Source organism: Corylus avellana, chromosome 5, assembly GCF_965113065.1.
Source record: "Corylus avellana chromosome 5, dhCorAvel1.hap1.2, whole genome shotgun sequence".
Classification (NCBI taxonomy): domain Eukaryota; kingdom Viridiplantae; phylum Streptophyta; class Magnoliopsida; order Fagales; family Betulaceae; genus Corylus; species Corylus avellana.
In genome coordinates this window covers 20814006-20882334 of record NC_142494.1, presented here as the reverse complement: position 1 = coordinate 20882334, position 68329 = coordinate 20814006, and the positions used below count along the sequence as shown (strand labels likewise).

At 36.2% G+C, this 68329-nt stretch overlaps 8 protein-coding genes across 10 annotated transcripts; 5 read left to right on the top strand and 3 right to left on the bottom strand.

The window, feature by feature from the left end:
- Nucleotides 1-7570: 7570 nt before the first annotated feature.
- LOC148585908 (uncharacterized) lies at nt 7571-9703 on the bottom strand. Its single transcript, XM_088516820.1, has 2 exons — nt 8458-9703; nt 7571-7956 (listed from the first exon to the last, which is right to left on the bottom strand). Exons 1-2 carry the CDS (start codon nt 9701-9703, stop codon nt 7571-7573), a joined length of 1632 nt encoding a protein of 543 aa, XP_088372946.1.
- Nucleotides 9704-11863: 2160 nt separating this feature from the next.
- YLS7 (trichome birefringence-like protein (DUF828)) lies at nt 11864-16515 on the top strand. Its single transcript, XM_088516571.1, has 4 exons — nt 11864-12040; nt 12408-13350; nt 14314-14588; nt 15403-16515. Exons 2-4 carry the CDS (start codon nt 12678-12680, stop codon nt 16210-16212), a joined length of 1758 nt encoding a protein of 585 aa, XP_088372697.1. The 5' UTR covers nt 11864-12040; nt 12408-12677; the 3' UTR covers nt 16213-16515.
- A 4260-nt stretch (nt 16516-20775) lies between these two features.
- Nucleotides 20776-26822, top strand: PLE (Microtubule associated protein (MAP65/ASE1) family protein). Of its 3 annotated transcripts, none has more exons than XM_059596518.2 (13): nt 20776-20993; nt 22292-22379; nt 22511-22717; nt 22957-23208; nt 23324-23533; nt 23629-23784; nt 23923-24082; nt 24170-24321; nt 24412-24499; nt 24922-24995; nt 25093-25167; nt 25313-25559; nt 26121-26822. In XM_059596518.2, the coding sequence occupies exons 2-13, from the start codon at nt 22308-22310 to the stop codon at nt 26594-26596; spliced, it is 2169 nt and encodes a 722-aa protein (XP_059452501.2). In that variant the 5' UTR covers nt 20776-20993; nt 22292-22307; the 3' UTR covers nt 26597-26822. The 3 variants fall into 3 exon arrangements, with proteins under 3 accessions (XP_059452501.2, XP_059452502.2, XP_059452500.2); XM_059596519.2 differs by having other exon boundaries at nt 20776-20998; nt 22298-22379; XM_059596517.2 differs by having other exon boundaries at nt 20776-20998.
- Nucleotides 26823-28053: 1231 nt separating this feature from the next.
- On the top strand, nt 28054-35070 carry LOC132180965 (AT hook motif DNA-binding family protein). Its single transcript, XM_059593982.2, has 5 exons — nt 28054-28904; nt 31448-31515; nt 31743-31874; nt 33792-33953; nt 34385-35070. Exons 1-5 carry the CDS (start codon nt 28514-28516, stop codon nt 34685-34687), a joined length of 1056 nt encoding a protein of 351 aa, XP_059449965.2. The 5' UTR covers nt 28054-28513; the 3' UTR covers nt 34688-35070.
- Nucleotides 35071-37212: 2142 nt separating this feature from the next.
- On the top strand, nt 37213-38470 carry LOC132182754 (hydroxyproline-rich glycoprotein family protein). Its single transcript, XM_059596086.2, has 2 exons — nt 37213-38094; nt 38360-38470. The coding sequence occupies exons 1-2, from the start codon at nt 37225-37227 to the stop codon at nt 38468-38470; spliced, it is 981 nt and encodes a 326-aa protein (XP_059452069.2). The 5' UTR covers nt 37213-37224.
- A 276-nt stretch (nt 38471-38746) lies between these two features.
- On the bottom strand, nt 38747-41107 carry ACS12 (1-amino-cyclopropane-1-carboxylate synthase 12). The gene is made up of 4 exons (XM_059596085.2): nt 40566-41107; nt 40344-40478; nt 39727-39887; nt 38747-39604 (listed from the first exon to the last, which is right to left on the bottom strand). Exons 1-4 carry the CDS (start codon nt 41007-41009, stop codon nt 38749-38751), a joined length of 1596 nt encoding a protein of 531 aa, XP_059452068.2. The 5' UTR covers nt 41010-41107; the 3' UTR covers nt 38747-38748.
- Nucleotides 41108-52259: 11152 nt separating this feature from the next.
- On the top strand, nt 52260-58224 carry LOC132182470 (protein TPX2). Its single transcript, XM_059595723.2, has 16 exons — nt 52260-52939; nt 53329-53484; nt 53885-54044; nt 54341-54449; nt 55178-55228; nt 55415-55515; nt 55622-55700; nt 55831-55893; nt 55980-56030; nt 56110-56168; nt 56529-56601; nt 56750-56809; nt 56956-57021; nt 57119-57176; nt 57353-57429; nt 57821-58224. The coding sequence occupies exons 1-15, from the start codon at nt 52768-52770 to the stop codon at nt 57373-57375; spliced, it is 1281 nt and encodes a 426-aa protein (XP_059451706.1). The 5' UTR covers nt 52260-52767; the 3' UTR covers nt 57376-57429; nt 57821-58224.
- A 2326-nt stretch (nt 58225-60550) lies between these two features.
- On the bottom strand, nt 60551-68102 carry ERL1 (ERECTA-like 1). Its single transcript, XM_059596022.2, has 27 exons — nt 67811-68102; nt 67104-67242; nt 66903-66974; nt 66725-66796; nt 66531-66602; nt 66366-66437; nt 65999-66070; nt 65728-65799; nt 65554-65625; nt 65353-65421; nt 65125-65196; nt 64935-65006; nt 64784-64855; nt 64629-64700; nt 64475-64546; nt 64287-64358; nt 64114-64185; nt 63962-64033; nt 63790-63861; nt 63615-63686; nt 63442-63513; nt 63286-63357; nt 63145-63218; nt 62864-62995; nt 62449-62787; nt 61609-61979; nt 60551-61269 (listed from the first exon to the last, which is right to left on the bottom strand). The coding sequence occupies exons 1-27, from the start codon at nt 67923-67925 to the stop codon at nt 60895-60897; spliced, it is 2982 nt and encodes a 993-aa protein (XP_059452005.1). The 5' UTR covers nt 67926-68102; the 3' UTR covers nt 60551-60894.
- Nucleotides 68103-68329: the final 227 nt, after the last annotated feature.

Genomic DNA, 68329 nt, shown 5'->3' with positions numbered 1-68329 from the left:
CTGAAAATGTTTTCTGTTGAAAATATTTTACGGCGTTTACCATGCACACGGAAAATAATTATTTTTAATATTATATATATATATATATATATATATATATATATATATATATATATTTCCCAATAAGGTCCTTGATGTGGTATTTTTGTGACCAAAAATATTAATTATAAAATTACCACTCGCAATAGAACGAATCCCGTAGGATAGGGCTATATTGAGGGTGTCGAACCTCAAGGACTGCAGGGATTTAATTATCAAAATTAAGAGATCAAAGTTAACTTAATTAAAAGAGAGTGAATTGTTTGTGTGAATTTAAAGTGCATAAAATAAACGGAATAAAGGGAGTAAATATATGAGAGAGAGAGAGAGTAGGGTATTGACTTCACCACGATCCGCACATCAATGGTCAACTGTATTCAATTCTAGCTATTTATTCTATGCATATTATAATTCAAACAAGAAACACATGATTGAAAAGGAATTTCATACAATCAATGGAATAGCATAACCCATCTTCGGTTGACACGGATCGTCTACCTAAATTACACTAAACTAGGGTGTAGTACGATCCGTCTTTCCTAGGTATGGTCTATCTAACCCTATTGATTGTATGTCAATTAAGAACCATTGTATAACAATCATTCTTATGATCACAGAAAATAAGAATGATTTGAGTTCAATAATAGTAAAATAATTTCTAAGACAAGATAAGAATTTTACTAATATTGAATTGGAATTTAAGAACAATTGCATTTAATATGACAAACATAAATCAATTGTAGCAATCCTCAGAGTTATACAATCAATATGCATAAATAAAAGAACTAGAAATTAAATACAATCAAATCATTGTGCTTGGAAAGGGCTACATCAATACCCCACAGTTGGGGTTTAGCTGCTCATGATTTCCTAGGCTCCACAGACAATTTTACTGAATTTTTGCTCTAAGAGGCGATATGTCTGTTTACAATGTTTAGAGCCCTATTTATAGGGAATTGGAAAACCCTAAAACCCTAGAAATCTTCATAAAATCGGAAGTCAGTCTCCCAGTCCAATTGGGAGATTAAAATCCAAGCCCATGCTGGAGAAGGACTTCTTCCGTGCTGTACACGCCCGAGTGCCCTCGATCCGAGGTCTTGTGCGCTCGAGTGCAGTGCGCTCGATCCCAGGAGTGCTGCGATCGATCCTAGATCCAGAATGCTCCAATTGTTGTCTTTTAAGCCAATTTTCCAATGGTTTGTCAAATAAGACCTGAAACATAAAAACAAGACAAAATAAAACAAATAATAACACTAATGAATTAACATATGTAAATTAAGGGGCTTGAATGTGCAACATTCAGCGCTTATCACACCCCCCAACTTACATATTGCTAGTCCCTTAGCAATACAAAACAGAAAATCAACTGAAAATAAAAAGATCTATCCAGCTTTCGTGGGATGTATGGTTGCATTTAGCGTATACAACAAGCCTTTTAAACCCCTAGGAATTCCCTAGTGGACGAGTGAAGTCTCGTGAGAGTTTTCCAGGAATGATACCCACAAACATTTTATACCCATATAGTTCTAAAAAACGCAATATCATGTCCACCATGGTTCTCAATCATTAACAGGCTTAATAAAACAAACACCATCTTCACGATTTCAGGAAATTACAACTTTGCTTCAATCAAGGCAATTATGAAATATTACAAGATTCAACTAGTGTATGTGAACTTAACAAATAGTCAAGGGATTTCAAAACTAATCTCAATCATGCATGGATCAATACTCGAAATTCACTGGACTTCTTATTGGATAAACAACCAAGGCAAAAAATTTCCTCTTTTTTTTTTTTTTTTTTTTTTTTTTTTTTTTCACTTAGCTCCTTTAAGCTTTTTAATTGACCCATGTATCAAGTGTTAAGCCAATAACTCTCAAACCAGATGGTTTTAGGGCTAGAGACACCCCTAAGGACTTACAAACTCGAGTCAAAAAGGCTACAAAGCTAAGTTTTTTTTTTTTTTTTTATACAATCAAACCAAACTTCTCACTTTTTGACGCGAACACTCACTGCTTAATGAGGCAAGAGGTCCAGTTACTTGGTGGAAAGTTTAAAATGATCATCTTATATATATATATATAAAGAAATTTATGCCAAGGTCGTTTTCCCAATAAATTGCCCAACTACATTCCAAATATTAAAACCAGACATTATTGATTCCAGATTTTATGCCCCACAGACTACATGCTAGTGTGTTTGTGAAAATTAAATTGAAACAAGTAATATTTCATGCTGCCAATGAAAGTAACGCAATTTTAATTCCTTTAATCAAGTGATCATGTGTTTGTCCTATTAAGCCCATCAATGAATTTCAAATCATAACAGGAAAATCAATTGCATAATAAGAATTTAATATTGTATGAATGACTTTTAAATATTATTAAATTATTAAAAGTATAAAAATATTAAAAAAATGATGAGATCATTATCATCATCTCCGCATGACCCATGTAACTATTTAATAAAAGAAATATGTATTCTCGAGGATGCATACAAGAAAAAGAAAAGAAAAGAGTTAAGAAAAGAAGATCAAGAATTTGTTTGGAATTGCATTTGATAAATAGAGTTTTTAAGTCAAAAAAAAAATTTTTAAGTAAAAATTTTATTTTTAAGCTTTTACTAAAAGTGCGTTTTTGTTATTTTTAAGTTTTTTTACCCTTAAAATTATTTTTAATTTTTTTAGCAAATGAGTATTTTTTTTTTTCAAATAAACTTTTTGAACGTTAAAAACAGCTTTAAACCCTTCAAACACAACTCCCAACATCCCCTAAGCAGTGAAAAGAAAACAACTTAACAACTTTTTTTATCTTCTTTTTTTTTTTTTTTTTTTTTAGGCAACCCAAAATAAACCCCCCAAAAACAAAAAACTCATTTGCCTGGGCACGCGATCCACCCGTGAATTGGGAATTTGGGATCTAGTGGTGGGGTTATAATCCGCTGCGCAATCCCAAGAGCATGAAATTGATTATCTTTAATCAAAGCCGCACATGATCGAAGGGGACAATCTACGCCGTCCCAATTCCCAAAGGCAGCACTTGATTAATACGAAGGCATAATTAAAGAGAGCAATAATACATGGTTGACAATGAATTAATGATGATGGGGCATGTTTGTTTAACCAGCTGACATCTACTCTAATTACTCAAAATTAGAAAATTTTATGTTTTAATAGATTAAATTTTAATTTTAAGTTGACTTTTATTTTATTAAAATTTAAATAATTTTATAGACTATTAAATTTAAAATGAATGACCATAATTTCATAATATGATAGTTTTTAATTTTGAATAATTAAAGGGAATCTCAATCCTTATTTAACAACACTTGATTTAATTTAATTTAATTTAATTTTAATTACTCCTCACTTTCGAGTTACTTTCCGTAATTAATGAGAATCGTTCTCAAAAACAACTTGGAAATAAATGATTTTTCATCTTCAAAATCTATTTTTAGAAACGATTTTGGTGTATCAATCTATGTTTTAAAAGCCGCAAATAAATTTTGAAGATGACTTGCCAAACATGTTTATCACATATCTCATGAGTGATCAAACTGCTTGACACGTACTTGCAAGTTAGTTAGGCCTCATATTACTTAATTATAAACTTATAACTCTAGTTTATATTTAATGCACGGATAGCCATAAATATCAATCACTAAAATAATTTCTAAAAATAGTAATTAACCAAAAGAATAATTCTCTGACATTAGTAATTCGGTGAATCACATGCATATTATCTGAAAAATTATCTGACCTATCTTCATTTTGTACATGAATATTAAAATCGACAAACATATTTGAATAGTTGCATGAAATGACAAAAACATATTGTGTTGTTACACACAAAAAAAAAAAAAAAAAAAGTCACTCTCAAATGATTATGATATAACATGGTATTTTAAGTAGGTCGTATGGAAAAGTCAAAGAGGTCACCCTCCTATACATATGATATAACATGGTATAAAATGGACAAAAAAATCACTCTCAATTCTTGTTTTGCTATGTAAAACGTTTGGAATCGATTTATTTAATATTAAAAATAATAATTAGTAGATTGTTATATAGTTATTAAATAATTTAATAATATGATAGTAAAAATACTAACGACTGCCAATGTGGCAATGTGGCGATGTGTCTTTTGGCCTTTGGGTTGATGAGAGATTTATTTCCTTTTTTTTTTTTTTTTTTGAAATGGTACTTCCTTCTCTCATTCATATGAAATAAATTTCTCAAAGAAAACAGAGTCCTGGATACAAGCAGGGGATGTCCCTCTCCAGACTGTGCACTCACCTAACACAAGAGCTTGTTTTGCCAACGTATGGGCAACTACATTAGAACCACGTTTAACATGATTAACCTCCCATTGAGGAAAACTATGGAGACCCATCTTTGCATCATTAATTACCATCCCATAACTGGTCCAGCAGCTATCCTCTCTCTTCAAAGCTTGGATCACTTCCAACGAGTCCCCTTCGATGATGATATTGGAAAGCCCTATCTATCTACTGAACTCCACAGTCTGCCATGCTCCTACAGCCTCAGCAGTGGCTGGGTCAATAATATATGGTTTCGTCATGCACATTGCCCCAATCACATCACCATGTTGGTCCCTTGCAACTACGCCCACCCCCATTCGTGCTCCCTGCTTATCAATCGCAGCATCCCAATTGATTTTAATCACCCCAACTGGAGGTTTCTTCCACCGTAATGCCACAGACACAACATTAGTCTGTCCACTTCTGCCTTGTTCTTGCTCCGCCATCCTTTAGTTTTCTAACTGAGTAGTAGCTATCTGATTTACCGTGGTTGGCAACAAGAAATCACCTTAAAAAATAAGCTTGTTTCGCCTAAACCAAATCTGACGAGCTACAAAAACAAACCTCTGAAGGTCTTCTGCATCCAGTCTTTCCTGCAGTTTCTCAAAGAGCTGGAGAAAAGTAATCTCATCACTGGAACATTTATGAAAAAGTTTCTTATTCTCCACCCATACATCACGGGCAGCCGTGCAGCTCCAGATAATATGCCCAAGTGTCTCTGTACCAACTCCGCAGATGGGACAGCAAGGATCATCAATTATTTTTCTCTTAAAAAGATTTCCCTTAGTTGGCATTATGTCGCTACACGATTTCCACAAAAACATCTTAACTGCTCTTGGCCCCTTAAAATTCCAGACATGCCTCCATAACTGAGTGAGCTGATTAGAGTTTGAAGTACCACCTCCATCTTCAGCTTGATGCTCCTTAGTTAGATGGTAACCACTACGCACAGAGTATTCACCATTTTTTGTACCCACCCACACTAGCTTGTCACGTTGCATAGTAGGGCTGATCGCCATGCTACATATGTTTCTCGCCTCTTCCTCCATGAAGATTTCATGTATCAGATCAGTCTTCCACCACCTAGTTTCTTCATCTATAAGCTCACTCACTCTAGCATCTCTGTCAAGGCCATGTACTGGTGTTTGGACAGCGAAAGTAGATGGTAAATCTAACCAACGATCACCCCATATTTTTATTGAACGACCATCTCCCACTCTCCATACTAACCCTTCCTGCAAAAGCTTCTTAGCATTCCATATACTCCTCCAAGCATATGACGGACGTCTTCCCAATGATCAGGGGCGGATCCAGGGGGGGTCGAGAGGGGGCATATGCCCCCTCTCGACCCCTAAAAGTTCTTCTTACCCCTTGATAAAAAAATTTCTTATACCCCTCAGCCATGATGATACCCCATCTTAGCCCCTTCGGCCATGATTATGCCCCAATTATCCAGGACAAACGATTGATGCAGTGTTGGGACGTTGAAATTTTTCTGCTGCGCCTGCAGTTTTCAGACTTTCAGTTACACAATGAAATGAGGAAGAAGATGGAGGAAGAAGATGATGGCAAATTGACAACCATGCCCTTTAATTAAACACACCGTTTTAATAAGTGAGCTTTGGTCTGTTTGTAGGCAAATTGACAATCATGTCCTTGCTATTTGGACTCTTTGTGGACCAGTTACAAAATTTAGCTTCTTTCATGTTTACAAGTAAGTGGGCTTTGGAAAGAAGAAAAAAAAAAAAAACGTTAATGGGATTATGGGCAAGTGGCTCGGCTGGTTTAATTAGAAAAAAAATGATTAAAAACAAAAGCCTTTTCTCTAAAAATAAATAAATAAAGCAAACAAACAACTTAAAAAAAAAAAAAAAAAAAAAAAAAAAAAAAAAGAAGCCTAAAGTATAGTTCTCAATCAATAAGCACGAACTATAAGATGAGAGAAATGGAGATGAACTAGTAACTTTTGATTTGTGAAACTTTTGATTTTGTAAATTTACAATTTCATGACAACTTTTACATTGATTAAGTTTTTATATTTAAATTTCTATTTTAAATTAATTTTTTATAAATATATATAATTTTTGTTATATATTTTAATTGTATGTATGAAATATATTCTTATATACTTTCACCAAATTAAGGTGTGTAAATATGTAATTAAATTTTTAGATTTAGATTTAAATTATTCTTTACAATGAATTATTTGAATATTTATATTGCTAGTAATTCAGCATATTCTTGATAATAACTTCAACAAAAAATTGAAGGATGTAATCATGTAAATATATAATAAAATTTTTAGATTTAGATTTAAATTGTTCTTTTCAATTGATTGTTTTAATTTTTATATTGCCATTAATTCAGCTTCTTCTTGATAATTGTTTTTATATTTAATTATTTATGAATTTATATAGTTTTTGGCTTTTTTTTTTTCATATTTTAATTGTATAAATATATAATTGTAGTTATATGATATTATAGATAAAAACAACGATTCTATTGAGTTCCAATTAAATTTTAAACAAGTGTTAAAGTAGATTTAACAAATTTGCCCAGAATTTTTTTTTTTAAAAAAAGTGAAAGTATAATCTTAATGATAGAGACCAAATCCGAATAGCATATCTACAAATAAGAGCTTATCATTTTTTTATATTCAACTATTATTTTAATATTTTTAATTAATTTTATTTTTGAATTCATAAAAAAATGCCCCCCATGAGTGAAGATCTGGATCCGCCACTGCCAATGATGACTCTAAAAAGCTGCCATTGAGAAAATATTTCTCTTTATAAATTCGCCCAAGGAGCGTGTCCAGCCGTTGGATTAGCCTCCACCCCTGTTTTGCAAGCAAAGCCAAATTAAAGCTCTCCAGGTCCCGAAATCCCATTCCCCCTTTGTCCTTTGCCCTTCCCATTCTGTCCCAACTCATCCAAGCTATCTTTGCTTCATTTTCTTTTGAGCCCCACCAGAATCGCCCCATCATGGAGTTTATGTCTTTACACAAGGTTTTAGGAAGTTGGAATACTCTCATCGTATAAGTCGGGATGGCCTGTATGACTGCTTTAAGTAGAATCTCCCTTCCTGCTTGTGAAAGAAATTTCTCCTTCCACCCATTCATTTTTTCCCACACTCTCCCCTTAATATCCGCAAAAGCACTCACTTTGGACCTCCCAATCAAAGCTGGTAACCCCAAATACCTTTCATACTTCTATGAAGCACTCACCCCTGCCATTGTAAGAATTTCGGCCTTAACACCCGGATTAGTGTTTCGACTGAAAAATATAGCTGTCTTCCCCTCATTCAGCTTTTGACCAGACGCTTGTTCATAAATGCTCAGAGCTTCCCGAATCTTAGTCAATTCAACAATGTTTGCTTTACAAAACAGAAGACTATCATCCGCAAAAAATAGATGACTCAATCTAGTACCCCCTCTAGTAACTGGAAGAGCAGTAACACCACCTTCCCTATTTGTGTGTTCAACTAAAGTACTAAGACCTTCTGCACATAATAGGAAAAAATACGGGGATAGTGGATCACCTTGCCGGAGACCCCGTGTCGGTTTGATCTTACCATGAGGTTTCCCATTGATAAGGATGGAATAGGAAACCGTTTGGATACAAGTCATGGATAAAGCTATCCATCTATCTGCAAAGCCCAATTTCCTTATAACTGTCTCCAAAAAACTCCACTCCACCCGATCATACGCCTTACTCATGTCTAGCTTGAGTGCCATGAAACCTTCCCGACCTTTCACATTAACATCCATAGTATGAAGTGCTTCAAAAGCTACTAATATATTATCAGTTATCAAACGGCCTGGAATGAAAGCACTTTATGATGGAGAAATGATTGAAGGTAACACCTTCTTCATCCTATTAGCTAGTACTTTTGCAATAAGTTTATAAATGACGTTACATAAGCTAATAGGACGGTAATCTGTAATATGAGCTGGAGTTTTTACCTTTGGAATCAGAACTATGTACGTGCGATCGATGTCCTCATCAAAACTTCCATTATTGAGGAAAGCTAAAACAGCCTTGCACACATCCTCTCGAACAGTCGACCAAGATCTTTGATAAAAGCTAGCAACAAACCCATCTGGACCGGGGGACTTTAACGGTTGCATTTGTGATAAAGCTACATCCACCTCACCAGCTTCAAACCTTCTCAGCAGTTGAACATTCATAGCATTGGTCACTTTGCCCTCCATCCCCCTTAGACACATCTCTACTTCATCTATGCCTCCAGAAGAAAACAAATTCTCATAAAATTGAACAAAGGCATTCCCAATCTCATCTTCTTTCCTCCACTCTCTGCCATCAACATCTATAATTCTTTTAATAGTATTAACCTTCCTTCTATGGCTGGCCCAAGCATGAAAAAAATTTGTGTTTCTATCCCCTTCCTTATACCAATTTTGTTTGGACCTTTGCTGCCATTTAATATTTTCCTGCTCCAAAATGATGTCAATCTCTGCTTGTAAATGTTTTATTGCGTCCTGGTTGCCTGGTTCTTCATTCATTTGCAGCACCTCCAACTCCTTTGTTTTCCTCTTCAAATTCTCTTCAATTTGGCCGAATTTCCTCCTACTCCAACCGGTCAACGCTGACTGACAATGCTCAAGCTTATTTTGGACTGTACTGATTGGATTTCCAGCAAACCCATTGTCTTCCCATGCATTTTGAATGACAGCTCCACATTCCTCATCAACCCACCAACTTGCCTCAAACTTAAAACCTCTTTTGCCACGCCTTCTTTCGCAGGCCTCCTCATGGATCTCTACCAGTAATGGTTTGTGATCCGACGATCTGGCTGCCAAAATTCGAACTTCCACCTCTTTATATAACGCAACCCACTCCATATTGGCAACAGCCCGGTCAAGACGCTCCTTTGTAAAACTCCCATCACTCCAGCAATTACTCCACGTATATTTTGAACCTAAAAAGCCTAAATCACACAGAGAGCAACCTTCAAGTGCCATGCGAAAATTATCCATTTGCCCCTCCTTACGTAAAATTGCTCCCATCTTTTCGCTATGGTTTGTGATTTCATTAAAATCACAGACACATAGCCACGGTTGCAGAGAAAACTGTTTAAGATGTTGCATTAGCTCCCAAGATTCCTTCCTCTTAGTAGTTTCCGGATGACCATAAAACCCGGTAAACTTCCATTGCTTATTCGTGTCTGGTTGCGTTATGACAGCATTGATGTGTCTACGTGAATAATTTTGTATTTTCAGTCCCATATTTACCTTCCAAAATAAAGCAAGGCCCCCACTTCGCCCCACCAGATTAACCACAAAAACACCATCAAATCCTAACTTGACACGTAACCACTCCATTCTTTTTTTCTTGCTTATTGTTTCCATTAAAAACAATAAATAGGGCTTACTTTCCTTTACCAGTTGGCAAAGATCTCGAACTGACCGAGGGTTCCCAAGCCCACGGCAATTCCAGCTCATTAGAATCATGGCGCTTGGTGGGGCTGGCTTCCAGCCTCCGCCAATATTTGTTTGGTAGTACCCTCTCCCTGGGCCTCCATACGTACCTTCTTCTCACTTCCTTTTTCCATTCCATCATCATCCACTGATAATTTCTTTCGTTTAATGTTTTTTGTCACTGTTCTTCCCCTCTTGTTACCTTCCACCTCACCCCCCCTAGCCCTCCTTTTCCACATCCTTATAGGAACTTCCCCACCACTCTTCATTTCCACATTTGGCATATTATCCTCCATCGCCTGTTTATACATGTCCAATTCTTGTGCATGTCCCTCTAAATAAACTGGGAACGACAACGATTCCCCTTGCTCATCAGCTTCCATCGTGACCCTTTCCTCTTCTAAACACCGAAATATGTCCTGCGCCATTCCTTGTCGATTACTGGGCCCACTTAAAAAGTCTGCAAGCCCATTTCCTTGTGATGCCCCACCAGCCAGATTTACTAGATAACTTTGCGGGATGCATTTTCCTTTTAACACCTCAGTTTCCCGTGTATTCTCCGCCACATGCCCCACTAGTTTATGATTCAAAATTTCCATAGAAACTCCTCCTCGTGCTTCCACCTTTTTAGTGCCATATCCCACCTCTTCCGAGATTTTTGTAGAATTTTCCCCTTCCTTCTCTGAAACATTACTGCGGCACCCCTCCCAACTGGTTTGCCTACGTGGTTGGCTATTCAGATTATGGCTTCCTGAAAACCCGCTTTCTGCCCTGGTAGGTTTATCACCGGAGTAGTGCCACCTGTCACTCCGCCACCCCTTCGCCTGAGGCCCTCGCAAATTTTCCTCATCCTCCTGCCAGTCTCCACCACCATTCTCTCCCCCCACTTTACGTCTCCCAGAATCAGCCCTCAACTCCGCTCCCCATTGTCTATTACCATCCTCTGAATTATGTCTTGACTGTTTCCTCTCTTTGCATCCTACCTCTCCATGGAGGATCCTTCCACATGTGAAGCAAAACCAGGGCAATTTTTCATACTTAAACAATACCCAGTATATCTTACCGTTAAGATGTAAAGCTCTTCTTCGCTCCAATGGCTTCCTAAGGTCGATCAAAACTCTGATACGCAAACAATGTCCCCAACCCGTCCCATATCCAGCCACATCTATGTCTTCAATCTCTCCCAAAGAAGCTCCTATCTTTGTCCCCACCGTCTTGTTCATGCATACCAGCGGTAAATTGTGCACTTGCACCCAAAAAGGTGAGTAGATAAATTGCATCTGAGATGGAGGAACATTCCCATCAAACTCATTCAGAATTAATATATGTCTATCAAAAGACCAGGGTCTTCCCTCCATGATACGCTCCTTATCCTCCTTAACAGAAAATTCAAAGATCCACGTGTTCTCTTGAACCTCCTTAAAAACCACACTGCCCACAATCCTCCATAACCGAGAAAATACCCTCTTGAATGCATCTTTGTTTACTCTCATGTCCTCCCCTATTCTCCCCACTAAACATCGCTCTCCTCTTTCCCTCCCTTCAGCCACCTCTCCTTCAGATATGGAGATCCCCTCCCTTTCACCTCCAATCAACGAAACCTTCCCACAAAGCTCTTCAATATCGTCAGCTATAACTAACATTCCAAAAAGTGACCTCTTAAAAAACTATCCTTCTCGATCGTAAAACGCCAGAAGACTAGCACCTTTTCGCTAGGATTATCGCTCACCCTAGAGAGGACTCTTAGGCCTGGTTCTAGAACTGAGAGATTTATTTCCTGACTTCGAGTTGAGGATTTTAAAATATATATATATATATATTAACGACTTATTTTTACTGCTACTTTATTTTAATTGTATTATGGGTATGTAATTGACTAAAAACGGTTTAATATGGTTTTACAAATTAATATTCAAAGTATTTCTACAAAGAAAGAAAAGCAGGGTACTTTTGTAATTGACTGGATCTCTGTTTATTTATGATTTGCTGTCACTATTGCTCTCGTCCATTCTCAGGGCAAATCTCGCTTTTTTTCTTTTTTATTAATGAAATAAAATAAAAAGGTTCGTGGAAAATGACATGAAGAAGAAAACTTGACATTTCTGCGTCATGTTCGTAGGACATCTGTTCAGGTGTGAATCAGCGTTCGGCTTTTTTAATTCCCGAAAGTTTGAGCGAATTCGATGTTTCTGGAGCTTCTCTTTCGGGCTTAATTTCTCTTGAAGATCTCAGGAAAAAAAGGTGGTTTCTTCTGGCATTTTGATCTCGCCGAAAACTGGTTCCTTTTTAATTTTATATTACTCAAAAACTATTTCTATTCCGTGGATGTTTCTGGCAATTATTACTCTGTTCTTTTGTACAATATTCAGTGATTGATTTTCTTTTTTGGTTTGGTATCTTTAATTTTGTTTTCTTTTGTTCTTTTGACATGATATTATGATGTTTTATGAGAGATTTTTTTTTTTTTTTTTTTTTTTTTTTTTTTTTTAAATATGTATATTTAGCAATATATTAGTATAAGTGCGATAAGTTTAAATTATTAGTCGGATTTCTGATAAATTAATTTCCACGTTGCTTATTTTCTTATGGTGTTGTGTGTATTCTATAGGATTGCTCAAGGAGGTTGTTTCCTGATTTGGTTACAGAAACTTGGGGGGGAAAATGGCTGTATAGAGAATTATTTTTGAAGAGAATTGGGCAAAGTCTTTCCAGTAGGGGTTGAAATTTGGGTGTAGTGATTTATTATGTTTGATTATTACCCTCTTTGGCGAGAAATTTAATTTATAATTAAGGTGGGGGTTTAAGGTAGTTGATTTAGTATTGGAAGCTCCTGAATGGTTAATAACTTGTTACGGAAGTAGAGCTATATTAGGAAGCTATGACTTGGGCCACTCCGAAAGGCTCAAACATAATGACTGCGTATCCACGGAACGTTTCCTGGATTGGGGCTTCAGTGGCAGGAATGGCGTTTTTTTTAATGTTTGCTTCCTGGATACTTGTCTCACACCCGATTGGTTCCACGGTTCGTGGGTATTTCTATGGTGTTGAGAGTTCGGAGAATGTGGATTTGTTCATCTCGGTGGGAAATCAGAGTACCAGGGATCCAAGTGTTGGGGACAGTGTAGATATGGTTGGTAAGATTTTGGCCTCTGAGTCCAATTCTCAAGTGCTCATGAGTACAGATGAAGCACCGGTTGTTTCAGAAACCAAGGAGATGAAAGATGTAGGAGCACCTGTTCCAACATCAAACGTTCCATTGATGGAAAACAATACAAAAGGGATTGATAAGAATTTGTCTGGTCAACCAGTTATTTTGGATAACAAAGAGATGAAAGATCTAACAGCACCTGTTCCCGAATCATCTTCTGCTTTAACAAAAGAAGAGGAGGCCAACCCTAGTTTTGATTCATCCAAGGCTACAAAGGATGTTGAGATTAAAGAACCTGGTTCTAAGAGTGTGAATATTTCCAATTCTATGGATATGGGATCAAATGATACTACAACTTCTTCTTCTGATTCCAATTCTAGGGATATGGGATCAAAAGTTTCAGGTAGCCTCAATATCCTTTTTCACTTTGGTTCTTCAATCACTTATTATGTTTTTGTGGTTTTCCTTCTATAGAATATATCTACTTTGGAATCAGATATCAAATTATTAGGATGAAGTACAACTTGCTATTATTATTTGGGGAAAAATTCACTTTACCCCTTGAAGTTTCAGGGGTTTTTCAATTCGAACCCCAATGTTTAAAAATTGGCAATGTACCCTTAATGTTTAAAAAAATTTCAATTCAGACCCTCTGTTACTAATTTTCGTCTAATTGGACGGAAATCATCTCACGTGTGTCTCACGTGAGATTTTGATGCCCTCTATTCCAATTTTGCCCTCATTAAAGCCTAGGAAATCACGTAATTATCCTTATTTAAACCTATGAAATTGAGGGTAATTACGTAATTTCATAGGTTTTTAATGAGGACAAAATTGAAATAGAGGGTATCAAAATCCCACGTGAGATGCATGTGGGATGATTTCCATCCAATTAGACGGAAATTAGTAACGGAGGGTCTTAATTGAAATTTTTTAAAACATTAGGGGGTACATTGCCAATTTTTAAACATTGGGGTTCGAATTGAAAAACGCCTGAAACTTCAAGGGTAAAGTGAATTTAACCCTATTATTTGCTTTATCTGACAGCTATTCATGGACTGTCTAAATATTAAGTCTTCAGTTGGGGCTTCCATTTTTTCCGTACTTTCCTGATCTACTTGCAAAATTTCCATAGCAAGAAGACAACAAATTAGAAATATCCCAACTTAGATAAATATCATCATGCCCTTATTATTACTATGGCCTTCCTAACATGTTCCTTATATTTAAATCAATAACAAATGCCCATATGAGCTATATTGTTCCATTGTTGAAAGGTATTAGTTTTCCCCCTTTTTTTTTTCTTTTTTTCTCTTTCTCTGTTCTTCTGAGGTTTTAATCTGCGTTTTCATTGTCTATTCTGCAGGATGTGATCTGTACCACGGAAGTTGGTTTTATGATACATCGGGGCCATTATACACAAACAATACATGCCCCATATTGACACAGATGCAGAACTGCCAGGGAAATGGGAGGCCTGACAGGGACTACGAGAATTGGCGATGGAAGCCCTTTCAGTGTGACCTTCCCCGATTTGATCCAAAGAAATTTCTGGAGTTAATGAGAGGGAAGACACTTGCTTTCATTGGGGACTCAGTTGCTCGAAACCAGATGGAATCAATGCTGTGCATTCTCTGGCAGGCAATTACCTATACTTTGTAGTTATCCATTTTATAGGAGAATTTTCTTTTTGGCCATTTAGAATTGTATTTAAAATGGGAAAGCACTTAAATTTACTAAGCTACACGGATGCTAGGAAGTTACGATGGAATTGATGTTATGCTTAATATTTGGTTAATGGTCTGGAAAAATTCCTAGCCACAAACCCACAGGCTCGCACTAGCACGCACACACAAACACAAACAAAAGAAAAACAAAATCATGATGTAAACTAAATATCTAAACCTAAGTGATAGTTAGTCCTTGCATGGCCTTTAGAAATTAGACATGCTTGGCTTGACTTGGACTGAATCACCAGTTAAACCCTATAAGCTTAGTGCGTTTTTCCTTAAATGAATGGTTTAATTCTGTGAGTTAGGCCCAATTTCAGCCTGAATTAATTGCTGCACCCTGCTAAATTTGTATATTTGTAGTGGCATGTGGAGAGATAGACTACCATTTGAATATAATCGGAACATTGGCTAATTGTAAGTACATTTTTCGTTGTGCCAGGCCTGACCTGGATAATTTCCATGTTGGTCACTTAAAGTGATCCTTACTCCATGTTAGTTTTCAGGGTTTAGATTAGAGACCGAAATTTAGGCGCAGTTCATCTTAGCCAGGCCACATTTTAGGCTTGGATAAACTTGTTTGCCTTCCCTACCAACATGAAGTGTTAGTGTTCTATATGAAACACTTTCGGTTTGCATTGTGTTTGATGGCTCAGCTTTCTAAATCTGGGATAGTTCTTTTTTTTTTTTTTCCTCTAATGAAAAATATTGTGGAATATTTTCAGGTAGAAGCTCCTAAGAACCGAGGGAGCCGTAAAATGCAGAGGTATTTTTTCAAGTCACAATCTGTAACGATCGTTCGGATATGGTCCTCATGGCTTGTCAAGCAAACATCTGCACCGCTTGATTTTGCTCCAGAGGGTGTGGTCAAGCTCCACCTTGATGCCCCTGATGATCACTTCATGGAATTTATCCCGAAGTTTGATGTGATTGTTCTTTCTTCCGGCCACTGGTTTGCCAAGCAGTCAGTCTATGTCTTGAATAATGAGATTGTGGGAGGACAATTGTGGTGGCCAAACAAGTCTCGGCCTATGAAGGTTAATAATGTTGAGGCATTTGGGATATCTGTTGAGACAATTCTCACTTCTCTTGTTACGCATCCGAATTACACGGGGCTAACAATTGTACGTTCATATTCTCCGGATCATTATGAGGGTGGCGCCTGGAATACAGGTGGATCATGCACTGGAAAGACAAAGCCGCTTGCAGTTGGTGAATTGGTAGAAAATGGCTTTACAAAAATAATGCATGACAAACAGGTCTCAGGTTTCAACCGTGCAATTACAAAGGCAACAAACAAATCAAAGTTGAGGCTGATGGATATTACTGAAGTCTTTGGTTACAGGCATGATGGACATCCAGGGCCATATCGAAACCCTAATCCAAACAAGATCACAAAGCGTGGCCCAGATGGAAAGCCTCCCCCACAGGATTGCTTGCATTGGTGCATGCCAGGTCCGGTTGATACCTGGAATGAACTTGTGTTTGAAATCACAAGGAGAGAATATGAGGGCAGTGACAGCTTTTCACGATGAGATGTGATTTGTTGCCAAGCAGACTGCCTTGTGTTTTATTATAAGGGCTAATTATAAGGGCAGCTAGTTCAGTAAGATATAATTTATACGCAGGAAGGTGGTAAATTTAATCCGTTTGTTTTTTCATTTTTCAAATACATTTGTAGAGAAATTATTTGTTGTAACGGATTGGGAGATCAGCAGCTAGAGTTACAGGATGCAATGCAACTTAAGTTTTTCTAGGGCAAAGGTAATATAATATAAGCTGATTGTGTCACCTATATTTGAAATAACATATAAATGCATTGTTTTGATGTTTTCTTTCTTCAGGCTGTTTCTTGTCTATGATATTATACCTTAGTTTGTATAAATATTTTATTGAGACTCATCCTGAGGATCTCCTCCAAATCCCAGTCAACACTTACCACCGGCACTACAGAAGGTAAGAAAATCAAATCCCTAACCAAGGGCTGCAGCCATTTGAACGGATGTCATCTTCCATTAATATCATTTGTGTAAAAAGTTTATGGTATCATAGCATCAAGAATCACCAATGTTGTTTTTTCCTTTTTTGGCCTTTGCCCTCTTTGAAGCATTTCATTGAACATCTTCGCTTCACCCATGGCTAGTGCCTCTTCCTCCTCCACCCACAACCCACACCACCGACAACCTAGCAGCACCACAACAGCACCATACTACCCCTCTTACTCTGTTTTCCCCATCTACAACACTCATCGACCTCACCCATCAATTTCCTATTAAGCTTTTTAAAGAAAATTATCTCCTCTGAAAAGCACAAATCATCCCTTTCCTTAGAGGCTTGCATCTTTTTGGTTCCATTGATGGGTGTTCTCCTTCACTACTGCAAATTCTGTCTTCCAGTGACGATGACACACCCAAACCCATAATCAACCTAGCCTTTCTGGCTTGGTCTCAACAGGATCAAATGATCCTTTCAGCCTTAATCTGCTCCATGTTTGAGCAACTAGTCATATATGCAACGTCCTGTGGTCGGGAAACGCTTGACGCATGTTCATGTCGCAATCTCGCACCAACATCATGTAGGTGCATGACCAGGTAGCCATTCTTAAGAAGGGCTCCCTCCTCCCTTTCCATCTTCGACTACTTCCAGAAAATGAGGAGCCTTTCCAATATTGTTGTCCTCGTTGGACAGCCGCTGAACGAGTTTGAAACGGCGTCCTACTCCGACCTTCTTGCAGGGTTCGGACCTGAACATGATGCTCAAGTCAATTATGTGACAATACAAATCGACCCAATGGATCTTGATGACCTTTATGGTTAGCTGTTATCTCATGAGAGTCAGTTGGTGTAGCAAACCCATCTTGTTGATTTGCAAACGGTAACATCCCGCTTCAAAAACATAAAATTAAATTTAAAACTTGGGGCTTAGCAAGATGTTGATAGAAGAATTAGAATAAGTGAGTAAAATAAATTAATAAATTAACATGAGAGTTTAGGCAATATTAAAGCAAATGAAGGGTTTGGTTTGGGACTAATTCTTCTATCAACATCTTGCAAACGGTAACATCTCGTTCGAATGGGAGTTACCTGCGTTTGAACAAGGTGTGGATAAGACATGTCCAACATTTAAAAGAAGGCTCGTTCGAATGAGGTAGCCCGTGCATACGAAAAAGATACGGCCAAAAGACAAAAAAGAAGGGAGTTTAAGGTTTAAACTTTAAAGGCATGAAGCTACCATTATCCCTTCATTCTTGCGTGACTCAGCCACTTGAGAGAGAGAAAGAGCGGAAGACGAGATATGTGAGAATTTTGAGAGGAAAGTGAGAAAGAGGGTGTTCATGGAGCACAAAAAGGATAGATTGAGCTTCAAAGGTAAACCCTAGTCCCGTCTCTTTCGCTTTCTTGAAGTTTTGGTTGAGTTATGGTGCATGAATTTATTGTTAATTAGCATATAAAATAATTATCATGCTATAATACTCATTGGAAATAAGAATTCAGAATTACCTCTAACCATGCTTGTCAAAGTGAATTGAAAACAAAACCTTGCAACAAATAAATAGAAATCTTCTGACTAATACGTATCGGTACTAATAGATGAAATACACAAGTTTTATTTATAGGCAGATCATGAACCCTCCGTCAGAATTGTTACCTTATTTATTTCTCTTATCAATTAATAAGAATCATAATAAAATCAATTCTAATTTATTTGATTCCACAAAATATTATTTATTTATTTGAAATAAATTACCGAACACCCGTAAATATGATTTAATTTTCATCACGCTAAATAACATTGTGACATATACGCCGCACTTTATTGGGAAATTCTTACATTTATTACTTCGAATTTAGTGTTGTGTGTGTGAAGATGATGTGTAATATCTTTGGTTGAAGTGTGGAAGAGAACGACCCTTCCATGAACAAAGCTCATAGCTTTCCTCGAAAAGCTCGAGGCTTTGGATGGATTTAGCAGTGAAGAACGAGGTTACGAGAGTATGTGATGTTTTGTTGTCTATGTGTACGTGTGTGGGTGTTCGTTGGTTGAAAGAAATGGTGGATGGAGGAGAAGGGAAAGATCTTTGAACGTGAAAAAGTGTTATTTTGGAGTTGAAAATAGTGTATAGGGGTTGATGGGGGTGTAGATTTAATATTTTGGAATGTGGGGAACGCCAGAAATGGAAGATAATAAACAGTAATCTCGTTCGAACGAGAAGGGGTCAACAAGATAACACCAGGAGGAATCATGCCCATAACGGCATAACCCCTTGGGCTCTGTCCTATTGAGTGCAAGTTCTTTTGTCCCTAGTCTCGAACAATAGTTCTCAAGATTCTAAAAAAATAAAAAAAATAAATAAAAAATTGTTTCTAGCATTTGTAGTGGATACATTTTGTTAGTATCGTCGTTTATCAAATAGACCCCAAATCCAAAAAAAAAAATCATACATTAATGCTACCTGTATACATCTAATAAACGCAAATTGTATTTTTGTCCATAAGAGAATAACGATCTACGTCAATGCCTTCCAACATGACACTTGTCCATATATTTCATTAAAAATTTAAAAAACTTTTAATTTTTTTTAAAACTTAAGGGTGGTTCAGTGGCCCTTGACACCCCCATTTGACCATTTGGGTGGTGGCCGTTGGCCAAGGGGTAGTTTCAGCCACCCCATCTAACTGGTTTGGGGGTGGCTGAACCATCTTCAATGATTATTATGGAGGTGATTCAACCACCCTCAAATGAACAAATGAGATTGGCCAGTTAACCCCATTTGGCTAATCTGTGAGTGGTTTGGCCAGTCCCATTTGGCCAATTAGAGGTGGCTGGCTTCGGGGGTGGTTCAACATTTTTCTGGTCAATTATAGGGGATGGCTTGAGTCACCCTTTATTTTATTTTTTATATATTTAATAATATTAATGAGCAAATGAGACATGTGTCAGTTATTTATTGATTTAACGTGACACGTTGTTAAAATATTGGATGAAAATACTATTTACGTTTATTGGACATATATATATACCGTTTGTGATAGATTTTGAAACCAAGGTATCCGTTAAATTATTTTGCTGCATGGAAGCTAGGTCCATATTACCTAAAGATCAAACAAGTTGAAAGTAAAAGATCCTCGCCCCGTTGCAATAACTACACAACTCAAAGTGGTTGCAAGAAGCAATTAAGTCAATTTGTGATCTCAAGGGGTAGCTAAATCAACTGGAGATCACATCTCATGAAACAGAGATCACTTGTTCGAATTCTCACTTTTCTTTTATATATATATATATATATAGAGGGCTAAGGAAATTACTGATTAACCGACTTTCGACCGACACCGATTGTTACCGACTAGATGGCGGATAATAGGCGACATGATTTTTTTTATTCCGAATTTTTCGGTTCGGTAGGTGGAAGAGGTTTTTTAACCGAACCGACTTTACTGACCGACTTTACCGACAAATTTGCCACTTTTCCACATACCGACATTATCGACACCGACTTTACCGACTTCCGACCGACACCGACTTTACCGACCGCATTTGGTTCGAAATGGGAAATAAAATAAAATTTGACGGAATAAGTCGGTGAAATAACCGACTTTATTGACATTGTCGGTTCGAAAGGCGAAAATAAAAATTTTCTACCGAAACCGACATTACCGACCGACGCTCAGCCCTATATATATCAAATTGTGCCCCATAAATTTATTATTATTATTATTTTGTTTTGTTTTGTTTTGAGTGAGCTAAAAAAAAAAAAAAAAAAAAAGTCGGCTACCAAAGACACAGGAAGTTTGAACCACAAAATTCATTTACCAATTACCACCACAAGGTCGACGAAAGCTGTGAATTAGGATCTTGTCCCACTTCCCCCGTTCACATTGATTAATGGAAAAGTCCCGTTCCTCGCTCATAGACTGACGCGTCATGATTCTATTGGTCAGACGTAAGGGCGCGTCCAACGTGCGCAACAGGCGATCCAAGTCCTCTCCTCTCTTCTCTCTCTCTCTCTCTCCCCCTCTCAACAATTTGAAATTCAAAATCTTCCATGATGGTCCACGCGATCTCAATCAATAAAAATACAAAAAAACAACTATCCAACGCTCTTCAACGGTCCCTTTTCCTTCAAACGGCTATTTCTCTCTCTAAAAACTTTCTAATTCCCACCTCGACTTTCAAACCCTCCAATCCCCACACAATTACAAGGAAACCCCATTTTCCTTTCCTCTCAGGAAAACAAAAAACATTTCCATTTCGTTTCTCCTAAGAAAAATAAGGAAAAAAAAAATATCAGAGACGAAAGCGATTCGCAAATCTCTTGGTAAGGTTTGTTCTCAAATCTTCTCTCTCTCTCTCTCTCTCTCTCTCTCTCTCTCTCTCTCTCTTTTTTTTGGGTCTTAATCTTTGCGCTTCTCATGCTCCGTTTGCTTGCCGAGAAAGTGTAGGAAAAATGGATGAGAGAGCGGAACGGAACTTTCTAAATTTATATGTTTCCTTATTTAGGACTGCACACGCTAAACTTGGCCTAACTTTGTTATTTTTGGACGTATAGAGGGGGAGCTTTCACTCTTAGGTTTTTATTTTATTTTTTATATTTTTTATTTCTCCTTCCTCAATCCTCAGTTTCTCGTTGACCAAACGGAATGTTCTATGGTTCGTTTCTCTCTTTTGATTTTGATGCATCAAATTTCGCGTTCAAATTTTTCGAGCTGAGATTTAGTTTAAGTTTTCTCGATGTCAATTATATGGGGCAGAAGTTTTGATTCAACGAGTGGATTACGAGGAATTGAGATTTTATTTTGGGTTTAAAACAATTTGGAATTCGTAGTTTTTCAGAAAAAGAAAAAAAACCGGTGAAGAATACGATTTGTGCAACCACTTTATTATTTATATTGTGTTTGTGTTCGTGTTCTATTTGCTTCGCTTTGATAGTCAAGCATAATGAGCATTAAAGAAAATTTGGGTTATTTCTTTCAAGTCTTCCAAACAGTTTAGTAGAAAATTCATGTTTGAATATGTGCCTTTTGACTTTTATGGATGTGATTTCAAAGGTTGGGTGTAAAATTTTGGTCTTTGGAATCCGTTGTTTCTTGTATTAGATCCTCAGTATACAGAATGTAGAATTGAAGGACGATTATAAAATGCTGAGACCACTCGTATGGATTTTATTTTGGTATGATCGGCTTTGAATTTGAGAGACACTGAATAAACTGGCTTCAATGGGTTGTCTGGCGGGCAAGCCACTTAAATTGGATTATCATTTTCTTCTAGTTGGATGGAGTGTACTCGAGAAACAATGAATAAAATTGCTTTGAATTTGCAATGTATGCTTGATTGCTTATACCCTATGTGTACATAGAGTCCGTAACAATACAATTTACTACTTAGTGAACCCCCACATTGTTTCAGGGGAGCCATTTCAGTTGATGCAATTCTTGGCAGGTGCTTGAATTTTAGTTGATACAAACCCTATGTTGTTGCTTTTAGTTTATCCTTGAATTTTAACAATTCTTTTCTTTTTCCTGGATTTGTTGCAAGTAGTTGTTACTTTTGTAGTTAATCTGAAACTGTAGTTTCCAAAATATTTTGGTTATGTTAATGGAGAACTTTTCTTGGCAGCTACAGTTGCTTCAATATGTCTAATGCTCAAACTGATCCACTTCTGCAAGTGGAAACAACCTGTGGATCCCTTCTATATGAACTTCAGGTTCTTTATGATTTTCTTTTATATGTAAAAATTTCATTTTTGTTTCCCTTCTCCAGTTACAAAAACTTTTTGAAATTCTCCTGGACATGTGGTTAGCTGAAAGTCTCGCTCATGATTTGTTTTAAAACCAGATTATTTGGGATGAAGTTGGGGAGGCAGATACTGATAGGGATAAAATGCTACTTGAGCTCGAACAAGAATGTCTAGAAGTATACAGGAGAAAGGTAGATTTGGCAAATCGGTCTAGAGCTCAGCTACGCCAGGCAATAGCTGATTCTGAAGCAGAATTGGCTGCCATCTGTTCTGCAATGGGGGAGCGACCTGTACATATTAGGCAGGTTAGAAGTGATGAGTAGATGACTTAATTCTGGCTTGGCTACTTTGTGAATGACTATACTAGTGATTGTTTCTTTCTTTCCTGACAATAGTATGTCGGCAGTGATTTTGAGACTTTGCTTAACTTAGAATATTCAAAAGGTGAAAGCTATGTGCATAAGTTTCTCTCTCCCTTGTGGAGTTGGGATTCCCGGTTTATCAATTTAAAACAATTTACATGGGGTTCCCCTTCTTTTTCCAGTCTGATCAAAATGCTGGAAGCTTGAAGGAAGAGCTCAGAAGAATTCTTCCACAAGTGGAGGAGATGCGGAAAAGGAACTCTGACAGAAGAAATCAATTCCTAGAAGTCCAAGGGCAAATACAGGAAATCTCAAATGAGATCTACGGATCCTCAGAATATATGACATCCAAAATGGTTGTGGATGATAGTGACTTGTCTTTGAGAAAGCTTGAAGAATTGCACAGAAAGCTGCATGAACTTCAAAAAGAGAAGGTTGAATTATTTTTTTCATTCTATTCTAATTCCCATTTCGTCAAATTTTGCTGCCTATTATTTGAATGCTCAATGCTCTTTACTTTATGTTACTTAAATCTTTCTTTTTCTATAGAGTGATCGCCTGAGGCAGATTCAAGAACACCTCTGTACCGTGAACTCGCTTTGTTCAGTGCTTGGTGTGGATTTCAAGCAGATAGTAACTGAAGTTCATCCAAGTTTAGGTGATTCTGGAGAGCCCAAGGATATAAGTAATGATACAATTGAGCAGCTGGCTGCTGCAATACGAAAGTTGCGAGAGGTTAAACTACAGAGAATGCAGAGGGTAAATAATGGTTCAAATCACTTTTCAGTCTATGATTATATATAAAGTTTTTCTTTTTCTTTGATTGACCATTGTAATCCCGTATGCTTTGGCAGCTCCAAGATATTGCAACTACCATGTTGGAGCTCTGGAATTTGATGGATACGCCAATTGAAGAGCAACAGATGTTTCAGAATGTTACCTGTAATATAGCTGCTTCAGAACATGAAATAACTGAACCAAACACTCTCTCAGTGGACTTTATTAATTATGTGAGTTATAGACATTTTAATCAGTTCATTGTGATTATATGTTTTTCGTTTCTTGGTTTGTCTGTTTGAAAAAAGAAAAAATAAAAATAAGTGGATGGATTTGTTTCAGGATTTATAACAAGCAAATGTATCATGCAGGTTGAAGCAGAAGTCTCTCGGTTGGAAGAGTTGAAGTCAAGCAAAATGAAAGAGCTTGTTCTGAAGAAGAGGTCAGAGCTAGAGGAGTCCTGTAGAAAGACACATATGGTTCCAGAAGTAGATAGCACAATGGAAGACGCAATTGAAGCAATAGAGTCTGGTATTTGTCTTGATGATTGTTGTGGTCTCACTGATACTGCTTATACACTGAGAGTCTTGATTGTCTGTATCATCTGCCCTGATGCAGGAGCTGTGGACCCTGCTTATATCCTTGAGCAAATTGAGCTTCAGATTGCTAAGCTTAAAGAGGAAGCTTTTAGCAGGAAAGAAATTCTTGAAAAGGTTGAGAAATGGTTGGCTGCATGTGATGAGGAGAGTTGGCTTGAAGAGTATAATAGGGTACAGAGTTTTTATTACCTCTTCATATTCGCTATTTCTTTCTTTGTATCTACATCCATCTTGCTTATTTGTCACTTTTTGGTGGTTCAGGATGACAACCGATACAATGCCGGAAGAGGTGCTCATCTTACTCTCAAGCGTGCTGAGAAAGCTCGCGCTTTGGTTAATAAACTTCCAGGTAAACTGCATCATGTGGGTTGGCATTTGGTGGGAGACAATCTTATAGAGGCAAACATCACATGACCATGCTGAATCTTTAGTCCACATTTATGTTGGTCAATTAATTAAAACTAGTTTAATCATATCTAGAACTGGGATCAATAAATTTGACTGATTTTGATTTGAAGTGACGATTCTGAAGTTTTTTGAGTTTGCCCAAAAAGAAGCAAGGGGTTTTTTTGGGGTCTATTTAATAATAATTATAATCTTGTTGATTGTCTTTTAATCTAATGTTTCTTCTGATTGTCTTGTTGAGCTTCCTTTTTGCACCTGCCTTTTCCTGCTGTTTCTTTGCTTTTCTCCATTTTACGTTCCCCACAACAACATACTTTGCTGGTAACTACAATATTTTTTTTTTCATCTGTCTTGGTTTGCATACAGCAATGGTTGATGCATTGACTTCAAAAACCATGGCATGGGAGAAGGAGAGAGGCGTTCCGTTCACTTATGATGGTGTAAGTACTTCCCTATATCTTTGAAGGCAGAATCTCTAAGTAGTTGGTCCCGCTTGAATCTACTTGAAATGTTTCCCTGTTATCTGCTTCTGTCTAGATCCGTCTCTTGTCTATGCTTGAAGAGTACAATTTGCTACGGGAAGAAAAAGAACAAGAACGACGTAGGCAGCGGGTATGGATCTGTTACATAGCCCTATCATATGCCTTACTGATTTTTTATTTTATTTTACTGTCTTTGACCTTGAAGTTTGTCTTTTCATCTTGAAGATTTTTCCTAATATGACCTGACCTGTTCATGAATTATATTTCTATCTCAGGACCAGAAGAAACTCCAGGGACAGCTGATAGCAGAACAAGAGGCACTTTATGGGTCAAAACCCAGCCCTTCGAAGACCCAGAGTGTGAAAAAAGCTCCTAGGATGTCAACTGGAGGTGCAAGCAGTAGAAGACTTTCAGTTGGAGGAGCAATGGTTCAAACTCCCAAACCCATTAGGAAGAGTGACCGAGTACACCATAACAACCAACTGAATCCTCAAGACGATTGCTTTTCAGTTTTATCAGCTGGTAGGATTTTTATACTTCAATTTATTATGTTCTCTTTTTGTTTGTTTTGAAAAGAGAAAACAGCCATTTTTTTACCTTCAGACTAATGGGGTTAAAATGTCACTTTTATTTACTCTCCAAGGAAGATGTGGATTGTTGTTTCTTCAAGTTCCATTTTAGGGTCTTAATTTAATAAAGGCGAGTTTTCCAAATACATGAACCAAGCAGCCTTAAGTATAATACATTTCATTGTTCAATGTGTCACCAAAGACGACCTGGAAATATTGCTGCATTTTCTATTTATGTTTTTCTTGTACAATAGGCTCGGACATTGCTGAGTTGTAGAAGAACTCTTGATGGCTAACGGGGTAAGGGCGTCTTTGAATTAAATGGATGATTTAGGCTTATCCTGTCTGGTCTTGAGGGAAGACAGGGCCATATTAGTGGTAGATTGTTCTGGTAATTCTTTCCGGTTTTCCTAGCACTGCTATTTGTTGTGTTTTGTGCTATCATTGAAACACATTTAGAATGTTTCTTGTATAGTGTTTGTCTTATATTTTGGTTCATCACTTGTGTATGTAGGTAGAAGAGGCTTGGATATTGCTGGTCTCCCTGTAAAAAAACACTCATTTGGCAATGCAACTGTTCGTGAAGCAGAGTCACCCATGATGCGGGTACCATTCTCGCCCATCTCTTCCACAGCATCATCAAAGAACAAGACAAATTTGTCGGATGATCTGAACATGACACATAGTGAGACATTGCAGAAAACACTTGCAACTACAAACAATATGAAGTTCACTACTCCCTCCAAGACAATTTCTTTGGCAAATGAAGAGAACAAAACTCCCAACGCTCAGGCCATTCTTCATGTTCCCTCAACACCTTCAACAGTGTCAGTTCCTATGCAGACAGTTATGACTCCGGCTCCCCCACCTGTCTCTTTTGGCACCAAGGTAGTTGAAGACATTCCTGAAGAGATTGAATATTCATTCGAGGAAAGGAGAGCTGGTTTTGTGCTTCCAAAATCGCATATAAAGTCATTGATACAAGTATGATTAGTTTTAGGTGGACTTGTTTTTTTAGCATGGTTTTCAATCCGATCTCTCTTTTTTTCCCTTTTGGTGTTTATGATGGCTAAGTCAAGTGTAATTGGCTTTTCTGATTTGCCTACATTGTCTACGAGTACTGAATCTGGACTGGGATGTTGAACTCGTCCTCTCCTGTCTGATGTGATCTCTCACTTTTTAAATGTGCTTAAAGTTCCAATCTCTTTTTCTTTAATTTGTGATCAGTAATTGTTGTGGACTGGTCTTGAGTGACAACCTTTTTGGGCCGATAGCATCATGTGGGGACTAAGCCTCCTGTTTTTTTTTTTTTTGAGATACAAAGGATAAGGGATGTTATTTGACACTGATAAGATTTGTCCAGAAAATGCCTTCCCCAAAAGTCTTGGTCTTTCATAATCATAGGGAAGATATATATATATATATATATATATATATATATATATATATATATTTGCACATTTTTCTCTCTTTCTTTTTCTTACACTTGCCAATTATTGTAAATGAGATATAGAAATATGAATATGTTTCTTTTCTATTTTCACAGATGAAGAAACTTATCAAAAAATATGAACAAAATTAGTGAAATTGTAAGCTTCTCAACAACATAATAGAAATATAATAATGAACTTGAATTGGGATCATGTTTAATGAACTTTATCCAATTTTTGTTTTTATTTTTCTCCTTCTTCGATTCACTATTTAATTTCTTTTTACTCACTGTAACCTATATATATCAATAATATCATATACATAGAAAAAAGAAGAAGCAGAACACACAGAGATCTCTTTACATGCATGCATTGTGCTCTCATCAGTAATTTTGGGATTCAAAATATGTTATTTATTGTTCATATTTATAAAATATATGAATGAATGGTGGGTATTTTTAAATTATGAATAGTAGGTGCAGGCCTCTTGGACAGAAAATGTATACTATATATATATATATATATATATATATATAATCTGGCTTTGGAGGAAAAGAACATGAGGAAACAACAAAAGAAAAAGGCAGAGGATGTAGGTTACAGTGGCATTAATAGTAGATTGCTTAAAATGAGAGGGCATTTAGTTTAAGTTAAATTTCTTTAGTCAACTTTAATTTAACTGAAAAGACAAAGAACATGTCAGTAGTTGGGGAAATGCAATGGCTCTAACGTTAGCTTTACAGCTTTGAAATATTTCTTTTTACGCTTTAAATAAATCAATGGCAATTTAAAAATAGAAAAGCTTTTTTCTTTTCTCAAATTAGATTATTCTTTTTAATATTCAAATTTAGTATCGCTGTCATTTTTTAAATCAACTTTATTAAATTTCCAAGACGGACGTCAAACATTTTCTTAACCAAAATTTATACTTTCAATTCTGCAATTAAAATATTAATTATGAATTAAATTCACAATATTTAATTACACACATTCAATTTTATTTTATTTTTTAATTTTCAATTTTTTCCACTTTATTTATTTCTCCTCCTTTTCCTGCAAAACTCTAATTCAGCTATCACTTTTTTCAAGAATTTCTGTATCAACAATTTGTAATTTTTCCCTGTAATTATTGCAATTTTTGGCAAAATTTACTGCCACCATTGAGTTCCTCTGCATTCTCTGCAATGGTGGAGTAAGCCGCAAAGCTCTAGGTCTGTCACACAGAGCAAACCCAGCTGTAGGAATTGCTATTTTTGTGCTTGTGATCTTGTAGCACTCAATTAGGGTTTTAGGTTTCTGGGGGTTTATCAAAAAAGTTTTTTTTTTTTTTTTCAGAGGCGTTTGCAATTGTTTTCACATTTCTGGGTTGAGTTAGCTAAGTTTGAATCCTTAATGGGTAAGGTTCAGTGTGTTTAGGGTTTTAAGCTTTTGGGTGGTTTCTGGGTTTTTGTTTCTGTGAAATTCTATTGTTATATCCATGGAGGAGAAAGAAAGCTCTGCTTCTGGGGTTGCAGTGAAAGTTGATGGGGCCCCAGAGAGCTTCCGGATAGCTTCAAGCACCGAAAGCCCGACCCAAGTAGGCGGGGGGCCCACAATGGCGTCTACGGCTACGGCTACAGCTACGGCTACGGCTACGGCTACGGCTGCGCCGCCTCTGAGTGTGGCAGTGGTACCGGCTACAGGAATGAAGAAGAAGAGGGGCAGGCCTAGGAAGTACGTTCCCGACGGGACCGTCACCACGGCACTGTCACCGATGCCGATTTCTTCTTCGATACCACTAACCGGAGAGTTTTCGGCTTGGAAACGGGGTAGAGGGCGGCCCATTGAGTCAATCAAGAAGCCACATAAGCATGAGTATGAAAGCCCAGGTAAATTAAAAGTTCATCTTCTTGCTATTTTAATTTTTTTTTTGTTTTACTATTACATTTAAGATCATAATCGGTTGGTATGGTTACTTGGTGGTTGGCCGGGACGAGGAATAGTTGTGTGAAGTTTTGGGCACAAAGTTAGATTGTTGCATTACAGTGTTGATCAAGTGAAAAAATTAGAGCTAGTGGGTTTTGTGATGTATGATTGATAATCTGTATTGGGTTTGAGTTCTGCAGTGGAATTTAAGAGGTTACGTCTTCGATTTGGTTTGTGGAAGTGGACCCTCATCTCAGATTCCCTCCAGATCTGGAATTTATGGTAGTTGTAAGGAGGAGGGTACTTGTTGGGGGTTACTGTAAAACAGAGGAATTTTTCTCTTCTGGCTAGAATATTACGGTTCTTGCCTTTTCTGAGGGGAAGATAGCGTAATCTTACAATTTAGTAGAGTGAGAATGATTGAAGCTGCCAGGCTGATGTGACTGGGATTCAACGGGTCTTAACTGAGTAATTAATTCCTAATAAAATGTTAACTATCTTTCAGGATACTAGATCCTCACTAAGAAGGGAAACGATCTGAAGAAAATCCCAACCAAAGATTTTGTTGTGGGAGATTATATGGTATTGGCACGTATGCACTCAGTGCAAAGATGCTGAACGGATAGATTTTTTATTGGACAGTTGTGATGAATAAGGGCCACTTTAACTTTTCCTAAAGTTTATTTTCTCTATTACACCCAGGCCTCAAAGATTGGGTTATAATTCAACTGTCAACTGTTAATATAATTCCCAGCCTAGTAATCACCAAATTGAATCATCATGCACTCTGAAATTAACTTCTAGAAATTTACTCAGTTGTAACGTGGATTTAAACCTTAAACTGACTTGGAAGTCATAACATATTGAAAAGCTGAGAAAACAGTGGGATAAGAGAATTCATGAATCTCTGTCCAATGATTGTAATGAGCTCTTGCTTAATTATAAAAACTGGTTTTTGTATAATGAACAATTTACCCCCAAAGAATTCATTTGTCTTTTTCAGTCGCTTTAAGCTGTCTTGGTTATGCTTAGCCGTGTAGCTGACCTGGTCGCTTGTTGGTGGACTGCTTGTGCTGGTAGCACTAGGAGTGCTACTGTGTGGAAAATTGTGCTTTCTTGCCTTTTGCGGTGTCTTTGAGGGAAATGAATAATAGAAGTTTTGAGGACTGTTAGAGGACATTAGAGGAGGTGGAGTCTTTTTTCTTCTATAATATTTATATTTGGACAGCGGCATTTTTTTGTTCTTTTTCCCCTTCTAGCTAGTTAGGTGTTTCTCGGAAAAGGGTCCTCTCCATTTCACTTGAAATGGAGAAGATCCATTTAGTGTATTTAGGAGAGTAATATTTCCATTTGTTTTTTGGACAAATATGCCCTCCTAATTGCACTAAATGGATACTCTCCATTTCAAGTGAAATTGAGAGGATCCGTTTCTGTGTTTCTCTTGGATACTTTATTGTACTTGGGTGCACTTTACGTTTTTAATGATATTTTATTTTTTTATTTAAAAAAAAAAAAACTTATTCTAAGATCATTTTGGGGGGGGGGGGGGGGGGGGGTTGTGTTGCTTCCCCAAAATTTTAAAAATGCCTCTAAATTTATGTTTATTTATGAGTTGAACCCCCCAAAATTTCCAAAGAATTTTTTTTAATAATAGTTTTACCACCCCCCCCCAATCTGCTTCACTGAGAAGTGGCTAGAGCTTTTGTGGGTATCAATTTACCATCTTTTTGGATTGGATTGGGTTATGCCCCAAAGGGTGGTGGAGTTGTTGGTTAGCTGGAGAGGTTACTCTTTCAGCCGCTGTAATTTAGAAGCCTAGAGGTTGGCTTATTTGTGCTTAATGTGGTGTATTTGGAGAGAGCGTAATTTGCGGAATTTCGTAGATTGTGAGAGATCAGTTTTAGAGTTAAAAGCTACTATCTTTAAATGTCTTTATGCTTGGGTGGCGGCTTACAACAATTTGCATTGTTCTAGTAGAATTTATGAATTTTTGTTCTTTTACTTCTCCCTAATTGAGAGGTTTCTCTTGTATACTTTACTTAATAAAAGAAAAAAAAAAAAAAAAAAAAAAAAAGACTTCTTTTTAGAAGCTACCAGACTTGGCGTCAAAAATCTTTGACAAATGATGGTCAATTTCAAAATCTTCTTCACTCATCAGGTTATTTTGTGCAGCCTTTCTCGAGATGAACTGAGTAAATCTTCATACATTTTTGTTTTTTGTTTGGATGAATATCTTCATACATGTTCCATTCATTCGCCTTCTTAATTTTGTGAGCCCATCATTTTGCTGGCTTCATTAGATTGATAACTTAATGAGAAACTCATTTGTTTGTTAATCAAACAGCAAATGAATTGGAAAAGTAATTTAATCAGCACTCTATTTTGGAATTTTTTTTTTTATGTTCACACGATGATCCAGGGTTCTGAAACTAAGAATCTAAGCTCTCTGAGTAAAATAAGAGTTACATTTTGGTTTTACTGATTTTTGCAACATTTTGTACTGTAGGTGAGAAAATTGCGTACTCTGTTGGTGCAAATTTTACACCCCACGTGATCACTGTTAATGCTGGTGAGGTATGCCCTGACAATTATATGTGAAATGGAACTTTGTGTTTTGTCAGTAAATTTTTAATTTTTTAGTGATTCATTTCATCATTTGGGCTTTGTTTGATTTTGGTTCTAACTATTGTTTTGTGTCGACTGGTGTGGTTTGAAATGGGAGGTTGTTCATGTCCAAATATTTACTGTTTAGTTTATGTAGCAGGTTTCTAAATTACCAATATTTCTTCTGATTGTTTCAGGATGTTACAATGAAGGTTATGTCCTTCTCTCAACAAGGATCCCGTGCTATATGCATTCTTTCTGCAAATGGTACAATTTCAAATGTTTCGCTTCGTCAACCTACTTCTTCCGGGGGTACTTTAACTTATGAGGTATGATCCTATATCCTTCTTCGTCAACCTACTTGAAATGCTAACAGAGCTTTAGTTCTCGAATTTCTGTATTTTTTTTCATGATTACAGTATTTTAAGTATTCGAGGTCTATTTTGTGCTATCAGAAGCAGGCTCTGTGCAGCACCATATGCATGGGTTGTGGCTATCTGATAATCATGGCACCTAGACTGTGTATCACCATATGCATGAGAATTATTCTTACTGGAATTTCCTAAAAATTGGATACAAATTAGACTTTTTGGCACACTTACCATCGTCCTCTTATGTCATTCAACCATGGGGATGCTCTTCAGGGTGTCTGGATCACAGATCATGGTTCAAACTTGTTTCTTGGTTTGGGTTGAAAACTTACATTTAGTTCTGTTTGTACTTTCTATTTGGCATGGATACGAAGAAAAAGAGTAGCCAAACCTATGTTGTGCTTGTCATTATTATCAAATCAATAGTCATATTAACTGTGCAGTTTTGATCTCCACATTCATGGAGAAAATTTTGAAATAAGTTATGAATTGACTCTTTGTATTAAGGCAAATTTGTATTCTGGAAAGGTTTTGCAAATAGCCCAATTTAGCGAGCTGTATTTTTAGATATGATCTGGAATGGTTAATTTGTTGATCCTTAATATTTGGTTTAGCATTCATTCAAAAGACACCGCCTTATCATCCACTGGGCCTACTTTATTATATAAAATGGTCATAAGTGCATTTCACTGGCCTGTTTACTTTGGGGGTCCATGGCTTTGAGAAATTCTGCATTTGAAAGGCTTATTTACTCCCCTTATCCTACGCTGCTGCTATCTCAAGTGAGCGGCTTGAGTTGCATTGCGTAAGTTTGTTGTCAATCAAATAGGTTGATACACTCCCATATGGAGCTATTGTTGCTTTCTCTGAGATTGAGAAAGAGCATGCTTAGTTCTCTGTCTTTGAACTCCAAGAAAGGGTTCAATTAAACCTTTCTAGCTTCTTAACTTGGCAGTTCTTATTTACTCTTTCGATATTGGTTAACTGGCTGTATTTTTTTTGTAAAACCTCTTGTTTCTTTGAACCCATCATTTTGTGTAAATTGTTTCCAGTATGGGCATTTCCAAGTTTTGGGCGAGTACCTCATGTTGAAAAGCTTGTGTCTTATGGGCACAACACTAGTGGAAAATCAGCTATCCTTGCTACAGAAAAGAATACATCATTTCTCAGTCTTTTAGAAGTGAAAAGTCATCATCTTTTTATTTTACCCCTTCTATCGACCCCCTTTATTTTACTTTTTAACTTGGCGCTAACTTATCAATGGCCTTGTAGCCTAGTGGCATTTCACAATTTCTCCCTTTGAAGGTGGAGGTCTGATTTTCACTGGTGATGGGGAGTGGGATTAGTGGGTTAGAGGTTATACAGCCATATGGCCAAGAAAAGCTGGCTCAGTGCTCTTATTATTATTATCCTTTCACATCTGCTACTCCACTGTGAGGTTGCTTACACTTTATGGAATGCTCTTTTTAGCCGCTTTAAGATGTCCTGCATTATGGCTAGTTGGGTGGTTGATTTGTTTGCTGACGAGTGGATTGGTGGTAGCAGAGTGTTGTCCTATGAAAAATGGTGCTCTCTCGCCTTTTGTGGTGCCTTTGGAAGGAAAGAAATTATCAAAATTCCGAGGATAGTTAATGATATTCTTATTGGCTGTTTGAATCCATCAGCTACGTATTAGTGATTAGTTTTAATGATATTCTTGTTCGTTTTTCTGCTTCTAGATAAGATTTTATCTTGTATATTTTTTGTGTAATTGGGTTGCACTTTTAATGATATTTTGATTACTTATTAAAAATAAAAAATAGAAATTATCCTTTCCCATACCATGGCATTATCTGTCTGTGGAAAACCATCAAACTTTTCTGGTTATTTTTACAGGGTCGTTTTGAGATACTTTCCTTGTCTGGATCCTTTATGCCTACTAACAATGGAGGAACAAAAAGCAGATCCGGTGGGATGAGTGTCTCTTTGGCTGGGCCAGATGGTCGAGTGGTGGGGGGAGGACTTGCTGGTCTATTAGTAGCTGCTGGACCTGTGCAGGTGCTCTCTCTCTCTCTCTTCCTCCCTCTCTCTCTCTCTCTCTCTGTCTATATACAGATATATATGAGAAAATTACACTCTAGCCCCCCAAAGTTTAGGGCGATTTTCAATTCGACCTCTAATTTTTGCAATTCGATCAATTTTATCCCAAAATTTCCATATTGCCCCCTAATTTTTTTTAAAAAAAAAAAATTGTGGGCAATATGGGAAGTTTGGGATAAAATTGGTCAAATTGCAAAATTTTGGAAGTTTGAGGTGCATTGCAAAAATTGAAACATTGAAGGTTGAATTGAAAATCACCCCAAACTTTAGGGGGGTAAAGTGTACTTTTCTATATATATATATATTGTGTGTATAATAATTTTTTTTCTTCCTCGTTAACTATTTAAAGAGTTGTCTTCTGATTCGTGTCAACTGTTTGAATCCATCAGCTTGTCGTGGGCAGTTTTCTACCAGGGCACCAGCAAGAACAGAAGCCCAAGAAGCACAGAATTGAGCCTACATTCACAATGACCTTTACCCCTGCCAAAGCTCTCTCTAGTGAAGAAACAAAAGGAGTCTATGGCGGAGAAAAGCCCGCACTCACGTCCTCTACCGCCTTTCATGGAGGAAACACGGCTGCTCTTAACCCAATTCAGGGCTTTGGGAAATTGGGTGCTGAGATTAAGACTTCTTCTATGCCTGAAGAGGAATCTAAAGGCCTCAACCAATCGAACTGTGAGGTCTCTTGTTGATCATGTTCACTCCTTTGTATGCTGCTTGTGTCTTGATTGTTTTTCTTGGACCCTACGGCATTTAGACTCACTCAAATTTGTCTGACACCAATATAACTTATTGGCTATATTTATAAGGACAAACTAGGATTCAATGTCATGTCGGTTTTTAACCCCAGAATTGTACTCTTTTTCTTGTTAGGTATTAGGTAGGTAGGTCTATTCTGTGGCTGTTGTCATCATGTATTTTCTAGTGTACTCATTGGTGTAGCATTTTAGATGTATCAAACTTTCTCTTCTTCTCATTTACATCTTTGTATCTGAACGATTGAATTTAAGTTGACATTGTTTTGGTTTTCGGTGATCAGTGTTTGATAAAATTCTATATAAATTTCCTCTTGTTGGATTCTGAGTTTGTTGGCTCGAGTAATAAAACCAAATCAAGCTATAACATGTTCCTTTATCCAAAATGTCACCTCTGTAAGTGCACGTTTAGGTGTGCGTTTAATAAGCTTAAAAGTGTGTTTAACAGTTAAAAAAATTCATTAGGAAAAAAAAAGAGCCCCGTCTGATAAAAAAAAATTGAAAAACACTTTTTGACTTAAAAGTTTTATTTCTTAAATACAATCTCAAACGTGCTCTAATTTATCTAAGACATTTAAACACCTAGAGTTTCCTGGGACCTATGATTGATCACAGCTGGGTGATCAATCACCCCTCAGGCCGAAAACTGGCCCAAGTGTCAAATCAGCTCTATTTTCTTATTTTTCAAGACCAAATTCTTATAAACCCATAAGTCCAAATTAAGGATTTTTTAACTGTAATTTAGATTGGGGTGTTAGTGAATGTGTCTTAGCCTTTAAATTCGGCTTGGTGACTCTTGAGAGAGAACATTTTCAGAGCTTCCACAATCAATAATTAAATTAAATCTTGAGAAGGATTTTCTCTTTGCGCAACTTGTTGGGCTAAAGCTTCAATTTGCCTTTTTAAATCTTCAATCATACCGACCACTAGTTGTTGGTCAAATGCAACGTTTTGATTTGGTGAAGGAGTTGGTCCACAAGGCTTACTCTTTCTCCTTGGCTGCATCTTCGAGATCCTTTGAAAAAATACCCCAAATCCCCACTCAATTCCCCTGGATATGAATGAGAGAAAAAGAGAGTTTAAGAAGAAAAATCAGAGAACTAGTTCAACCTATCAAGTTAGCAATAACACTCAAACTCAATCCCCATGTGAAAGGAAGAGAAAAGCCACAAATGTTGGCCGAAAGTTTATTCGATTCTCTAAAAAAAAAAAAAAAAAACACAAAAGGGTTGTCCTTACAACTTCAAAAAACTCTTAAATAAGACAATAAGTTGTTGCCCTAACTAAGACACAGTCACAACCACTAATTCAAATCTAATCTAACGGTTCTAAATTTGTATTAGAGTCAGGGACGGAACTAAGATTTTAGATATGGGAGAGAAATTTCTTTAAAAAAAAAAAAAAACACAAATCAGGGGTAAAAATTTGATTTTAAAATAATTATAAAGATATTTAAAAATAAAAAATAAAATATTGGGGAACAGTTTGGAGCTTGGGGGAACTGAAGCCCCCCAATTCCCCCTTAGCAGTTTTGTCTCCGCTTACGGTGGTTATATGCCTAATTAAAAAGTCATGACTCATTACATAAAAATTAAAAGACTTGACGTTAGAAAATACTTTCGTTCAAGACACAGAATAGAAACTATAGTCGACCAAAATTGATCACATAATCAAACTTATGGATGTCTAAGCCTTTTTAGTGTTTCTCTTCTGATGATCAAGTGTTTGTAAAAAGTCCTCTTCTATATGCTTTGCATCTATTCATAATGAAAAGACACTCCTATAGGCCTGTTCACGAAAAGGTTAGGTACCTATTCAGAACAGTCAACATGGTTGATGAAAAGATGTCATTTAGGCCTTATGGTAAAAGGGTTGGAGTTGGCATAGATACTATTCATTACCATTTTTCAAAAAAATCAACATCAAAACATTCTAATTTTTTTACTTTTTATATCAAATCCTTCACTTTTTATTATTATTTAAATAAAAAAATTACTACAAAACAAAATTTTTTCACTTTTCCATACCACTTTTTCATTTTTTTTATACCAAACATTTTTATTTTTTTTCACATCAATCTACATCAACTACAGTGTCTAGGCCAACCCATTTACCAAACATCACCTTAATCTATAAATAGGCCACTGCATTTGTAGAATTTGGTTTTTGTAACTCTCCTACAAGCTCCTTACTTCTCTTTCAAAAGCTTCTTCTTCAAATTATTAAAAACATTATTAGGTTCTATTTTCTACAGAACCAAAATGCTAAATATTCTTGCCAAAAACATTATACTGCTTTCACCATCACCAATTGGAACAGGTCTCACGCTCTGTTTACTTACTGAGTGGGAGAGAGAAAGCAGGTGACCTAACGTCTTGGCGCACAAAGATAGTGCAGTTAGCATGAGAGCTAATCTCTTCAAGCACAAAAATGGTGCAGTTAGTAGCTAACTTTTCTATATATATATATATATAATGCAAGTGAAGAATATCTACAGGGGGCATAGATTCAATTCGAAAATGGTAGAGAAAGAATTTACACAACACTCAAACACGAAGAAGCATGTGAGGCAACCACCTTCAGTCCCATTTCTTTGGGAAGAAAGGCCAGGAATACCTAAAAAGGACTGGAAGCCTGGGACTTCTTCTTCTTCTTCTTCAGTTACGTCACTTCCCAAACCTCCCCTGAAGCTTGTGGCGTCAGTTCCCTTCATATGGGAGGAAAAGCCTGGTAAACCGCTGCCATCTTTTTCACTGCCACCACCAGCAAAGCTCATCAGCCTCCCATCACCTTTAGTGTACTCTCACAGCTACAATGACATTGACAACAACTATGACAAAGGTGGTGATGGAGATGAGCAAGAAGGTATGTTTGAAACAGATTTCGACACATTCAGTTTTAAAACAGATGAATCATTCAGCTCGGCTCCGTCTCTCCTAGCAAATTGCCTTGTTTCATTAACAGCAATTTCTACTGCTGTTCCAGTTGATAAAATACTGGCGGAGGATGATAAAAGTGGGCAGCTGGAAACCCCTTCCTCCTCACCGCCTTCTGAAACGGCCAGTAGTACGAGCAGCTATGCAACCGGCACTTCAAGCCTTGTAGGGGCTTCTTTCTTGGAATGCCTCTTTCCACTGTTTCCACCCAGTTCTGGCTTTCTCGACAAGGCCGGGGAAAACAATTGCCGGGATCCACTGGAACCAGAAAGTAAACAGTATGATCATGGAAGCAATGGCAGTGCTGTGGCAAGGAGGGCCCCGACACTTGGAGAGCTGATAATGATGAGCCGAAGGAGGAGTAACCGGAGAAAGGCTGTTCAGATGAACAAACAGAATCTATCAATGGTAAAAACTTGAGATCCTGCTTCCATTGTGTTTATTATGTATCTGGGTTATTGGCCTACAATAGTACAATTGGTAAAAATATTTAAACAGCAGTTACCTAAAATTAATTAAAATGAAAACAAAAATGGAAGCAAAATTATACATATGAAGTTGAGTCCTTTTGAGACCAAAATAGATAAAACTTATTTTGCCTTTCTTATTATCTGCTATTCTGGATAAGGAATGTTAAATAACTTTTACTCTTGCCTGAATGCAACTATGACAGGAATTGATGAAGAACGGTGCTTTTGGATGCCGCATTTTCAAATCGGCCAGCAAGATGATTGACGGATTGTGTAGGAAGAGGAAGCACTTGCCAAGACTGAAATTAATGTAGAAAAAAGTCCATCTGCCTCATGGCCCAATTTCTGCAGTAAGTTCCCTCCATTCAGTTTCTCTTCCAAATCATTATCGTTTCCATTTATGGGACTTGATGTAAACAATTTACTAAATCTGCAATGTATTAAATTTTCAAACTCTATTATAGCTCCAAGACAGCTCTACTCAAATTCTTGATCATCTTTAAGTAAGAAGCTGTCCGTGTCAAAAGTATAGAAAATGCTATCTTTAATTGACCATGGTAATCAGCAAGAACATAAAATAATTCGTAGTATTTCAACTTGAAGGTTTACAAGTTTCAGCAACTTTCCGGATCCGATCTATAACTATAGGAATATCCGCTTGAGATAAAGTAGTAAAACAACACCGGAACCATCCTGGCTCTATGCAATGACAAGCAGACCCAGGAGTTACATTGATCTTAGCAATATTCAACAGCTTATCCCATAACTCAAGTTCCCCTTTCTCACTATAAGAGCGAATTAATCCACCCATATCAGCCCAACAATATAAACCAGCACTACTCATTATACACTTGATTCCTAATTGTTTCAAGCCTGCCACAAACAAATCATGCATATCAGATATCCTCTTCGTGTTGGTTTCAATATATGCCAAAGTGAATCTTGTATCTGAAAGCATTGAAGTTACAAGACGCTGGGTTGGAGCAGAAATCGATGAAAACCTCGTTAACCTTTTAGCAGCAGCCAAAACACTCTTATTAAAGGAATAAATAACCCCAACTCTAAATCCAGGAAGAGAGAGATCTTTTGACAGACCATACACTATATGAATTCTGTTTTTGTCAATAACATCTGAATCAATAATTTCAGCCATGCTTACAAACTCCTCGCTTCCATAAGTAGATCCCGCAAATATTTCATCACAGATAATATGGATGTTCTTATCTTGCACAAAATCTAAAAGATCGTAGAGTGTTTCCCGAGGTAGTAGATTGCCAACAGGATTTGAAGGATTGGAGATTAGAATCCCACGAACTTTTACTCCTCGTTTTCTTGCCTGAATATATGCTTGATCAAGAGCGGTGATACTTATTATGAAGTTGTCAGTACTGCGACAATGAACTGGTATTAATTCCACTCCAGTTCGCCATCTCATATCCCTATCAAAACTGCAGATCATTCATTAATTAGCTTCCACAGTAGATTTGAGCATAGAAAATTGGTCAGTTGGTTTTTTAGTTGATTCAAAAAACTGCATAGGTAACATTTTTCACAAATGTGATAGAATTACCCAGGATAATAAGGCGTGGGGACAAGAAATGCATTTCCAGGGTCTGCCAAGCAGAAACATAGTATTTCAAGAGCAGGTGTTGCACCAGACGTTAACACCATTTGCTGCGGGTCAAAAGTGACTGTTCTTCCCATGACCTGAGACATGAAACCTGCCATTGCCTGCAAAGTTTAAAAAGAAAAAGTATAATTAAAAAAAAAAAAAAAAAAAGAGCTTTACAATACAATCTATGATTACACAATTGGCTGGTCATTACGGAATAGACTAGTCTTACACGTTTTTAGTTCTCAAGTTATGGAAAATGATGAACTAAAATAGGTATATCCCACATAACATCTTCAGAAAAAATTGGCAACACCCACCACCAAAATACATGGAAATAAACTCTCCAGTCTTCCAGGTATCCTTTATTTTCTAATTGCTATATGAACAATGCATACAAGGTGTAACCTAATTATTTGAGACTCAGAGAAAATTTACAAGGTCAATTAAATATATTAGCCTTATATTGTTGTGTGCAACCAACATAGCGTCAGTTGCTACAAATCCACACAAACAAAAGTATACAATGTACTCAAGAAACAAGCAAACAGATTTTCACAGACTCAGATTTATACCACTTTGAACTCCATCATTCCATCGTGGGGTTGGTATGCCGCGATTCCGCAAATACTCAAATCACCACCGTCGCTTCCCATTACTGAATCCTCCAAGTTCTCCGAAACCCATTTCTCAATCAAATCAAAACACAGCTAAAATCACATAGCAAACGAAAAACATGCAATTAATACAAACGAACTAACAAAAAATAAAACTGGAAGACCAAAACAAAAACTCACTCTGTTTTCGGACAACCCGAGCTGGATAATCCCATTCGGATTATCGAACCTGTCGTACGGATCTTCCGAAACCTTATCCAACCCAATATAATACGGGGAGTCGTTCGGTTTCGCAATCGAGCTCGCCCGAGACGAGACCCCGACGCGGCCTATGGACCCGCGGCTCGACAAATTGGACCGCGAAGACGAGCGGTGGAGCTCGGGGAGGTTGGACGATGACTGGGACGGCGAGACAGGGTCGGAACCGGGTTTGGGAGAACGGTGTCGTTTGGCGTAGAGCTGGAAGAGGTAGAAGAGCGCGCAGGGGATGAGAGAGCCCAAGATTAGGCCCCCACGGCCTTGGACCACTCCTTGTAGAGGCACTATGAGGCGCATGGCGGTGGCTCCGGCGGGCTTTCGGGCCTGGGAATCTGGTTCGCGGGCTGGGGTTTGGGGTCGGGTCATGGGTTTCGGAGGCCTCGGGTGGTCCGTCGGAGTGGAACGTTTGGTTGCTTGGTTGGTTGAGGATAGAAAGGAAGAGAGCGCGCATTCAAATGTGTTCTTATTATGTGAGCTGGTGTTGGCATCATGGCGTGAGAGGCGGAAGATTCGATTTGGTTGGTTGATTTGTTGGATATTCTACTTGTCTTTCCTTCAAAACCAATTTGACTCAAATGTTACGTAGTAAAACACCCCTTCCCACACCTACATAACATTTTATTTCATTAGCTCTTAAATTACTCCTAGATAATAAAAGTAAATCAAAATTAATAAATCTAAGAGCCAATGAACTAATGTTATTTTTTACACTCATTTACCACACAATTTTTACACCAATTGACTTCAGTAACTTTTTTTCAAAAAAAAAGGTGACTAACATGAGATTCACTTAAAATACATCACTGTAAAATGAGTGTGATATTACTTATTCCCACTGACGGAAGAAGGGGGGGACTGACAGGGGCCAGGGCCCACCCCCAAATGATAAAAAATAAAAAATAAAATAAAAAAATAACCATAAAAACAATTTTTTATGGTTAAATTTTTATATTTTTTTCTAATGGGCGCCTGTCCATTCTCAAGGCTGGCTCCGTTCCTGCTTATTCCTATGAGTCTAGGTATAATTGGTAGTTGGTAATGGTGATTTTTATTTTTATTTTGAAAGTATTTTTATGTGTCATAAAAGTAAAACTATTTTTTATGTTTTTAAGAGTATTTTATATTTGAGTTGCTTGTTAATAATTTTGTTTTGAAGAAAAAAAAAAAAGGAAAAATAAATAATTTAAAAAAATGGAACCTATCAATATTAACATTATTTACATACATTTTTTTTACAAAAAAATTTATATATATATATACACATACAACACATAATAGCTTTTAAATTAAGTTTGAATTAATTTTTCTTTCTTAACGTTAACCAAAATAGGAATGTATATGTCCTCAAGGGATAGCTCAATCGGCTGGAGATCACACCTCATAAAACAAATGTCACTAGTTCAAATCTTCCTCCCTCCTCTTATGTGTGTGGACATGTCCAGAAAAGGAAAAAGGAATGCACATAAATAATTGGTGGAAATCATTTCTCACCGTAGTAATCTCCTTTTTTGTTTTTTGTATTTTTTTTTTTTTTTTTTTTTTTTTCCTCATTGTAGTAGTCTTCATTTGAAGGGTTAAATCAAATTTTAGTACCTGCGGTTTGCAATTTTGTAAAATAATAATAATAATAAAATCAAGGTTTTATAAAATTACAATTTTACTCCTTGAATTTTGCATGTTTATCGAATTACTACTTTCGTTAAGTTTCCATCCAAAAACTAACGGTCAGACAAATAATCATGTCATCTCCTATAAGATTGTGCCACATGTATATTACACCATATCATACTTGACATGTCAACATCACTTTCTACATCAATATTTGAAATTTTAATTAATTATAATAAATTACAATGATATCATTACGATAATTTTTTTTTTTTAAGTATAGAAATGGAAAATAAGGCCAGCTCTTCATCCATTGATTAGCCATCGGAGCTAGTTTTATTTTTTCTTTAGATCAATTCTCAAGCTTACTATATATTACCTTTTTGACCTTAACCTAATTGCACAAGAAAAAACGGGTACCCCCAACTATATGAACTCGTTCGTTCCTCGGAGATCTTCTGTTGTTTTTTTATGTGATTAATTCACATTTACGTTTCCAACAACTTAAAAGTTCATTCAATATAAAAAATTCATTCAAACAGCCTACTACATAGTAATAATCAAAAGGGTCTAGGACAGTTAAATAGAAAGCATTCATGTGTCATATTCAGGATCTTCTCACGTTAAAAGGAAGCACTCTTTCAAAAAAAGAAAATGTTCAAATAAAACGTTTCTCTCCCTCAATGACTCTCTCCATTCTATTTTTCATTCTCTTAGACAAAAAACTGATTTGATCATTACAGTGTCCTCGATTCCCTCAAAGACCAATAGATGTCAGTGATTATTTTCTCTATTTTGTAAAGGTTTCATCCTCGGTCTGGTCGTTGAAAAAATGATTGTTCGTAGAAATGAAAATTGAATGCAAAGGCACTCCAACCAAAGCCCAAACAAAAACAAAATTTTCGAAGTTTCCAACTTATCTATATATATTGTCCGAAAGAAGAAAAAAATAATTGTAGGAGTAAATACTATATTTCAAATTGAGAATGAGACGTTCAAATTCAAAAAATGGTTTGTCGTTTTCAAAAATAAAAATTATTTTCTGAAAAATAAAAAGGCTTTTTCGGTTAAACCGAAAATAATTTTTGTTAATTATTATTTTTCATCGCATCAAAGATAATAAAAAAAAATACAAATATAAATTAATTAGATGGTCGTAAAACCCTTGTGGTGTTTAGACAAAAGCATGCTCAAAGGTTGTTAGGCTTGGGTTAAGGTGGTGCCCACTGCCCAGGCCTTTGAAGACAAAATACGTTTATCTTGTTGAGTGGGCTATAACCGTCTGTGGCTGTAGTACTCAATTGCTTCTTTGGTCCATTGGGTTAAGGCGGTACCCAACCTTTGGGCTTGTGAAGCCCAACGCTACTTTATTTCATTTGGATTTTCAATTGTCTTGTTGAATTTCTTTTTCACAATTTTTCAGTAATTCTTGATTTCATTTGGATTTTTTTTCTTATAATTTGCTGACATATGTTAGCATATGATTAGAACTATATTAATTATTTTTAAAAAAATTAACACCTTCTAATTGCTTTTTTTTTTTCGTAACTTCCACCTCCTCAGTGAGGGCTCTCCACCCCCTTGTGCGGCTGCTACCGGGGGAGGAGGGAGTTACCTTGTCTTCTCCCCCCTTCCCTTTTCCCCTCCGCCTAGTGCAGCTGTTCCCCCCCCCCCCCCCTCTCCGTAGCTCGTTGTTCTATTTTTCCTTCTGTTTTTTTCTCTAAGCAGCGCCGTCGCTGCTCCCTCTTCCTTGGTTCACGCTGCCCAGCCAAGCCAGTCTCTTGTGGCCGTTCTCCACCCCTGCAGCTGCGCCTTTCCCAATTCTACAGTAGTTCTCAGATCCAAAAATTTCTAGGCCCGATCTGTCAACCTCCGTTCCTCCACAACTCCAACCCGCCACTCCAGGGTCTTCCTCAACCTCCCAGCCTTCCATCGATGTCATCCCCGCCATGTTCCAACCACCTTTTTTTTTTTTTTTTTTTAATTGAAAGGGAAAAAGAGGTTACAAGGGCGGATATTTCCAATTCTTTATCCGAATAGAACAGATAATGGGGGATCCTGTGAAAATGCTACCAAACACAAAAATGGGTAATGACTCATTTAGCTAACCAGTGTGCACGATAATTGGCACATCTATAAACTTTCAAAGCATTCCAGGAACTTGTTATATATGACTAGATTGAGATTCCATGCAGTATAGTAGGGGTGTGTAATAAGGGACGGAATCATAATTTTTTTTTCGAAAATCATGAATGAGAAATATTACGATACAGGATTAAAGCATAAATGAAAAATATATTAAGATTGAAGAATATATTAAAATTAGTATCATTAAATATTAATAAAAAATAAAATAAAATAATTTTTTCTTAGGCTCTGTTTGTTTTGCCGTAAAATAACTTACGAAAAACGTTTTCCGTATTTTCGGGTGTTTGATGCGACATAAAATAATAGTCAACATAAAATATTTTTCCATTGATCGAAAATTCTTCTTTAATTTTTAGAAAATGGTTTACAACTTTCAAAATCGTAAACCATTTTTCGACTTTGAGCATCTCATTATCAAATCGACGGACCTTGCCAAGACCCGCTCGGGACTTAATCAGAACCTGCCTAGGACCTGACCAGGACCCTGTTGGGACCTGCCCAGGACTCGCCCGGGACTTAATCGAGACCCAACAAGACTTGCCTGAGACTTGACAGGGACTCGCCCTTGACCTGACCGGACCTGCCCGGGACTCCGCTGAGACTTGACCTGGACCCCGCCGAGAACCGCCCGGGACCTACCCGGGACTTGACTGGGACTCGATCGAACCCGCCCCGGACCTACCCGGGACTTGACCGAGACTAGCCCAAGACCCGCCCGGGACTCGTCGAAAAATATTTTTGGCGAAACATTTTTCTTGAAAATGATTTCTTAGTAAACATTTTCCGGTATTTGGCATATACGGAAGATCATGAGGGTCCCAGTCGGGTCCCCGACGTCGAAAAATGTTTTCAGCATAAAATATCTTCCTAAAAAACATTTTCCGATATTTGGTGTGTACGCAAAATCATATTAAACACTAAATTACAAAAATGTCCTTGTCAGGTCTTGGGCGGGTCCTACCAAGGTCTCAGGCTGATCCTGACAGGGTCCCGATAGGGTCTAGGCAGGGGTCAGGCAGGTCTCGGGTGCGTTGCAGTGGGTAATTTTCAGTTGTGAATAAAAATTACATTTTATAGGTTAATATGATTAAATGAAAATATAAAAAAAATATTTGTGATTTTTCGTGCACGCGCCAAACGCCGGAAAATGTTTTCATCGTAAAACATTTTCCTGTAAAATGAATTTTCTGAAAATATTTTACAACGGAAAATATTTTACACTGAAACAAACGGAGCCAATATATTTTAATTTGTAACTCAAACACCTATTAAAATTGAACCATACATTTTGCGATTGTCAATAGCTGTGCCACTTCAGCTTTTACGTTCTTGTCATTGTTAGAGCATTCCTAGTAGCCTCACCAAATTTTACTCATCAAACTAACAAAAAGTATAATTTTCTCTATTTTAGAGCATTCCTAGCAGCCTCACCAATTTTTACTCACCAAAATAACCAAAAAGTACACTTTTAGTTATTTTAACAACTCACTTTTTTAGAGCATCACAGCATCCTCACTATTTTAACAATCCATTTTCACTATTCCGTTTAAATATTATTTTTCAAATATTTGTTTATTCTTTTTTTAAGTATTAAAGGAAGAGAGAGAAACAAAAAGCAAAAAAGAAGAGAGAGAAATGAGTTGTTTAATTAATAAGTGAGTGAATAGTAACTTTTAAATTTGGTGAATACTGTTCACCTCACTATTTTTTTTTTTTTGTTAAAGTAGTGAAGCCGAAAAGTGGACATTTAGGCCATTTTAGTTAAATTGCCTCACCAAAATTACCAAAAAATGGTTTTGGTGAGGCTGCAACGAGTGCTCTTAACAACTAATATTTTTAGAGCATCCCAGCAGCCTCACTATTTTAACAATCCACTTTCACTATTCCATTTAAATATTCTTTTTCAAAGATTTGTTTATTCTTTTTTTAACTATTAAAGGAAGAGATAGAAATGAAAAGCAAAAAGGAAGAATGAGAAAATGAGTTGTTTAATGAATATGTGAGTGAATAGTAATTTTTAAATTTGGTGAGTACAGCTCACCTCACTACTTTTTTTTTTGTTAAAGTGAGACTGAAAAGTGGATATTTAAGCTATTTTAATTAAATTGCCTTACCAAAATAACCAAAAAAGGATTTTGGAAAGGCCGTAAGGAGTGCTCTTACATTACATTATTCCTAGACGCTGTTTTTTTTTTTTCCTGACTAGTTTTTTTAATGATAAATTTGGATTATTATTCATGATATAAAATGATTTTTGTTATAATAAGGCCAATGGGCCTTTAGTTTGGGCCAAACTTAATTATTTTGACCCAAATATATAAAATGTGGCTATTTATATACTATAATAAATAAAGTTTTCAAAAGAGGAGGGAAAGGCCATGGCCAACATCTCCTATTCTCCTTCATCCTCATCCGGTCGCAATACTTTCTTCTTCTTCTTTTTTTGACCATTCATTTTAAACATATAGCTCAAATTGTGACAATAAGGCTAAAAGAATATAACTTTAGGGTAATTTTTTGGAATAATGCTAGAAGGAGAATTATAGTATTTATTGTGTCCTTCTAAATGTGATGTGAATTTTAAAATTACTATTGAATTTGAAATAATCATTATTGAATTTTGATATATTAGTGTTTTTAAAAGTCATATCACATTTAGGACTTGTTTGGGTGCGTTTGAAGAACTTAAAAATGCTTTTAACACTCAAAATGTTCATTTGAAGAAGAAAAAAAGTACTCATTTGATAAAAAAATTAAAGCGCTTTTAAGGGTCCAAAAAACTTTAAAATGACCAAAACGCACTTTTGGTAAAAGTTTAAAAATGAAGCTTTTGTCCAAAAGCTTTTTTTTTTTTATTTAAAAACTCTATTTCTCAAATGCAATCCCAAACAAGTCCTTAGAGCATGTTTGAAATTGCATTTGAGAAATATAGCTTTTGAGTTAAAAAAATAAAAAAAATAAAAAATTTAAAAAATTTTAAATTTTTTATCAAACATGCTAATTTTTATTTAGCACAACTTTTTAACTACTAAAAATATTTTTTAAACTTTTTAATCTAATTTCAAACAAGCCCTTAAAATAATAAGGAGGTCGAAAGAGTTGGTCTGCATTTGAACTTTTCTATCATCGTACTGTGATTGTTAGGCCTGTCAACATGTTGGTGGGATTTTGTTGTTTTGTTTTTTGTTTTTTTTGGAAAATAATCGTTGGTGGGATTTTGAAATAGCGGGAGCGTGTCCCTTTTCACTTATTCTGGCAAAAAGACAAAGAAAAAAAGATTCCGTTCACAAGAGTCGGAGATTTGAACGTTGCCAGCAAAGAAAAGAAGAAGAAGAAGAAACCGCCGAAGGAGAAACTTCACGCAATTACGCATATACGACCAATTTGGCTCCGAAAAGGACAAACGGCCAAATTGGGTATGTCGTTTTCATCGGTTTAAATTTCAAAAAGGTTTACAAATTACAACCTGTTGTTTGATTTTGTGTATAAAATTATAATCATGTCAATCAAATTTGATAAGATGGAAACTCGTACCATCGTTGATGAATTCACGGGTTTATTTTCACACTCTTGACTCTTCTCTTTGGACATACAAGTGAATGGGGAACACTCAACAAATGCACTATCATTTGATTAGCCTAAAGGCCTATTTTTAAATTTATTTATTTTTAGAGAGGAAATTGTTCTTTTTTTCTTTTTCGTTTTCCGGGTCTCCATTGCATGTATAACAAATAAAAACAATAAAAATGTTTTTTTTTTTTAAAAAAAAAAAAAAAAATTAAGTTGGACGTTGTTTGTAGTCACCTAAATTGTGGCGGCTGCTGTTAGATGAATCCGGTGGCTCGATAGTGGCCGCCAATGCTCCTAGATCAACACCACGATAATAACGAGTAATACTATAAGTCATTATTATGCCCCTTTTGTGTTACTCTAAGAATGATGTGATTTTTAAAATTACTATTATTCTTGTAATTGATCATTTTTTTTTTTAAAACGGAAATTTGAGGATTTCAATGATTAAAGATCACGAGCATAAAGTTTTTTCAGAACAAAGCAAAAAGCTCTTACAACACAAAGCATAAAGCTCTGCAAAATCATAGCCACATGCTATGAGGTTACAAAGTCATAGATACAAACAAAAATTCTTGCAATCAATTGCTATCGATGACTTCAATCTTTCTCTAACCCATGTACAAATACAGTTAAAGAGCAGATCTGCTCCGAGCAGACTAGATCTAAGACATGGATAGCTAAATTTTCTAACAAAATTTATTTAAATCATTCATGAGAGATAACTCCTCACACCCAACTATCCAAGCCGTGAGAAATAACTTCTCACACCTAACTATTCATCATCGCTCATGATGGTAGATTTAGAGAGAATAAACTTTTTATTCAAAACAAAAAACACAAAGCAAATAATCAGCAAGAAGCAGTAGCGGCTAGAGAGGAGATAAACTACACAACACGGTGTAAAGTGAACGAACACATAGCAGAGAGGCTGAAGTTGCTGATTTGGTCGGAGAACACCTACAAACATAAAGAAAAAATTAAAAAAACCAGAAGAGTAGGAGGGTAGGAGCGGGGAAGGGGAGAGGAAAAGGGAGCAGATCTACTCCCTATTCTTTTCTTGATTATTATTAAATTTTAATCAAATTGTGATTTTAGAAGTCATTTTTGGAGTGACACAATAGTGACTTATAGAATTACTTCCATAACAACCCAAAGGTAGATGCCATCATTGCAGAGCAACACTCTTGTAATTTTATTTCTCAATTTTTGGCTTTTTCAAAAACATTTTTCAAAATTATACCAAACTAATTTCTATTTTTAAGCCCCACATGACACTTTTTTCAAATGTTGTTTCTACCAAAAACAATTACCAATTTTTACTTTTATCAAAACTAAAATCTAAAACACTTTTTAAAACTTTACCAAACGAACCCTTAATTCCTCGCTTTCAAATCATAATATATTTATCTTCGAATAATTCTTTTTTTATTGACCGCTAACACAGCCCACCCCCACCCTTCTCTCTCTTTCTTTAGAGAGAGAAGCTCTCAACCTCAGTGTTGATTTTCTATCTCCACTACGAGGTCTTGCCTCAGCCTAGTGCGGCTTTGCTGGGGGAGGAGGGATTTCTTTCCTCCTCCCTCTTTCTGTTTCATTTCTCTGTTCATTCTCCCTTTGGCTTCTAGGTTTTTTTTTTTTTTTGTGGTTTTTTCTCTTCTTTCTTGCTTCCTTCCTTCTTTTGCAAGTTCCTTGTGGGGTTCTTACACCTGTAATTAGGGTTTGTAAATCTCGAGAGATTTATGACTCTTCTTGCACTTCTTTTGCTTTTAAGACTGCTTTATGCGGTCTCTTGGAGAGGATCAGACTAATTATTTGGCCAATTTTTACTTTGTTCTAGTTATCTGCACTGTTTATTTATGTGTTTGGGTCTATTGTAGGGGAGCCCACCCATTTTCAGTATGTTTATCACTTGTAACCCTTTCCCTATTTGATTAAAAAAAAAATCTTTTTCTATTGTATGTTCTTCGTGATTGTTTAACTTGTTCTTTGTCTGATATCCAAACTGCAGTAGCTTGTTGAGGATGTTGGACCATCCTAGGGCCAGCCCGATTTCAAGTTTGATCCTTAATAATTTTTTTGGTAAAATTTACATACCCTTTCAAACTACTACTCAATTAACAATGTACCTGGTCTCCCCAAACTACCAAAACATTGTCAATTTCCCCTACAAAGTTAGCAAAAATATAAAAATGTCCTTGTAAATTTCTCAATAAGACAAAAATACCCTTATAAATTCGAAAAATAAAATAAAAATATTATTTTTTAAAATGGAAAATTTTAATTAAAAAAAAAACGAAATTTGTATTTTTTAAAACGAAAATTTTATTTAAAAAAATTATAAAACAAATTTTTTTTAAAAAAATAAATATATATAATTTTTTTCTTGTAAAAATGATTTTTTTTTTCTTTTAATTTGGCCGCCTCTTGAATTTTTGTATATATATAGTTTTAGGTTATTTCTAGAAGTTTTAGTGTATATATATATATATATATATATATATATATATATATATATTATTTTACTTCAGGTATTTTCGTCATTGGGAATTCTTAGCAATGTTTAATTTTGGTAGTTTGGAGAGGACATTGTCACATTTGAAAGTTTGAAGGATATTGTCAATTGAATGGTAGTTTGAGGGGAGTATGTGGACTTTCCCCTAAATTTTTATTGAAAACATTTCATACATTTGTACTTTTTTTTTTTTTTTTTTTTTTGAGCTCATACAATTGTACATAGAAGTGGAAATAACCACAAGGATTTTCTCAATTTTCAATGAAATTTATATTATTTATTTATTACCAGGATTTAAAGTTAGTGCATTTAATAATGTACATGATTTCACATTATTATTATTATTTTAAAAGATGCATCAACGACTTCATATATACTCCTTGGATGAACTATTCTTTGAAAGGGTTAGCGGGACCATTGTTCAATTTGTTCCAATGGCCATGCCCAAGCCTTAAAAAAAATTAAAATTATATGGATATTTTAAACCCAAAATTAAGTTGCCCTCTTCCCAAAAGGGAAAAAAATGAGAAGAAAAATTTAACTTAACTCCCAACTTTCAGCAATTTTACAATTATTCCCTTAAATTTCAAAAACTTTCAATTTAGTGTATATATTGAGAGGCAGTGTCACACACATATCAAACAATATATATATATATACTTCAAGAAGTCCCTTTTTAGTTCTTTGTAGCGAGTTAATTTGTTTGTTCATATTTCATTTTGAAAAATGCTTCTCCTAATTCCAGATGAATATTATTTTTTAAAAATTAAGTAAGAAAAATAAAGATTAGTTTATTTTTATTAGAAAATAATATCCACATAGAATCAAAAGAATACTTAGCATTCCTCTTTCATTTTTATTCCATTCCTTTGAATTAGTCACATAGGACAAATGATTGTTAGCATCATTAAGGATTATCATTGACCCAAATTGGTTAAGTTTATATGAGGCAATAAAAAAAAGACAGAAATTTTCTCCAAACCAATCGGGAAAAAATATCATCCAACTCATTTAAAATAGTGTCAAGTATCTAAACATTTAAAATACACATTAAATTCTTAAGGTCATTAATAACAATTTACTAACTTAGACTAATGTTTTAAATATTTATAGACACTTTGCACTATTTTAAATGAGTTGGAAGATATTTTCTTTAGACTAGTTTGAAAGAAATTTTTGTCCAAAAAAAAATTACGTATTTATATTTATTAAAAAAAATTCCGACCGGCATCTCGATCATATGTATTGCATTTTCATGTAAGTAATTTGAGTGTTTCATATAGAATATACATTATATTGGATCGAAATGCATTAATATATTCAAAATGATAATTGCATAAATAAATTTGTTGAATTTTTTCATAAGTAAAGTTAGATATTATAATTTTTATTTTATAATTGTCTAACAATATTGACATGACACTCTAAATTAATTAATTTTTTTTTATTTAAAGAGAATTAATCAAAAAATTAGTTGAGAGTGTTACGTCAACTTTATCAAATAAATATTTACTAGAATTATATCATCTAGAAAGAAAAAAGATTGATATTTAAAATAATTTTATCCATTCATGCAATAATATTTGCAGATAAGCACAAGAGCCGAGGACATAATCGTCATACAAATTGGGATCGTCATCCACCCGTCTACTCCATCGGACGGTCTCGGAAGGGAGACCCCACCAGTTCAAAAATTCGGGCCCTTCTCAAAATTGGGCGCTATAAAAGTCCGCTCCGCCCTCTTCCTCTCTCGCTCTCTCCTCCAAAGCCTCCTTGGCACCTACCGAAATTCTCGCCGCTCGCTCCGATTCAATTTTTTTCCTCACAAGACTTTTAGGGTTTTACCACATCACAGAATTCCCAAATTCCTCTCTCTTTCTCTCTATATGATTCCCGGAAAATATATCCCGAGACAGAGAGATTTGCCGGGAAAATTAAGGAGAGAGAGGGAGATTGAGTGGTTGATGGAGGTTTGAAGGGAATGACCGGAACTTTCTCTCTCGTTCGCTGAGAAAGAGAGAGAAAGTGAGGGAAAGTCAATGACGTTTGTTTGGTTCATTTTTCTGAAGCAGTGAAACAAAGAGCTTTCTTCTTTCTTTCTCATTTTCCCGTGAAAGTTACCTAGAAACAAGAAAGGAAAAGAAAAGACGGAGAAGGAAAATATTTAAATAATTATAATAATAATAATTTAAGATTTTTACGATTATCAATGGCGTTCCTTGGGCTCTTTGCCTGAAACGTGGTTCTGATACTGTGGAATTGAAGCGAGAGCGATAGAGAAAAATGGACGACGACATGGAGGAATTTGTTGTGGAGCCGTTTGTGGCTGAAGAAATCGATTTTGATTACGAGTTCGATGCGCCTCGCTCCTACGATTTCACTTGGCCGGAGACGGATCTGGAGGCCGGAGAAGCCGAGCGCTGGTTCGAATCAGCACAAAGTTATCCGCCTTCGCGTAAGCATTTCCACAGCTCAAATCAAAGTTTGATTCATAGATATGATTATATTGCTTACAAGTCATGAGGTTGCGTTGGTTTTTTTAATTTTAAATATTTGGTACTATGGTGTTTTGATATATATATATATATTGATATTTGTTCACATGTCACTTTTCTTTTGTCTTTTTTATTTTTTATTTTTTTACGAAGTTATGGTATCTGAACATGGCTCTGTTTGTTCAAATTTTCTTTCCCCTTTCTTTCTTATTTTCTGTTTTCAAAACAAAAATATTAACAAACAACCCAAAAAGCAAAATATTCACAATCACATTAACAAAACAGAGCAAAAAATGCGCCCACTACTATTGCTTTTTAATTTTATTTCTTTGTAATGATTAATTTCTAGCTTTCGTCCTAAAGTTCAAGTGGCCAAAAGACGTTCCTGTAGAAAATACGAGCACCTATGCTAAACCCAGAAATGATGGAAACATGGATTCCATTGGGAATTACTCTGACAGCTGCATGGGTTCTGAAGTTTCTGCAACAGATGATTCCAACAAAGGTACCATTTTCACTGATTTCTTCAGCTTTTTGTGTAGCCAGTTAGCCTCATGGTTTCATGCAACTTTTTATTTCCTGTACTTATCATTATAAATGGCTCAATGATGGTGTTAGTATATTTTTTCTTTAATCATTTGCTATGTTTGAGAAACTTTTGCGCATTTTCATGCTTTATACGGTTCTGAAATTCTGAACTACAATCACAAGCTACAATTTACCAACAGAAATATGGTGTCTCTGCATCAAGAATCATGGCATTCAAGTTCCTTGATCCTTTGTAAAGAACAAAGTTACCTACCCTTCATTAAACATTTGCCTTAACAAACTTTTTAGTGTTTCTTATTGTTCTTCTGTATGTTTCTTCTTGTTGTGCAACTAATTACAGACTCATATATCTCCAGGATATTATAATCAGATGGCTCAAGCTAGTCCAAAAGCTAAAACAAAGTCCCCAGTGAAGTCAACATTAACAAGGAGTTCAACTTTAATGAAACCAACAGCAAGTCATTTGGCCAAGCAGAATAAACCTCAAGAAATTCATTCCACGCGATTCTTGAGAAGGTGTTTGTTATTTCTTATCTACCTTTCTGATTGGCGACAGTGGCCTGTCTATACCTATTCTCCACTTTTCTTTTCTTTTTCACTAGCTGCCATTGTTTCCCTGTTGGGTTTTCTACCATAGATTGATAAATGAGAGTCGAGCTGTGTTTATTCAATGTTATAAAAGATGTCAAAGCATTTTTCTTTTCCTTATGGTTTGAGCACTTCTAATATTTGGAATTTTTGTTTGGAAATAAAAATTTTATTATTATCTCCTTCTATTATTGCCTTTATTTCTTTTGGCCTTTACCATATAGGTTTCAGAATAAGTTAGAGAACATTGATGAAAGCAGTTCACGGAGTGCTTATGTAATTGACTGCCAAGCTACCAAAAGACAAAAGTTGGAGACTGGTTACTTAAAGAAGGTGCAGTAAAGTTTGTTAATTTGCTTTTTCGATGTCTTTCATCTGTTTATAATCGTTATATTCATGAGATCTGGATCACTTGTGTATATAAACTACGTCTTTAAACTGAAGGTTTACTCTAACATTAGATATCTCTGTTCCAGGCCAGAAAAAATAAATTAAATATTATTTGTTTTCAAAATCGATATTAGAAATATATCTTAGTGATATACTGTTAATTCAATCCTGATCGAGCTTGAGATATTTGTACGTCATTCACTTCATAGAAGTGGGTCATTTTTCAAACCAAACATGTAATGATCTGTTTCAAATGAATATTGAGACTTACTTTAGACATAGTGAAGGAAATACTAGACTGGTAAGAATTTAAGAATTGGGATTCTCTGCATTACTTCCTGGAACATGCTAGGACTGGTAAGACTACTTTGTAGCTACCACAATGCTTCTGTTAATTTTTCACATTTTCCTTTTCTTTCTTACATCCATTCTATTAGTTATACAACATATATAGCATCTTCTTGTTCTTTTAATATTTATCTGGAATTCTTAGCTTTTTTCTGATTGTACCTCTTATATTTTTTGTTTGTCGGAAATTTTGCCTCCCTGGAAGTTTTCAGCTTGCTAAACTTCTAGAATATTATTTGAATCCTGTTATATACAGTATTTAATCGTTAGCATCAATCTCTCATACGTTATTTCTAAGAGCATTTCTTAATTTTGCAAAGCAGGTTGCTCACCTGAAGCATCAATCTCTTTTGCTACACAGGTTACCTAATAAGGTACGCTGCATCTGTCAGTGAGTATATGCCCATACTTAGATCACAATTGCCCTCTACTAACCATGTGTTGTTTAAGACATCGTAATTACATTTATACATAATGTGTTTCTTTAGTATAGGCTAGTTTTGTTAATGTTTTCTATATCTTCTGTACATTAACCAATTGATTTTGAGTTGTTATTGCAGGTTGAAACTGTTGATGTAAACTCTGTTGTGCGTAGTAGACCTGAAGTTACCATTCCTAGAGAACCTAATCTGGCAACAGCACGTAGGGCACAAAGAGATAGGTATTGCATTTTTCTCAAATTATGATTGTCCATTTAAACATCTCGAGGTTGAAATACCAAAATCTGCCTAATGCGCTGATGACATGTTCGATGTTCCGAATGGCAGGTGTAAGATCAAAACAGAGTCGGGTCAACATGCACAATCAAGTGCTTATAGCTTCAAAGCACGCCCTTTGAACAGAAAAGTTCGTTCTCATGCAGCTTATAAACGATTCATATGGAATTTTGGGGGAACTATAAATTTTTGAAGATATTTGAGATGATATATTTAAGGCAATAACACGTGATCTTTTAATACAATATTGGGCTTTGCAGATTCTTGAGGCACCTTCATTTCCTCTTCCTAAAAAGAGCATACCACAGCTGCAAGAGATTCAAGTAATTAGTAAACGTGTTTGTTACCTGCGTCATTGAATAGTGGGTGCTTTTTTGGAATATCTTGACAAAATTCAATTGCTTTTTAGGTGTTTCACTTGAAGACCTCAGAAAGGGCTATGCAACGCGCGTCTAGTAATGTAGGTCATAAAGATAATCATTTCCATTAGATGTTTATATGTTCTCCAATATCAGAAGTTAATAATCTCCTTATTGCAGGCAGGGAATATATCTAAATGCAACTCTGTTTCACAAAGTGAAACTGTGGACAGTAAAAGGTAAAAATGTCTAAAATTTTATCTTCTGTCATTTCAAAGCCGAATATGCAACTTTCAGATCTCTCCAGTGTGCTATGTTTGTAATATAGTACTTAAAGAATAATATACTTCATTGGTGTTCTCGGTGGTGCTTTATGCATATTTCTGAGCTTTTGGTTTCTTTGCAGTCTTAATACTTCCCAGATCTGCAATTCATTTTTTCTTTAGTCAAGAATCACATAGTTAACTATCCACTTTCCTTCTTAATTATTTATTCTATATCCTAGTGATGGTTCTTCATACATTCAAACAGTTTGTATATATTTTTTACAATATATCCTTATTAGAAGCTTATGGTTTACATGGTTAATTGTCTTGCAGTCTAAATGGTGATGCTTTAAAGCGGAACTGCAAAACAGTTAACAAAGTCAAAGCCCGTCCTCTTTATACAAAGGTGATTTAATTATTAACATTTGGAAGCCCTTTATTGACATTTTAATTATTACTTAGAAATCCTTTATGCACAATTGTTTATATTGCTGGTTTAGTATTTCTAAAGCCATTCCTTCTTTTAACATTTGGCTTATACTTCCTTCATCTAGGAATTCAATTTTTTAACTGATAAGAAGTTTCCTGAGCCACCAATAGAATTACTTAGTAAGGTATGATATAAGTTGGGGTATTTTGTGATTTATTCTTAACTTTCCTTTGGAGTGGGTTTACGCCTATAGTATTGTCAATTAATTTTTGTCCAGATTAATATCATGTCATATTCACATGCCTACTAATATCCTGCTTTAATTGACAGCTCTCCTTAGCATCGGATTCCCACCCTAATGGGGAATCTCAGTCAAAAATGTACCAGCCCACTAAGGTTTGTTTTTCAAACTTTGCTTTTTGGAAGATAGAAACTTTTATAATGTATTTTGTACTCTTACTAATATGTCAGTGCTTTCGTTGCTCTAATGAAGGTTGCTAAAGAGAACACACCAGGTCCTTTCCATCGAGCACGAGTGTGTCAGTATCATAGTATGGCTGCTTACAATACTAGCATTTTGTAGTTTCTGTTAATCCAAATTACAGGGAAAAGTAGTATTTGAGATTACTTTGTTATTTTAAGTTTCATTGTATTTCTTGTTCTGCATTAATGCTCGTTATCTCATAACATTCAAATAGCATTTGATAACTTTGGTCAAATAATGCAGCAATTGGGTTGGAAGTGGTATGAATGTGGGCGCTACAGGAGGATTCCTGAAAGTGGACCACAACTACACATTAACAGGTAGCACGAGATTCTAGTGAAATTTGATTTGAAGTAAGATCTTGTTATTTTTTCAGTCTCATTGTCTGGGATGCTAGATACTCGCCAAGAACTCTTGCAAGCTTACATTTATTTTAAAGTGAAAAATATAATCACTACATTTTATTTATTACACTGATTTATTGATCGCAATTCTGCATGTCTCTTTACTATTGTTCCATAAAATTTTGAGTTCTGATTTTTTTTTTCCTTACGACCATTAAAGCATTAGCAAATATCATGTTTGTCATTTGACATTAGGGTATAAATGGCTTTTATAATGCTTATGCTAATTTTCCATAATACTATTTAGTTAATATGTTGGTCATATGCCATGTTGAATTGGTATATACTTATTACCTTAATATCACAGGAGCATGGAAAGTACGCTGAGAACAAGAGCACAAGTGATTTTATAATGCTTATGCTTTCTCACACCAACATAAAAAGGCAGAGGAAGCAAGATTTTGCCTATGCTCTACAAGTGCATTGCTCAACAATGTGGAGCAGCTGGAGCTTCTTTGTACATGGGATGACTTTCACGGAAGGTGAATCACAGGGTGTATTATAGGGAAATAATAGGTCATTTTTGCCAAAGAAATTGTAATCCTTGTTTTTGCGTTTGTAGTTTTTTCAATAAATTTTTAGAGGTCAGTCGTGTACAGCGTTAAAGTATCTAAACCTTTATTCAGTTTCATTTTCATATTTTTTTATTGACATGTTTGCACAAGGGGGTGAAAAGGGGGAAGGAGATTCAAACTAGTAACCTCTGTTTCATCCTTATCTTTCTTACGTTGCCTTACAGTTATGATTAGAAATTGTGTTAGATCTCTCGACTAGAATACCTAAGATTCTTCAAATTATCCTACTAAAAATCTACTCTTTTCTTGATTTTCCATTATAGGTTACATGGGCAAGTAAGATGTTGCCTTGTAAAAGATGTAGCAAATTGTAATGCACAAAATCATGTGGTATCTGAATTAGGATACTCTCCAGTTTAAATGATATTTTTATCTTCTTAATAAGTGAAAAGACAAATATCTTTTACATATAACTAACTGGAGAGGATCATGTTCCGTGATATCTAAACCTTCATGTTTTGTCTTTTTGGAGAATTTATTTTCGGTTTTGCAAGTGGATGGATTGTATATGTCCACCATAATTCCTATGTAGTTCTGTTCTGTTTACTTGAAGTGATAAAAAAAAAAAAAAAAAATTGTATATACGTCCACAATAATTCCTACATTTATTTTTTTGGTAGCTTTAATTAACATGATAATGTTGAGGTGCTGAGGTGCAAAATGAGACGAGTCTCATTGGTAGGAAACGTGAGATGTTTATGTTCGTCACTGTCCTCATTTCTATTATTGTCCTTCCATGTCGCTGGCATGCTGGGAGTATTATTGCTATCAGAAATTGAAGAAGAAAAGGGGGGAATTATTTCTAAGGATCTAACGGCTAGTTATGCTTCCAGTTTTATGTGTTTATTTTATTTTATTTTTTTCCTGGGAAACTTTTACTTACCCTCTAAATTACCAGGACTTATTTTAATATCTTCCAAATTCTAAAAATTTGCAATATCCCACTGAATCTCTCTCTCTCTACCATACACTAGGGACGCACAAGCAAGACGATTATTAACTGTTAACAATCACTAACTATCCGGTTGCAGTTAGCGCAGTTAATAACCAGATAACTGGTTTTATAAAATATATTACATAAAATAAATTAAAAATAACAATAATTAAAAAATGGGATATCAATTGGTGAGCTTTTACTTAGAGAAAGAATAAGCACTATATGATGCAGTCAACTCTTGCTTTCGTTTTTTTCTTCTCCAAATATGAGTATTGGCCGTATTATTTCTTCTCCAATTTCTTTGGTATTCACAAATGCATTTTGCTCAAACCAAAATTCAACTACATTAACTTACAAAAAAAAATCAACTACATTCTTATAACGATAGTCGACAGGGCATGCTTGCTAAAACAATTTGGAAAAACCTTCTATCAGGTCGGTCTGCAAAAGGCCACTTTTGCAGCAACCAATAGAAGCCTGACACATCACCTAAAGCACAAAAAATACACAAAAATAATCTACAACTAAATACACTGGATTTTTGATGAAACAAGTCCTCTCCGTGGATCTGCACAAGAGATCTGTGAGTCTGCTGAAACAAGCCCGCTCCGGTGGATCCTTCTAGGGTGATAGAATCTTAAAGAGTTAACATTCTACTTCTAGGTTTTAATTTTGAATTCATAAACGAGTTTTGAAACATTAGAAACGAATTTTGAGACATTAGAAACGAATTTTGAGGCTGGGTTTGGCTGAAAAGAGGCTAAAGAGGGTGACTCACGACTAGGTCACGGCCAGACCCAGCTGTGGAGAGTATACCCATCAGAAAAAACCAAAAAAAAAAAAAAAAAACTGAACATGCCACAAACACCGGTGGCCGACCGTCGATAAGGGGGAGAGGGAAGAGGAAAGAGAGAAAAAGAGAAAAAGTAGAAGAGGAAACACTGGGTTTGAAGAAGAAATCTCGTCGGCAGCGATGGAAGATGAGGAAGAAAGGCAGAGACTTCCGTGGGATGAAAAAGAAATCCTGTGTTTTCACCATATCCTATTCCATAAGCTGTGCTTCCCTTCCTTGTCATTGACCGCATAGTTGGAGCTCTCAACAGTTTTTATTTAATAAATACTAATTCGGGTATTTTTGTTTGCAAATTGCAATACAAGACCCGAGCCGGACGAGCTAGTATTTATTATTTATATTGAAAAAAGAGAGAAAAACTCTACATCTTTTCAAAATTAAAAAGCCATTAACAATTACTCATTAGTTTAAAATTTTATATTAGCGCCTAGAAATTAAAGGAATAGTTCAAACGGGGCCCCTAACACAGGAATCCCAACAAATATACGACGTGAAATATTTTCAGGGTCTCTCTACTTAAATATCTGAGCCGCGCAGTTTGCGACAGACTGGACCCGACCATCTTTTATTTTACCTTTTAGCATAAAAGCCTTAAAAATACTCGTGACTGAGCATGTCTGTGTCTCAGAGAAGTACCATCTTTTACTGAATCATCAGCTAAAACTTGTGGAAACTTTCAAAGACAAAGCATTTAAAGGGCCAGTAAATACAACTAGTATTAAATATAGAAGAGCATAGACAAAGCTGTCAGCAAGTTCTACAACAAAATAAAATATTACAGATTCAGGATTTTGCTTGTACCAAAAGGTTCGGAGAATCACCGTCCAAAAATGGGTCTAATGTATATATATCAGACTACCTAAGCATCAAAATAAATTTTGCCAGGAACCAAGTCGATCAATCCAGATATTCAACTTGTCCAAAACTTGGGATTTTCCTCATTTCCGTGCTTTGTTTCAATTTTCTTTTTGTTTTTGATATGATGGATGCCAAAAGGACTCCAATGGAAACTTGCTTTAAAAGGTGTTCTTAGATATAACTTCTCCGAACCGAACAAACCACTGAGCATCGGCCGAATTGTTCTCTTGATGAACTTGTGGCTGCCGTTGCTGTTGCTGCATTTTTGATTGTTGCTGCCCCTTGTCAATCACAAATTGAGCATAGTCGATGGTCTTTGGCAGATCAGAACCAGGTTTTCTTGGGGTCGCTGGAAGCAGGGAGACTAAAACCCTTGCAACCTCGTGCATGGTTGGCCTCTCAGTAGGGTTCCGCTTCGTGCACAGTAAAGCAAGTTGGAAGGTCTTCCTGACATGGGCTAAATCCATGCATGTCACAGAAACCTCAGGATCAACAGCCTCCATTACTGTATTATCATCTGCCTTGGACAGTATCTGAGAAATTAAAAAACAATCATGTGAAAAACAAGGTGAAAAAAGTAAAACTTTACCAGCTAATTGGATCAAACTTTAGGCTTAAATCGGCTCAGGTTGGTGATTTGGCATGGACTTGAGAGATCCAGTGCCTTCGACACAATTCAGAAATAGATATTCCATTATTCTTTTTCAGTTCGATCAAATGTCCAAGCTCTTGCAAAACTTAAGGAGACATTCCCATATCAACAGAAATCATTTTATTGGCCAACCAAAACAGACCACTACGCCCAGTTTGACCTGACCTAGCACTTCAACTATAGATCAACACACTCTATGACAATGTATACAGAAACATACCAGTTGATGCAAGTTTGACTCATTTTCCACTGCCTTCTTCCCGGTCAGAAGCTCCAGAAGAACAATACCAAAGCTATAAACATCTGATTTTTCATTAAGCCGGGATGTTCGAGCATACTCTGGGTCAATGTAGCCAATTGTTCCAAGAACATAAGTCGATGCATGTGATTTTGCAGTTGAGATAGATTTAGCAATCCCGAAATCAGAGAGATGAGCCACAAAATTCTCATCCAGCAGGATATTGGAGGATTTCACATCCCTGTGTATGATTCTGGGGTTGCAATCATGATGAAGATAAGCAAGTCCCTGACCAGCCCCGACAGCTATTCTCAGTCGTGTCTCCCAATCAAGTTTAACCTTCTTTGATGGACCTGACATATTCAGCTCAAAACAATCAGCGGTAGTCAAAGCTAACCTATAGTAAACAACTTCCAGTAGAGATATGAGATGCATGCCTAATTAATTGAAGATATAATTTAAACAAATATAATTCTAGCATAATGGTCATTCACTATGCTGAAAAAATCCAACAATTTTATGCGAAGAAAAGATATTGGCGGGTATACTCTTAATGTTAATTAAAAACAATTTGACAATCTCAAAATCATCAGCCAAAATAGATTTGCCAGTGCAAATGTTTACAGAAGAGGTCCCTCAACAGTATGTTCCTAAATCCAAACAAAAATAGTGCAGCTTTCCTCCAGAACTTAGAAAAACTTCCTGTGCCCAAAATACTGAAGATGACAGCATACTTTTGAAATACATACGGAAACTATCATAAGTACTCATACAAAACTAACTAAAAGAACCAAGCAACAAAATCAGTTCAAGCAAGCTAACCATGAAGAAGATCCCACAGAGAACCATTTTCCATGTAGTCATAGAAGAGAAGGTTTCCATAGGGAGACAGAGCATAACCATGCAAGCTGACTAGGTTCCTGTGTCGGATGCTGCCAATGGTTTCAAGTTCAGTTTCAAATTCTCTCACGTTGTTTGGAGATTGGTTGTAAAGTCGCTTAATTGCAATTGGCCGGGAATTCTTCAAGACACACTTGTACACTGTGCTAGAAGCACCATACCCAATAATATACTTCTCACTCAAATTCTCGGTGATTCTCATTATATCATCAAAGCTGTGAATTGCCATATCCATGTGAAGAATTACAATTGAGGGGGTACCTAGAAAGAAAAGAAACATACCTCAGGATCTGGAGTTCAAAAACAAAAGTACAATTTTACAAGCCTAGTGTCATACCTTGCCCAATCCCTTTAGATCCCTTTCCCAATTGCTTTGGTTGGTTAGATTTGTAGACAGCAACTATTACCATACACAATAATGTGATGAAGCCCAGTGTCATACATACAACCGCAGCTGTAGAGAAAAGAGCTGGAAAAGAGAAATGGACTTAGTTGTTTTGTTAGATTAGGATAAAATCCCAACCCCACAAAAGTCTGTCATTATTACATGTATAATATTAACTGAATAATATTAGGCCCGCCCCAAACATAATGACAGCTGAAGAACTGGTGTAGTACCTCTGGCTTTTGGCATGTAAGGTCTACATATTGATCCCAACCAGTTGCCACATAATAATGGGTTTCCAATGAAGCTGATACAAATGAACAAAAAATGATTACAAGAGCCATTAGATAAATACAATCAATTTCTTCCCATACCTGTCTGGAGAAAACCGCGAAAAGTTCCTCAAAGGAGGTACAACTCCCGATAAGTTATTGTAAGAGACATTCCTTAAATGTAAAGCAATCAAGTATCAGAGCGGGTTCAAGAACAACATAAAAGATTGCAGAAGAGGAACAGGGAAGTAAACTTACAGAGTGGCAAGACTGAAACAATTTGCTAGTTGATCAGGAATTTTTCCATGCAAGTTGTTGTTGTTAAGAATCCTACCATAAAAATTTTACAAAAAATTTAGGAGAAACCCAGAAATGTGCTAAGCAACAATACTGTCATCAAATTAGCAAGGGGGTAGCAGACAGTTACTCACAGAGAGAGAATATTTTGCAACTGACCCAACTCTGGAGGGATGCTATCCGAGAGATTATTGAATGACATATCACTACAATTGGAGATCAATATCATTACCGATATGAAAATGGCAAAAGGTTAAGGCTCAAAATTACTCCAAACAAATAGAACCACACATCAGCTCAAAAACTCACATAATCTGTATGCTTCTGAGGTTGCCAAATTCAGCTGGTAGAGGACCATCAAAATGATTGTTGCTTAAATTCCTATATGTAACGCATGAAAATATCAATGCAAGACAACAACAAAAAGAGTCCAGAAAACAGAGAAAGGAAAACTTAAGAGAAAAACTTCAATTACACTTACAGAGTGAGAAGATGCTCTAGATCACCAACAGAAGCGGGAACAGGTCCAGTGAAATTATTACCAGAGAGATCCCTGAAAACATGGTAATACATGAAGCCTGCTCAACTTCGGTGGATACTAACTGGCTAAAACAATTTGGTCATGAAACTTACAGTGTATCAAGATTAATAATATGTCCCAGCTCTACAGGTATCCTGCCTTTGAAACTATTTGCTGAAAGATTTCTGTTGGTCCAGAAAAAATCCGTCCATCAATCAAAAGGAAAATATGTTCGATTGAATCTTTTAACTATCACAGATTTTAAATTCAGCGAGTCAACACTTACAGATAAGTCAAACTCCCCAGATTGCGTAAACCCAATGGGATTGATCCATTTAATTGATTACCATGCACATTGCTTCAGGGGAGGTGAGAGAAAGCAAAAATAAATATCAAATGCATAAGAATTTAAGGTGCATTAAATCACAAGGACAGAAATGTATGTCATATGTCATGACCAGAAAGATATCATACAATTGATTCAATGCTGTGCAAGAGCTGATGTTTTGTGGAATGGGTCCCTCAAGCTCATTGTTGGCAAGATTCCTGAGGCATAGTATGACAAGCCAATTAACGACAATATTGTTGTAAATGACAAAATAACACAAAGTATAGCAACAAGACGCACAATTCAAACAACTGCTCCAGCTTCCCAAGTTCAGCAGGAATCTGCCCAACCAATTTGTTGTCATTTAATTGCCTGCAAAAACGTCTAGCTCAGCACAGCAAATATAAACAAATCACACATCTGAAAGACTTTTGTATTTGTAGGAGATATCTCACAAGTAGCTAAGTTTTGACATATTGCCGATCTCTGGAGGAATTGGCCCACTAAGCTTGTTGCCATGGAGGTACCTGGCGCAGCAAAATAACTGTCAAGACAAAAATTCAACATATAGAAAATTTATTTCCTTCTCAGGCAGCAGGAACTCACAGTTTGCCCGTGTATGACAAGTTGCCAAGAATTGGTGGTATTGGCCCAATAAGTTCATTCTCACTCAAATCCCTGAGAAAGTTGACACAACAAATTTGTAACTTGTAACAGCCACAACATACACACTGCAACTAAAATACCAAGATATAAAAAAAAATCTTCATATCATAAGAATAAAACCCATACTTACAGGACAGCAAGGGCTTGCATTAAACCAATCACCTCTGGGATCCTCCCTGTTAGTTTATTTCCTTGCAGGGACCTAAAACAAAAAAGGCATTGTAGCTGTAATGTCGTCCCATGCCAATCCAAAATGAATACAATAAAATGTTTGTGAACAGTTTCACTCGTCCTACAAATTAAACAATTCTCAAAGGGATTCAAATTGATAAAATTTTAGGTCAGGAAGAAAACTAACAGGGTTGCCACTTGTAGGAATCCAATATTGTAGGGAATCTCCCCGGTGATCTGATTGTAGGATATATCCCTGAAATGATTATCAAGAATAATGAAAATTACAGATATACAAGCATACATGCACACACATACATAATTCAAACATGTATATACATGGAGAGAGAAGAGAAGCAGATGACAATTTTCCAAAGAAAAAACATACAAGATTTCAAAACTTGTGCAGTTCCCAACGCTGTCTGGGATTGTACCAGTAAGATTATTGCCTCTAACATCACTGGAAATAATACATGAAGCTATCAGTTTCATGAAAAATAAAAATGTTAAATCAAAGGAAAACAATATAAATGTAACACAAGATAAAATAATGAACACTCACAAATACCACAGGCCAGTTAACTGACACATATCAGGTGAAAGTGTCCCAGTCAATGAATTGCCACGTAACCCTCTGTAAAGAAATTTCAACCAAATGAACAAAGATTTGGAGGATTATCCTTATTTTAAACCATTGTCTTAACACAAGCGGAGTAAAGTATTCAACTAACTAAAGACTTTAAATTAGAAAAACACTATCCCCTTTGACTGGAGAATAACAAAAGGTTGGAAGAATATTCTAGTTGAACCGTGGTGATGACTCCAGAACTCACAGATATTGCAGCACTTCATTCCAGTACAGAAGTCTTGGTATCTCCCCAGTAATCTGGTTCCGAGCAAGATCACTAAAGCATAAAATCACGAGAAGGAGAATTTTTTTAGCAAAAACAAATGCACATCAATGATACTAAAATATAAATACTTAAACTAGCAGACACTAGCATAGTAGGAAATGACCACATTCTGAAATCCATGGTGCACATACACTGGAACATGTAAAACCCACAAATAAAAACTACATAAACAATCAGACACTGGCGTAGTAGGAAATTACAACATTCTGAAATCCATGGTGTGCACATACAATTTAAGGGTAAAACCCACAACACAGATTAATCCAGAGAGAAAAGGAAAGCTCACAGAGTCTTGAGGTTTGGAATCTGGGTTAGTGTTGAAGGAATAGGACCCGTCAGCTGATTGTTCTTCAAATTCCTGTATGCAGGGAATTGGATCAACTCTTAGTCAATAATAAACATGCCGATGAGAGACAGCATGCAAATAGTCAAGCTAGAGTTCAAAACGTACAAAAGCTCAAGCTGCTTAAGCTTAGACATTGAAAAGGGTATGTCCCCATACAGGATATTATCAGAAAGATCCCTACATTAAGAGTAAGAAGCCCATTAGAAAACCTGTACGCAACAAAGCTCAACACTCAAATTCACGCAGATACAGCAAAAAAGGACATAAAAGAATTAATCGATGATAAATGTAAATTGTACAGTTGAACAAGAGAAGCACAGTTCCCAATTTCATCTGGGATTTGACCAGTAAGCTTATTCCCCTGCAAGTCTCTGCGATTGTTACATTAAAGAACAGTAAGAATCATATAGAATTAGATAAACCGAAGAGGCATCACAAAAATTAAACACAATTATCATATAAGAGACCAAAACATACATGGATTGTAAGTTTCTCAAATCTCCAATGGCTGGTGAAATCTCTCCGCCCAGGTTCAAATTCGACAGATTCCTTGAACAATGTAACAAAAACCTTAGAACTAAACTAATCCAATTTAATTTTTTTTTTTTAAATCTAAAACTCATCAAGGTTAGAATGTCAAGAAAACATAGGAGCGGGCATTATAGAGAGGAGTATTACAGAGTAAGCACAGAGAGGCTGACATTGTCGCAAAAGACACCGCGCCAGGAACAGAAATCGTCGTTGTGGACGTCGTCCCAGTCAAGCAAAACATTCACGACGTTGCTAAACGAGGCCTTCATCGACATTAACGCTTTCCCTACAAACATCCCCACCATTTTTATATTGAAGAGTGAGTTTACACTCAAATATAGTATTAAAGTTTGGCTTGCAGAGATTTCTACATACACTAAATAAATTAATACTTTATTTCTAAATCCGTGAGCTGCCCAAAAAAAAAATTGTTATCCATTGACAATCTTTTAGGAACATATAAAAAAGGAGAAGAAAAGTTCCCACGTTCAAAAAGGTGATTCTCTTTCTTCCTTCCACATTTCTCTTTATAGGCCCTGTTTGGCTGCTGAGAAAATGTGGAAAAAGAAGACAAAGAAAATGACCGGTTGACTTTGGTCAAAATGAGTTTTAAAATTCTTCAAATCCTAGGGTGTCGAAACTGAACATTTCTTTCTCGTTTTCTTCTTTCCGAGTATTCTCCTCTTTTTGAAACAACCAAACGGAAAATCGCATAACAATGTCTTCTTGGCCATTAATGGTTTCGGGCAACAAATAATAACTTTCACGTAGAGGTCAAAGCTTGCTATAGCTCCTTCAGGCTACAACAAAAAGAACCCAATAGAAACCATATCTGGAGCACAAAGAAAGCGCACCTTGGTCGTTGAGTGGTGAAGCAATGGGGGAGAGAAGAAGCAGAACGGCCATTATCAAACACACAGAAAGCTCCTTCTTGCTCCTCGTCCACTGTAAAAACCCCAGTTCCTCCATTGCGTGCAAAAACCACAACCCCTCACAATGAGCCTCACAAAGTCAGTGAGGGTGATTAAAAGAAGCAGAGCTCTGGGGGTTTTCTTTTGACACACAAACGAAGTGTGAGAGAGAGAGAGAGAGCAGACGTTTTGGCGTGAACTGCAAGGAACGCTGAGAGTGTGTGTTTATGAGGGGGAGAGAGAGAGAGAGGGGGACTGTGTAGTACTGAGAGAGAAAGGTATAGGACATGGGCTAGAGAGAGAGAGAGAGAAACGTAAACGGCGGTGAAGCGACGTTAATGACTGACCGAGAAAGAGAGAGACATACACAGCGGCCGTCATTCGTACTCGCCGTTTCCCAAAGTAGCTGTAGTTTTGGACAGCTATGGTCCCAGTCCTAACCCACGCGCAGTACACGCATCG

What these genes read in the sequence shown, in the direction of transcription:
- LOC148585908 (XM_088516820.1), bottom strand. Translation starts at nt 9,703, where the DNA reads ATGGAGTGGTTACGTGTCAAGTTAGGATTTGATGGTGTTTTTGTGGTT. An exon ending in AAAGTCCCCCGGTCCAGATG is followed by an intron (nt 7,957 to 8,457) that starts GGTTTGTTGCTA and finishes TTTCCTATTCCA; the next exon opens with TCCTTATCAATGGGAAACCT.
- YLS7 (XM_088516571.1), top strand. Translation starts at nt 12,678, where the DNA reads ATGACTTGGGCCACTCCGAAAGGCTCAAACATAATGACTGCGTATCCA. An exon ending in TATGGGATCAAAAGTTTCAG is followed by an intron (nt 13,351 to 14,313) that starts GTAGCCTCAATA and finishes TCTATTCTGCAG; the next exon opens with GATGTGATCTGTACCACGGA. An exon ending in TGCTGTGCATTCTCTGGCAG is followed by an intron (nt 14,589 to 15,402) that starts GCAATTACCTAT and finishes GAATATTTTCAG; the next exon opens with GTAGAAGCTCCTAAGAACCG.
- PLE (XM_059596518.2), top strand. Translation starts at nt 22,308, where the DNA reads ATGTCTAATGCTCAAACTGATCCACTTCTGCAAGTGGAAACAACCTGT. An exon ending in GACCTGTACATATTAGGCAG is followed by an intron (nt 22,718 to 22,956) that starts GTTAGAAGTGAT and finishes TTCTTTTTCCAG; the next exon opens with TCTGATCAAAATGCTGGAAG. An exon ending in TTCCGTTCACTTATGATGGT is followed by an intron (nt 24,996 to 25,092) that starts GTAAGTACTTCC and finishes GCTTCTGTCTAG; the next exon opens with ATCCGTCTCTTGTCTATGCT.
- LOC132180965 (XM_059593982.2), top strand. Translation starts at nt 28,514, where the DNA reads ATGGAGGAGAAAGAAAGCTCTGCTTCTGGGGTTGCAGTGAAAGTTGAT. An exon ending in GGGGTACTTTAACTTATGAG is followed by an intron (nt 31,875 to 33,791) that starts GTATGATCCTAT and finishes TTATTTTTACAG; the next exon opens with GGTCGTTTTGAGATACTTTC. An exon ending in TAGCTGCTGGACCTGTGCAG is followed by an intron (nt 33,954 to 34,384) that starts GTGCTCTCTCTC and finishes TGAATCCATCAG; the next exon opens with CTTGTCGTGGGCAGTTTTCT.
- LOC132182754 (XM_059596086.2), top strand. Translation starts at nt 37,225, where the DNA reads ATGCAAGTGAAGAATATCTACAGGGGGCATAGATTCAATTCGAAAATG. An exon ending in ACAAACAGAATCTATCAATG is followed by an intron (nt 38,095 to 38,359) that starts GTAAAAACTTGA and finishes CAACTATGACAG; the next exon opens with GAATTGATGAAGAACGGTGC.
- ACS12 (XM_059596085.2), bottom strand. Translation starts at nt 41,009, where the DNA reads ATGACCCGACCCCAAACCCCAGCCCGCGAACCAGATTCCCAGGCCCGA. An exon ending in TCGGGTTGTCCGAAAACAGA is followed by an intron (nt 40,479 to 40,565) that starts GTGAGTTTTTGT and finishes ATGTGATTTTAG; the next exon opens with CTGTGTTTTGATTTGATTGA. An exon ending in CCCACGCCTTATTATCCTGG is followed by an intron (nt 39,605 to 39,726) that starts GTAATTCTATCA and finishes AATGATCTGCAG; the next exon opens with TTTTGATAGGGATATGAGAT.
- LOC132182470 (XM_059595723.2), top strand. Translation starts at nt 52,768, where the DNA reads ATGGACGACGACATGGAGGAATTTGTTGTGGAGCCGTTTGTGGCTGAA. An exon ending in TGCAACGCGCGTCTAGTAAT is followed by an intron (nt 56,031 to 56,109) that starts GTAGGTCATAAA and finishes TCCTTATTGCAG; the next exon opens with GCAGGGAATATATCTAAATG. An exon ending in GAAACTGTGGACAGTAAAAG is followed by an intron (nt 56,169 to 56,528) that starts GTAAAAATGTCT and finishes ATTGTCTTGCAG; the next exon opens with TCTAAATGGTGATGCTTTAA.
- ERL1 (XM_059596022.2), bottom strand. Translation starts at nt 67,925, where the DNA reads ATGGAGGAACTGGGGTTTTTACAGTGGACGAGGAGCAAGAAGGAGCTT. An exon ending in ATGTCAAAACTTAGCTACTT is followed by an intron (nt 64,701 to 64,783) that starts GTGAGATATCTC and finishes ACGTTTTTGCAG; the next exon opens with GCAATTAAATGACAACAAAT. An exon ending in TGCACAGCATTGAATCAATT is followed by an intron (nt 64,359 to 64,474) that starts GTATGATATCTT and finishes CCTCCCCTGAAG; the next exon opens with CAATGTGCATGGTAATCAAT.